The sequence below is a fragment of the Lampetra planeri genome, chromosome 5 (assembly GCF_965212315.1).
Source record: "Lampetra planeri chromosome 5, kcLamPlan1.2.h2, whole genome shotgun sequence".
NCBI lineage: Eukaryota > Metazoa > Chordata > Hyperoartia > Petromyzontiformes > Petromyzontidae > Lampetra > Lampetra planeri.
Window position 1 is genome coordinate 18,945,548 of NC_136111.1, and position 72,089 is coordinate 19,017,636.

Here is a 72,089-nt window from a genome sequence, read left to right on the forward strand (position 1 = left end):
CTGTATTGACAAACTCATTTCTCTAGAGCTGAGTTTTGTGTTCAGTTTGATGTCCTTCCCCCGCACCTCCGATTATCACGGTTCACTGCGTACGGCGTGAAAGAAGTTCAACATACACACATCAATATTGGTGCGTTAATATCGATGCCTCCTGCAACGCGGTTCTTCTGCTCTGATTTAGTTTGCTTCTTCCTCCTGCTGCTGCTGCGGCGGCTTTGGTCAATGCGGGCGACCCAGGGCAATCTTGTGGACTTCGATTCCCACCCACGGTCCTGGACCACCCTTAGGTCGACTCAGCCTCAAATGAGTACCTGGTGCGCAGTGTGTAAACGTCGCCACGAGGGACACAAAGGCGGCCGGGCGTGGTGCTGGTCACCCATCCGCTCGTGTGCCGTGCCGGCTTTCATAGGCGCTGCCACTCGCTAACAGCACTTGCCCCCAGACAGCCTGTTCAGGGCTGTACGGGGGATCTTTGTCTTTATAGATAATGGTGCAGTAATGCTGATGCCTCCCAGTCAATCGGTTGTTCTCCTCTGATTCTGTTCACTTCCCCTGGGCCCTGCTGCCTTCAGTTTGGCTTTGGTCAATGTACGATGTGAGGAGGCCCTCATCCAGCGGTGAATCTTGGACCGTGTGGCCCCGCGTTGTCAATTCCTTTCCTCCGTCGGGCCAATCTCTGGCCATAGCAACGAGCGCACTTTCAAACGCAATCCACTGTTGGATGGAGGCCTCACCACGCCGTGTCGGGCGTGGAGTGATGTTTGATCGGACTTCGCCGCGCGAGTCAGTGGCGGGTTTGCAATCCCGTAAGCTGGTAAATGCAACTCAAGGGGCGCCGGGCATTAACTTACCATTCAGTAATCTTGGTTCTTTCGGTAAAGTCACGTAGAAGGGAAATAATAAAATAACGTAAATATAAAAGCAATAAAAATTCTCACGACGTTTCGACTGCAACACAAGCAATCATCATCAGGTGTGAAATCCACAGCAAGAATTTTTTGTTTCTTTCAAATTTTCTTGCTGTGGATTTCACACCTGATGATGATTGCTTGTGTTGCAGTCGAAACGTCGTGAGAATGTTTATTGTTTTCATATTTATATTATTTTATTATTTCCCTTCTATGTGACTTTACCGAAAGAAGCAAGAATATGAATCCCTGCAGCCACGAAAGCTTTAAATCAAAATTGTACCATTCAGTATCAATTAACACGCACATTGTCCATGCGATGACAGTTCACGTAAGACAGCCTGACTGGAAAAAAAAAACTTTAAAAAGTGAGACTTTAATTTAGGAAAGTTTAACCAATTCTCTCTCGACGATAAACAATTCGTGACAGAGATGACCTTCATTGACCTTTCCGTGGCATCGCGATTTGCCTTTCCCTGCTCGGGGCGGATGAGCGGCGGTCGGGGGGGAGAAGAGTGCCCCAGGCAGGGAGTGACGTTTCTGCCTCTCACTCACATCTCCTTCCTCTTCAAAAAGTCAAAGAAGTGCTGTTTTTGCTTTTTAAAAAACGGGTCACACTGAGCCAGAGGTGGAAAACGCCACGATTCCTCCGGCGCGGGGGTGAACTTACCAACACGACAGCCACCTTGGACGATGGTGATGGCTGGTTGCGTGTGAGATTTAAAATCAACACTTTTCCATACTCTTTGGTTCTTTCGGTAAAGTCACGTAGTTAGAAATCAAATCAAATAAAACAAATTACGACGTTTTGATTGCCTGATGACCGACCTCTTGGGTTGCGATCGAAACGCCGTGATTTGTTTAATTTTATTTGATTTCTATCCACGTAACTTTACCGAAATAACCAACGAGTATGGGTTTCTGCAGTCACGAAAGGTTCAAATCAAGATTCAACACTTTCCAATTAAGACTTCAATTCAACACAGCTGCCCACCTACCTACCTACCCGCCTACCTGCCTGCCCAGCGACAAACCTATCTATGTACCTGCCTAACTTTTTCACTTGGGGGCCGTCCATAAATGACGTCACGCCCCTAGAGGGGGTAGGGTCAGAAATTTGTGACGATGTGTGACGAGCAACTTTAAATAAATATAGACAACACGTTTTACTTAATTAAATAGACTTTTTAATAAATGTTTTCTCCTACAACATCAGAGTGCAACGCCACATTAAATACGCACTACAATGACAATAGTTTAAAGCGATTTGAAGCGTGTTTTATATTTTTTTGGGGGGGGGGCAGAGTTTTGTGACGTCATATTTGAGGGGGGGGGTCTGACTTTTTGTGACGCCGTGTGACGTAGACGGGGGACGGGGGGGCTCAAAAATCGTCCAAAATCGCGTGACCTCATTTATGGACGGCCTCTTACTACCTCGTTGCCTACCTTTGTACCCACAAGCACCTACGCAGCTATTCACCAACCGAGCCACCAACTCACCTGCATACCTGCCCACCTACCAGCCGCGCGGTGCAAGCTACAACCAAGAGAGGTCACGGTACATTTTCTTGTCGACGACTTCACCCTCCCATGCTCACGTCGAACGCCCGCCACGTGGTGGAAACGTCAACGGCGACGGTCAACCAAACGACGAGAGTGGAATGCGTTACGTTTTCCGGCTTCCACTCACGTCCGCGCAGGCAAATGAGCTGAGCCCCGAGGCTCGGCTGTTTAAGGGCACGAGGGAGTGGTGGTGCAGTCGTCAGCGCAGTGCCCCAAGCCTGCGGCGACCTCGGCCGAGTTCAATTCCCAGCCACGGCTAAACATCAGTGGCGAGCGGTGTCTGGACCGGTCCTCAGAACTCCCTGGATCCACCACCCCCCCCCACCACCAACACCACTACCGCCTCACGCCTTCAACCCTCCACCAACCAGTACTGACCATCGTGGGGAAGTATGGCTAAATCATCCCCCCCTTCCACCCCATGACGAACAAGGCGTGGCAAGGCCTTCACCACCCAGTTGTCGTATGTTGGGACGCTTTCATCCAGAAGTCGATTGAGCTTTGCTGAAAGGGTGCCATGGTGGACGAGATGTTAACTACCTCTCCTGCTATACAGGAGGTCATGGGTTCGTTCCCGACCCTGACGCCTGTATATTTGGAGTTTGCGTGTCTCTCTCCGGATCCTCCGGTTTTTCCCCTCCAAATTTATAATCAACATGGCACGTTTCGAGTATTTGCCTGCTATACATTTCGACGTGATGAGAAGCCACTTCCTTGAGATTTCAATTGTGGCCACGTCGCTTAAAAAAACAAAGCCACATAGCTCAGTGGAGCTTACCTTGTAAAATATTTTTAGTTTAAATAGTTTAGTTTAAAGAAGATTATGGTGATGATCATGAGATATATTTTCTAATGCAACCCGATCACCCCACAATGCCGGTATGAGATTAAAAAAGTTAAGCTACCAGGGCTCTCCAAAACCACGGGACATTTTTTTGTAAACTACACAATGTTTGTATAATCCAAGATAATCGTCCCATTGTCTTCTAAATTGTTTTTTTCAGTTTCACCGACAGTCCAGTCACGTGGCTCAGAGGAAGAAACAATGGGAAGGTCGCTAGTTTAACTCATCCCATCATCGTCTTTCCTGGAGTCGATAAAATTGGTACCACTTTGTGGGCAAGTCAGGAGTTGTTGTCCTATGGAGAGACTCGCCCCCGTCATGGGAACGTGGAATTTCCGCCACTGGCTCAGAGCTGTAAAGAGGAAATGCAGGCCTGCAGTGTGGTGGTGGTTGAACACAGTGTGGTGGTGGTTGAACAGTGTGGTGGTGGTTGAACACAGTGTGGTGGTGGTGGAACAGTGTGGTGGTGGTGGTGGTTGAACACAGTGTGGTGGTGGTTGAGACCGAGTCATCAACACGAGTGTAGGAATCGACGAGTGAAGTCCACACTAAAAGTAATCTTGGCCAGTAGCGATCTCACACTTCGCTACTGCGAGGATGACCGGAGTTTGCGTGGTCTGTGCTTTTAAACGGTGGTGGCGCTGGAGTTGGTGGTGGTCGAGATTTTGGAGGTTGCGGTGGAGGTGCTGGAGGTAGCTGTGGTGGTGGCGATGATGATGGCACTGTTGGTGGTGGTGATGATGGTCGAGGTCGTGGAGGTTGTTGGAGGTGCTCGATGTGGATGGCGCTGGTGGTGGCATTGACCGTGGCGGGGTTTGCGATGTCCTTCTCGCAGGCTAAGACGGGCACCGCATCCTCGCCATGCAGATGAACGTCAACAACTACACCGCCCCTCCGCAAGCCGTGGCATACAATCCCGCCCAACCGCAACCCGTGGCTTTCTTTCCTGCCCCGCCGCAGCTGCCCGGCTATGGGTACGCGCCACAGCAACAGCCCACAGCGCCTCCTGCCAACGGTGAGAGACCGGAGCGCGCAACTCGTGGCCCGGGTGCCGGGTTGACCCGTTTCGGGCCACGTGCTTCGTTACGGGACCACCGTCTCGTGTTCACGTTGCGCTTCCTGTTATTTTGTTTACGGCAACTCCGAATGGCGATGTAAATGATGGACTAAGGATACCAGTGTTGCACACTCGAAATGAAGGACGTGGGCAGGTGCTCCAAATCGAGGGCAAGCACATTTATTTATTGTGGTTAATATTAATCTTGTGAAGAACAGCACCGTCACTCTGTAAAATGCAAAAGCACGTGTTACACGCAGCAATTCTTCCGAGTCTCCAAAATCCATGTGGCTGGTTTACACGTGCGGCTATTCATTAACCCTTTCTCTTAAACCCAATTCTACTACTGATAAACCATCTCTGTCTTTGACAATCACATTTGCACATCACTATTCGAATATTACTTTAATCCTAAGCTGTATGTCTATCTATACCATCCACTTATATCGGTATCTTACACCCATTATATGTACTGTATCTGTACAGTATACGTACTGTATATCACCATTGTACAGCTTACTACTTTACATGTGTTCTATTCTCAATAGCATTGCAAGTAGTCATACTCTGGGTACATGAGCATGGTTATAGACTGAACATTATTAGAATTAGAGAATTACAATGACAGTAACTAATATTCTTAGGTTTTTTTTTTCTTTTTTTTTCGGTAAAGTCACGTAGGTAAAACATCAAAATTAATGAAAATAAAATAAAATAAAAACAAAAATCACGACGTTTCGGAGGCAACACAAGTCTCCGTCATCAGGTGGGACCGTCACAGCCGAAAAAAGAAAAAAAACCTAAGAATATGATTCCTTGCAGTCACGAAAGCTTCAAATCTAGACAGTAACTAATTACAGTGCGTCATCCCTTTACAATGCACAGTGCTAAATCGCCTCTAATTGCATATATCACAAACGAACAATTCAAAGCCAAGCTTAAAGTCTAGAACAAGTCTAGAACATGTATATAACGATCAAAAACAACCTTTGGGTCCTTTATCTGTAAAATGCAACAGCACGTGTTACACGCAGCAATTCTTCCGAGTCGCCATTAACCATGTGGCTGGTTTACACGTGCGGTTATTCATTAAGCCTGCCAGCCACCTACAGGCCCAACTCAGTCATCACATGCTGCTGTACACACATGCATTGATGCACTGCACAGCACATCAGGACTTTCACAGAACCACACTTTACTCCCTTGCTGCACAAGGACATAATTAAAAGAGTGATCCATTCCTAATGTGCCACACCAGCATGCTGTGAACAAAGAGACGCCGGGGTGTTATTAAACGACTTGCATCCCACTGGTATTTTTGCACACAGCGTTGAAATGCGGTTTTTTTTCTGGAAGACTTTGCTGTCTTTTCCAAGATTTTTCTGTTGCGTGTAGTCACTTTAAGATGTTTCTTTTTGATTTAAAGCTTTCGTGACTGCAGGGATTCATATTCTTGGTTCTTTCGGTAAAGTCCCGTACGAAAGGACATAATAAAATAATATAAATATAAAACAATAAAAAATTCTTACGACGTTTCGACTGCAACACATGCAATCATCATCAGGTGTGAAATCCACAGCAAGAAAATTTGAAAAAACCGCCACTTTTTTCAAATTTTCCCTTCTACGTGACTTTACCGAAAGAACCAAGAATAAGATGTTTCTTGTTCATGTTTTTGTTTTGATGCGGTTGCACCCGATGCTCTTCGCATGGCTCACAGGGTTATACCTAATAAATGAAACTGAAATGCAAATGACGCGAAAGGAACGTTCGCTAAGTCAACCCGCAGCTGATGAATTATCGTCCTCGGAGGGGATGGGCACATGACTGCTAGCCACAGCCGTGTGTGTGTGTGTACCGTACGTGGAACTTCTTTCGCACCACCGATACGTAGCCAACTGCGGCAATCGGAGGGGCGAGGGGAAGTGGGAGGCGCACGAGAGGAGCTGCACCTGATGTTCGGGGTCAAAGCAATGCAGGAAACCCTTGAATATCGCGGGGGTGGGGGGGGGCTGACGTCCCGCAAAAGCCAAAACCGCGATAATCAAAGCTTAAACCGGACCTAAATAATGGGTTTTAGGTGCACGGCAACCACAAATCGACATCACAATTTAAACAAGTACCGTACCGTAGGCCAAATAAACTACAAAACAAAATAATTAAAATCAACATGTGCAGCGTGTGTAAGCACTGAGGCGCACACACTATACTTGTGTAGTAGGTTCCAAGAGACTTGGACGACGTAGTTGGAGGCACACTTAATTATTAAGCACAATGTACATAACAGGCCGAGATGTACAACACTTGAAGGGGTATCGGCCCCTTCACCCGTCTAACTGGGAGATCAACACTCTATGTCACAGCTAGGCTACTCCTAGGTCCTCCACTACCGGGCTAGGGGAGGCTAGCTAACCCAGCCCTGGTTAAGCTGGGATTACGGCACCCTGAGTCCCCAGACCGGCTCTTACAAGAGCATCGGCTCTGGGCTCTTGGGGCCACGCCACTGGCTTGCCCTGGTCGGTCCTGAAAAGGACAGCGATCCAGGGGAGTCCCAGGGCCTATCTAGCCGGTCTTCTTGCTTCTCTGGTTTAAGCTGAACACTGAACCCCGAGCCCTCCGGCTCACCGCCTTATATAGCAACTCCCCCACTGAGGGGTGGGGCCGTGGGGGATCCCAGCTCCGTGTCAGCCCCCCAGGCTCAACGGTGCGGACGTCGATGTAAGCACCTCTCGGCGTACGGACATAACCACGCCCAGTGTGTTTGTTAAGCCCTCCGTAACACCTCTACACTTGTGGAGGCTACGCGTTTAATAAACAACTCACTGATCACCGGGTTCTATTGTTAAGTGTGGCTATACTGTCCTCGACTGTTCGCTATGTGTGTGCGAGTTGGCTATCACCGGGTCGAAAGCACATTTGCTACGGGACCACGTTTCCCCGACTAAACCTACACGACGACGAAGAGCGGCAGTGGGTCCCCAAACAAGCCCCGAGTCCCCTCGGCGCTCCCCCTTTATCCCCTGTAAAAACCCGATACAAAAAAACCATTCCGAAACAATAAATAGGAGTATACTGAATAAATACTGGGCTTTCACGTGCAGAGTAGTGGTGCTACGGTTAGCGCGCTACAGGTCGTGGAAGAGGGCCAACTCTGTTAAGAGGGCACCACGGTGGAGAGATGTTAACTAACCTCGCCTGGTATACAGGAGGTTGTGGGTTCAATCCCGACCCTGACGCCTGCTGTTGTTGTATATTTGGAGTTTGCGTGTCTCTCTCCAAGTGATCGCGTGGATTTTTCTCCGGGTCCTCCGGTTTACCCCTCCACATTTAGAATCAACATCTCAAGCCACGCCAATGGCCCTGGTCAGGGCCAATCTGGATTTAGACTGGAGGAATCCGATGAGCTATGAAGCTCTTTTGCACAGATGTCCAGTGGAGGGGGGGGGGGGGTTCAGCCCATCGCCAGTTCCGGATTTAGGCACAAGCTATGCAGGCTACAGCTTAGGGCCTCATAGTATGAAGAGGCCTCTAAACACGAACAATTAAACAAAAATAATACGAAGTTTCACGCTTTACATACTTGGCAGCACCTTCTCCTACGTATGTATATGTAGTAAGATGCAGGAGGCCCGGACGACGTAGTTGGAGGCACACTTATTTATTAACACCAACTTATGTACAGAGACGGGGATACACAACACTTGAAGGGATATCGGCCCCTTCACTCGTCTAACAAGGAGACCCAATGTCTAACCCGGCTAGCCTACGCCCAGATCCTCCACTACGGAGCTAGGGGAGGCTATCTATCCCAGCCCTGGTCAAGCTGGGATCCCGGCACCCTGAGTCTCCAGGCCGGCTCTTATAAGAACATCAGTCTGGGCTCTCGGGGCCACGCCACCGGCTTTCCCTGGTCGGTCCTGACAAGGACAGCGAGCCAGGGGAGTTCCGGGGCCTACTCTAGCTGGTCTTCACTCTTCGCTGGTTAAAGCTGACACTTGACCCCGAGCCCTCCGGCTCACCACCTTTTATAGCAATCGGCCCCCGGGGGGGGGGCGTGGGGGATGCAGGTGCGGACGTCGGTGTGAGCACCTTCTCTGTGTACGGCCATAACCACGCCCCTTGTGTTTGTTACCCATCCGTGCCCATACACCTTTACAATTACACCTCTACATCTATGCTTTATTATCTCTATTTCCATTGACCTGTTAGAATAATAGTCCACTTTAGTTTTGGTAATGCTATGGAGCCTCTAAAGCTTGACATAGTTTCTGGAGCCCCATCATGTCATAACCAGCCCTCTTCATCGGTCTTGCAGTCACAGTTGTTGTTTGCTGTTGTTGTTGACCGCCGTCGATCATCATTGCCGCCCAACCCATCCCACCCCTTTCACCCGCGGGTGTTCGTAACCGGCAGACGGACATAACGTCATCGTCATCAACAACCAGCCGGCACCTGCGCCGGCACCAGCGCAGTCACCGGCCGTGGCGCAGCAGGCCATCGGGCCCGCGCCCAGAGGCGCGGCCATCGTGAACCCGTGCCTCAACACGGAGGAACCGGCCAACACCGTGTGCCCATCCTGCCAGCAGCGCGTGCAGACGCTGACGCGCGGGGTCAACGGGACCATCACCTGGGTTGTGGCCTGCTCGCTCTTCTTTCTCGGGTGAGAGGTGGCAGCGGCGCCCGGGGGTGGTTTGGTTCGGTTGGTGGGTGGGTGAATGGGTGATTGTGTGGGTGCATGGGTGGTTGTGCGGGTTGTTGTTGTGGGTGGGTAGGTGGGTGGTTTGGTTGGTGGGTGGTTGTGTGGGTGGGTCTGTGGATGGGTGGTATTGTGGGTGGGTAGGTGGGTGGTTTGGTGGTTGGTTTGGTTGGTGGGTGGTTGTGTGGTGGGTAGGTGGGTGATTTGGTGGGTGGGTAGGTGGATGGGTAGGTGGGTGGTTTGGTTGGTGGGTAGGTGGTTGGTTTGGTTGGTGGGTGGTTATGTGGGTGGGTAGCTGGGTGGTTGGTTGGTTTGGTTGGTGGGTGGGTCGTTGAGTGGATGGGTAAATGTGTGAGTGCGTGGGTGGTTGGGTGCATACTTGGTTTGGTGGTTGGGTGGTTGTTTGGCAGGCGGGCGGGCGGGCGGTAGCAGTGGTGGTGGCTACGCATGTGGCCTGCCAATTCAGCAGTGTGGAAAGCACTGAGGTGATTGGTGCGTCGCACAAAAGGCGTGGAACGGCCTTTCCCGTGTTGGCATCTCGAAGAGGTGCCGTAAGCCTGCCCTGGCTCGCCAGGAGGTTACAGAAAAATGTGGACTCATTTCCATCTGTTCCTCCTGTGTGAGATAGGGTGTTGTCCCTTTGCACGCGTGGGTTTTCTCCAGGAGTTCAGGTTTCCTCCATACGAGCAAACACTAGGCTAAAGACAACTCAATGTGTAGGGGTTTGCAGAGCTTGGGCAATTGTTGGCAACGGTGGCACACCATCTGGCTGCTGCCTTCTCGCTCTGCCTGTGGTTCCTTGTGCATCTTGAGTCGCGCTCTCTATCTTCGGTAGACAGCCGAAAGCCGTGCGGCAGGCGGCGCGTTACAAAATGTAATTTCTCATCATCATCGCCATCGTCGTTAAACCAAAGGGAATGGCTTTTCGTAAAGTGGACTTTTTTGAGAGCGTCCACCAGGCCAAGGCCACCGACTCCCGAGTTCCTAGCGGCGACCTTCTGCCATCAGTGCCGGGAATGTCGTGGCGAGGCTCTGGCGATGTCTGGGAAGAACAGGCCTGGCTCGGGCTCTTCTCAGATTGGGTGGGCGGGGGGGGGGGGGGTGAGGGGGGGCAGTAGAACTGTTGTCTTGGGGGGGGGGGTACCGTAACAGTGGGTGGAGGGGGGCCAAAGGGACATTTGGTGGTTCAGGGTCCAACCCAGTGCCTGCCATGAACCGAAATGATGCAGCCAAGGAAGGATGCAGGTCCTGTGCCCAGCCACACTCTCGCTGCTGATAGATCTGCAGGAATCATCTTTTGGGGGAGGCTTTCATCCGGCAGTGGCCGAGGACGATGAAAACGTCACGATGGCACCGCCAAATCGAGTTGGTAACTGTCTCGGCCTCGCTGTGCGCTGCGTTGCACCGCTAGCTGAGTAGATAACCTCGCGTCCAATAAACCCTCGGAGCCAGGGTGAACATCCGACTCCAAACGTCATTTATTGATTTTAACGAGGTAAAACTGGTAAGAAAACAGCACAGATACAGCACCTGTTAATACCCGGAAACACCAACACAATGAATGAACACCACAGCATCATACTTAGATAACATGTTTCTCAACAATAGATCCTGGGTGGACCAGGCCCCTACATTACCACTGAATAACTAATCAAGAGCATAAGCTGCTGTGTTACATAAAGGCACATCGTGTATTCATCACACTGCACCCCAAATGTACAGTATTACACATAACACTAAATTGTGGATGAGATATTTCGTCATCCTTGCTCTCAGGATCGCAATGTTACTTGGGTACATGTTTGACTCGACTTATTAAATTACGAGTAACATTCACAATAAGGAAAGTAGCAGGCTTCGTTGTTAACTAGGCCTCGTATTTATCATAAAAATTTAACAGCATTATAAAAGCATTTACATCATTATAACTGTCATTCTAACATTATAACAGCATTGCCAATATTATAAGAACATAAATGAACTTACAGACAATACTTCTTAAAGTCCCACAATGGACAATTGCGGCTGGCTTCACTGGGACGCGATGTGTGCCACCATCTTGAATTATGTGTGTAATGGCCGACGCCCGCGTGGTTGAGCGGGAATCTTAAATCGCAACTTCCTGGTCACGTGACCAAAATTAGCATCAAAAACAGGAAATTCCTGTGTACATACGCCCCCCCCCCCCCCATCTGCCATGAGGCAAAACCCCTGCCGTGAGGCAGAACAGTAACAACGTGAGATCGCTCAACCTGTCCTGCCGTCTTCTCTTCCACATAGCTGCTGGCCGTTCTGCATCATCCCCCTGTTCTGCAAAAAGTGCCAGGACATCGAGCACACCTGCCCATCCTGTCAAGGTCACATCTACACCTACAAGAAAATGTGAGCACGTGGCACCTTGCCACGTGTGCGCGCGTGTGTGGGTTCGTCCGTCCAATCGTCATCTAAAGCACACGGTGCATGTGGACCACGTCTGTGGTCTGTCTGGAAAGCGCCGACTTTGACAGGACCACAGCCACTCAATTAACTAGCCCCGCGCACGACCCAGATATCCCCACCCACTACTCAAGTAACCCCACCCATTACTCAGAGAGCTCCGCCCACTACTTAGCTATCCCCGCCTACTGCTGAAAGGCAACAGACTCGGACATGCGATGAAAATCATCGATCATCGATCAGCCCCGTATATATATTAGAAAGTAGGTGTGGCTTTGCCCTTAGGGGCGTGTCTCTGCCCATATATGTTCTTGTGAAACCCGATTCGAGGTGGCCATTTACTACTATACAATGAGCCAAGAATGTCTGTGTGTCTCGCGCGTGACGTCACTCCACGTCGACAAATCCCCCTCCATTAATAATAATTAGCGGGTGACGTCACTTCACATGGGGGCGGGGCGAGGCGCCTCCTCCCCCCTCCTCAGCGTCAACTTACAACCATCACTACAAAGGCAGAACCCTCACGTCACGCGATCTCCGTAACGCTATTGAGACATAGAAGTAAAAAGGATGTCATGATGAACAAGGGATTATAACCTTTAAGTGAAATAGGTCTGTGTCACCGCGCCCTGACAAATTGCAAACGCATGGATGCAATTAATATATCAAGTTTCAGATTTACTGCAATACACCCCCGTCCTTGGACGGATAAAAGGCTCGTTACTACTATAGTGAGCCAAGAATGTCTGTTTGTGTGTAACGCGCGTGATGTCACTCCACATGCCCACACCCCCTCATTAATATTCATGAGCAGGTGGATTTTTACACTCACACACAAGGTCGAGCAGAAATATTTTTTTGCAATTTCGCTTTAAGTTTGACGTTTCTTTATTGAAAGTGAATCTAATAAATAATTCTATGCAGCAACAAAGTGGATTTGGTGTCTTTATTTCTTCAGCACTTGAGACATAAGGTAAGTTTAATTTATGTTTCTACATTATGCTAAAATAGACATTTCTTGGTGATTTTCCAGATATTGTATCGAATTCCAATTTATTTACACCCCAGCGACCGAAAGCAGAAGATAATAAAATATCATAGCAGTGAATTTGAACAAATTGAAGGTCAGTTATATACAGCGCTACAGTGACATGAAGTGAGGTGCTTGATGACTTCGTTTGGTGCCATATTCACTGCCATTAAATTTACACAAGATACAATTATACTTAAATGTTACAGCTTCCGGCCTAAGACGGGCAAACAAGCTCGTTGTACAAAGCTGTCAACCCATATGGTTGACCCGTATTCTTGTGCCGGGAAATTGAGTTTTTAGGTCCATACGGCGACCAAAACATTTTTTTGTGTTAATTGATTTGTGTGTCTCCCTTGTGATGGGGACTTTATAGGATGAACGTTGAGATTTATAAGGGGCATTGGGTGACCAATAAGGTCTGAATTGGTCTCTAATAAGGTAGGGCACTGACAAGGGGTTGACGGATATTATTTTATCAATTCTAAAGCCATGCTATTGTCGATTTGTGGAGGGCTAATCACTGCGTCCATTCTTTGGCAAGCGATCTATGGATCGAGTTATCCTATTGGTTAGTATAGCGTCATATGAAACGCCCCCCTGTTATTGATTGGATAATATCTGCATGGGGGCAGCGGGTGCCTTGCCCCCCTCTGGTGGCCAAAGCTACGAGTTGGGCCCTCCTTGACAACCACCATAACAGAGTAAAAAAAATAACAAAAGCTTATTTAAAACGCGGTGTGATTTTTTTTATTTTACATGAAAATACGTTAATTTACGTTCCACGTTTTATCTTAATCGGAGCAGTAACTTTTGGCTTCCGCAAAGTGGGGGCAAATCACAACAATCGGGGCCCCACCTGACCCATTGCCGCACCCACTGAGCTGACAATGTCGTTACCTTGCCACTGATGATCGGTGGTGATTCGTCGGTACTCCGTGATTTCATACTGATGACAAGACTATACTCTATCATACAAAAATCCTAAACATATTTTTATCATTTTACACGCTTTTATTTAACTCACTCCGTCTGTTGTCGTATCCTCAAAAAATCTTGTAACTCAATTTTTACCCACTTCACAATGTGCTATCGACTGCAAACTTGGTATACTTATGTCATACTGATGACAATACTATATTCTATCATTAAAAATCCAAAACATATTTTTAAACATTTTACACGCTTTTATTTAACTCACTGTCTGTTGTCGTATCCTCAAAGCTTGTAACTCAATTTAAACCGTCTTCCCAATGTCGTATCGACTGCAAACTTGGTATAGGTATGTCATACTGATGAAAATACTGTACTATAGTCTATCATAAAAAAATAAAAAATAAAATTTTAAACAATCTTTTATACGGGTCTAATTGTCCACACTCAACTCACGTTGGCTGTAAATCACCACGGCCCCTTACGTAATGGCAAGCTTGGAGCCACTTCCTGGAGTCGTGGAGATCTGCCATTACTCGTACGGTACATTTAATTAAAGCGTGTTTAAAAATAAAGTATTTTTAAATATTTGTTATCCCCTTACATCGCCACGTGGGAAGTGTCGCTGTACGCGCGCCCCCTCGCGTTTCCTGCCCGGTATTACTTGGTCTAAACTTTCTTTTTTTAATATACGAGCATTGAATTGTTTTTACTGTTTGGGCCTAAAACAACGTGTTTTTCTTCCAGCATGACGGAGATTCGTCAGCTCTTTTTGTCAACCTAATCATTTACCTTTTATTTTTAATAAAACAATTTTATTTGCCAGTTGGGGCCCACTGAGCTATGTAGCTAGTTTTCAAGAAGCGGCCTGGCCACAAATGGTCGCTCAACCAAGTGGCTTGTCACGTGGACATTTATAGCAGGAGCCGAATCATAAAAAAATATTTATCCGGTCGTTTCAGCTGGCATTTTCAAAAAGCCAGACATCAGTGTCACTCGAAATGGAGTATATGCTACTATGGCACTTAGCCTGATCACAAGCATGCGCTATAACCCCTCAACCCTCACCCCAATTCTACACCGTCAGCCCCAATACTAGCCCGAATCCCATCCCCAGACACCCATAAACCTTCAGCGCAAACACTAACCCCTAACTCTAAACCATAACCTCCAACGGTATAACCCCTAAACTAAAACCCCTGATCCTCAATCATATATAACCACACATTTTAACCCCTAACTGTAAAACTAACCCCAAATCTAGAAACACTTAGCTCCCTAATCCTAAATGGTGTATCCCCCTAATAGTTCATCGCCTAAGGGGCTGTGATTGGGCAGAAATCGGTGTACGAAGAATGTTCCAGCAGACCGTGCCGCTAGAGTTGAGACGTATTCGCTGTAAGAACGACCTTAGGGACCGTCCATAAATGACGTCACGCACCTGGGGGGGGGGGTCAGACATTTCTGACGATGTGTGACGAGGGGGGGGGGGGTGAGAAATGTGACGTCACATCAAAATGCGCAACTTTAAATAAATATAGACAACACGTTCTACTTAATTAAATAGACTTTAAAAATAAATGTTTTCTCCTACAACATCAGAGTGCAGCGTCACATTAAATACGCACTACAGTGACAATATCTTAAAGCGATTTGAAGCATGTTTTATTTGGGGGCGGGGGGGGGGGGCAGAGCATTGTGACGTCAAATTTGAGGGGGTGTCTGACTTTTTGTGACGCCGTGTGACTAGGCGTACTGCTAATGTAGATGCAGAGCAGCAACTACAATGTCACATTCAGATGATCAGCACAGACAACTGCGGAGACGTATCCCAGTGCAGTCTCCTTCGTATTTGTGGATCGGGCATTGCGTCGTTACATGTTGTACGGTATGCTCTGGGTGACCACAGTCGCACACTGCTACTGGAGAGTTTAAAAAATGTTCCATTTGACCAATGGGCGTGCTGTAATCGAGTCGATGATTTTGCATGAGAAGCTACTAAGTGCGTGAGGCATATTGTTCCCGATTAAAGCGGTGAAAGCCATTAGCGGTAGACAATTGAATGCATCGACATATACAATATAATTATACATATATTGTAGATTCTTAGATGTATGAGTATATTTACAACAGGGTGATCAATAATAGCAATATGAGCCTGAGAAATACCTCCACCGGGGAGATGGAGTAATGAAATCAGTTAACGCGCTGTATGACATTATAGGATCGTGGGAGGTGGTGGAACCTTGGGAACGCCTTCGTCCAGCAGGGGATTTATCACGGCTGCTGCTAATGATCATTATTCACAACGGGATCTCAAAACATAATGAAAAACACACATAGGCTTTACCATTTCTGGCAAGGATGCAGGAGGTGTTAAGTTGTCCCAAGGGGCTGTCCATAAATGACGTCACACGAATTTGGACGATTTTTGACCCCCCCCCCCAGCCTCGTCACACGGCGTCACGAAAAGTCAGACCCCCCCCCCCTCAAATATGACGTCACAAAGCTCTGCTTCCCCCCCCCCCAAATAAAACATGCTTCAAATCGCTTTAAACTATTGTCATTGTAGTGCGTATTTAATGTGGCGCTGCACTCTGATGTTGTAGGAGAAAACATTTATAAATAAAAGTATATTTAATTAAGTAGAACGTGTTGTCTATATTTCTTTAAAGTTGTGCATTTTGATGTGACGTCACACTTCTCACCCCCCCCCCCCCCCTCGTCACACATCGTCACAAATGTCTGACCCCCCCCCCCCCCCCAGGTGCGTCACGTCATTTATTGACGGCCCCAAACATCAAATAGATACCTATTATCACAAGGCATCATCAAGTCTGCATTAACCACGCATGCGTGTGGTAAAATATGCAAACCAACATGCGTTGATAATCATAAGATATGCATTGTCCTTGAAACTGTTTAGCCTACGGCAGAGCCACAACCATTTCATAGCTTCTAGATTTGAAGCTTTCAATGCCTCGTCCTTCATAGCCTCGTCTCTACGCCGGTGTTAGACGGGAGATCAACGCCAAAAGGCGAACAGCCCAAAGGCAATACTAATATCGAAGCATATAACAGCTCAGGTCGAACAGTCATATCTCATAACACATACAGTATACGGATCCAGCACTAATCGCATTATCCTAATTACAATTGTATTGCAATAGTAATTGAACCCATGCAGGAATGCATCACTTTGTGATTTAAAAAAACACTATCAGTCATGATTTTCTTCCATTGTAATTATTTTACCAGGCCTCGTAGAATTAAAATGGCTGTAAACAACTCGTAAACACGCTACAAGTGATGTGAAGAAGGGTCATTGCCCGAAACGTCGTCTGATCATATATATTGGTTTTCTTTAAGGCCACAGTGTTATCGATGTGCTGAATAGAATTCATTCTTACACTCAGGGTACATGCCACGCGTAATAACCGAGTTATAGCATGATATATGTGTAATATGCCTCGACACCACTGCGGATATCATATGACTGGATATTAATATTAACAGAGAGTCGATCGGTGTGGTAAAGTGTGGGTACTCTCACATCTGGCGAGATGTTAACTACCTCGCCTGGTAAACAGGAGGTCGTGGGTTCGACCCTGACGCCTGCTGTATATTTGGAGTTTGAATGTTCTCCCCGTGGTCGCGTGGATTTTTGTCCCCTCCACATTTAGAAGCACGCGCGTTTAGATGACTGTATTTGGCTGTTATAAATGTTCACGCGATAAACCACGTCGTTGAGCTGTCATTCATGGCCAGCTCGCTTTTGAAAAAAGAGCTGTATATCCCAGTGGGCCTTACCTGGTCAAATAAAACACATTCCTGCGGAGGGAGCTGGTAGGAACGTTGGGTTGCTCGGTCAATGGCCAGGGTCAACGGCGGCGTGGTGTATTCCGCGTTGAGTTTTATAAGGGCACCACGGGGTGACCAGCCCCTCCCCACCCAGCCCCACCCCTCCCACCCCCCACCCAGCCCCTCCCCTCCCCACCCTCCCCCTCCCCACCCTGCCCACCCAGCCCCTCCCCACCCTCCCCTCTCCACCCAGCCCCACCCCTCCCATTTTTGAATGCACGACGGTCGGACGGACACACACAATAATCCCCTGTGGGCTGGTGTAACCAGGAGGTTCCTACCAGTAAAAAAATAGTTTGTAGTTGAAGTTTTCCAGATGAATCTTCCAAGACATCCTGTCCATCGTGAGAGAAGAGGCCAAACATCCTCTGGAGGCATCCTCAAGACTCGACCAGCAGGTGGCAGCAAGAGGCTGCACGCGGGCAAGCCGGCACCTCTCCAAACGTCATTGGCCAATCCACTGCTGGACGATGACCTCCATCCAAGCCGCCGCCGCTGCCGCCACGTCTCACGATCCCACGACGGAGCCCTCTGTCCAGTTTTCTGACATTTGTGAACGGTCATTACGCAGAGCGCTGTCAATCCACTGCTGGATGAAGGCCTTTCCTCCATTAATTGTGTTGGGCATGAGTAAGTGTGACCATGCTTCACTACGCTGGTCACCAGGTAAGTTGGTGTGGATGGTGCGGGCGGCTATGAACGCTTGATGGATTATGATAGAACGTGATTTATTTCTAAAGTAGATACCCGATGTGGATTTATAAAATAAAAAAAATCGCCGTGAGATGCTGCACGCGTGTAACGACCGTTCTCGTTCGAGTTTGAAGTTGCACAGCTGCGGCGATATCGGGGTTAAGGCGCAGCCCGGCAATTGCCTGCCCACGCCACTGGTGGTTCGAGAGAGGCCCTCCACTGGAGGGAGTTCTAGAGAGGCCCCTCCAGCAGAGGGTGGTTTTGGCCTGAGGGACCGTCCATAAATGACGTCACGCGAGTTTGGACAATTTTTGACCCCCCCCCCCCCAGTCACACGACGTCACAAGGGTCTGCCCCCCCCCCCCAAAAAATAAAACATGCTTCAAATCGCTTTAAACTATTGTCATTGTAGTGCGTATTTAATGTGGCGCTGCACTCTGATGTTGTAGGAGAAAACATTTATTAAACAGTCTATTTAATTAAGTAGAACGTGTTGTCTATATTTATTTAAAGTTGCGCATTTTGATGTGACGTCACATTTCTCACTCCCCCCCCCCCCCTCGTCACACATCGTCACAAATGTCTGACCCCCCCCCCCACCCCGCCTAGGTGCGTGACGTCATTTATGGACAGCCCCTAATCTTCCACGCTGGCCCAGATGTCTGGGAAGAGAAGTGGGGGGGGGGTGTTGTTGTTGTCGGGCACACTTTGATAGCGCGTCTGATTGTGTTCATCGTGCCCAGATCTCGCACACGATGTGTAGCAGGAGCAGTGAATGTGGCTGCTCCCACGTGTTGGAACCACCTCGCAAGCTTCGTCTCTATCTTCGTTAAAACCGACGCAATTAAAATGACTCGGGTTTAAGTGTGAATGTAATTTAGCAACATCATCGCGATCGCGTTTTTTTTTTATTGTTCGATTGCACTTCCGATTAGTACGGTGCGAAAGAAGTTCAACATGCAGCACATACATTGATGCCGTCTGCCGGCCGAGTCGCCCCCCCCCCCCTTCAACAAAAGATTCTTAGCTCGTTGGGCTTTACTCGATAGCAAATAAACTTGTGATTCTGTACGTTGTTATTATTAGTATTACTACCACAGCAAGGGAGCCACAGAGAGAGAGAATAAGGTGAGAGGCGCCTTGCAGAGTGAGGAGAAGGTGACCCGGGAGGAGGCGATACCATGGACAGCCGTGACTTGATGACTGTGAATGAACTCGGAGAGACACGCGGGGAGAGATAAGGCGAGTGCCGTGCACGAATGTTAAACTTCCTTCGCACCGTACGTCACCAACCGTGCTAATCGGAGGTGTGGAGGAAGGACAGCAAACTAAGCAACAACACACAAACAAACTGATCCGAAGAGAATGAGTTTTCAATATGAATTGGAGAAGATCTCGTTGCGACCTCCAGTCAACAGCATGCAATGCGCATCGACCACTGCAGTACCGCACACGGAGTAAGATGAACAGACATTGGCAAGCGGTGTCGATATTGATTCAACAGTTTCGGGCTTCCTCTAGGTCGACTTAGCCTTAAATTGATCACCTGGTTGGGGTGGGGAACGAGTCACAGACCCCCCCCCTCGCCGCATCCACGGAGGCGATTCGACGAGGAGTGGCGATTTGAATCGAAACACGATTCTGTAGTTGCGGTGAAATTGTAGCGCCTCCAGTGGATGCCTAATAACAACATGCAGAAACTCTTAAAATAACAACACCGATTCTTACGCGAATAGAATCGATACATCGACGTGTAACAGATCCACTCCGAATTCATACTTGGTGGGGTGTTTTACCATCAGCAGTGGGGATACAAAGGCGGTCGGGCGGGGTTGCTGGCTACATCACCCCCTCGTGCGCCGTGTTCGTGAGTAGGTACAGGTGCTCCTCGCTAACAGCACTGGCCCCAGCAGCCTGTAAAGGCTCCACGGGGGAGTCTTCGGTGGAGTGTTTACGTAGAGCATCTGTGCAGGTGAAATTATACCACTGTCTAGCGTCTTGAATCTCGACAATAAATCTAAATCGCGACCAGGGAGGGGTGAATCGTGTTGCCCGTGACGGCGCGAGCCATGGGTGTGCGTTTCAGCACCCGGCGATTGGACAGCTCCTCATGGTTGTTACTCTCTGACCAAAGGCTTAATCAAGTAAAACTCAACAATGGTTTTGATCTGGCCACGAATGATAGCCCAACGAATTTCCAGATGATAAGTCGTCTGGAAATGTATAGTAGCCAATTATAATCTAAACGGACGTTTATTCGGTTTATATTGGTAGGAACCTTCTGGTTACACCAGCCCACAGGGGATTATTGGGTCGGTCTGTCCGTCCGTCGTGCATCCAAAAATGGGAGGGGTGGGGCAGGGTGGAGAGGGGAGGGTGGGGAGGGGCTGGGTTGGGAGGGGAGGGTGGGGTGGGGCTGGGTGGGGAGGGGCTGGTCACCCCGTGGTGCTCTTATAAAATCAACGTTTAACCTACTCACGCCGGCTTGTGCCCGCCCTCACAGTCGGCCATATTTGCGGAATACACCACGCCGCCGTTGACCCTGGCCATTGACCGAGCAACCCAACGTTCCTACCAGCTCCCTCCGCAGGAATGTGTTAAATGTGGTGGGGAAAACCGAAGGACCCGCAGAAAAAATCCACGCGTCCACGGGGAGAAAGACACGCACCACTCCAAATATACCGCAGGCGTCAGGGTCGGAATTTAACCCACGACCTCCCTATACCGGGCGATGTAGTTAACATCTCGCCACCGTGGCGCCCTCACTCTTAGTTCACTCGTTGTTGAGTGTCCGCGTTACAGATCAATGCCGTATTCTCTAGATCATACCACGCAGAACGCCCCAGGCAATATTAATTCAATCAATATAGCCCAAAACTCGCTGGTTCTTTCGATGAAGTCACGTAGGTAGAAGAAGAAAAATAATAAAAGAAAACATGACGATTCAGTCGCAACACAAGCGTCCGTCTTCAGGAGCGACCGATATTTTTTCTACCTACGTGACTTTACCGATAGAACCATAGAGTATGGTTTCCTGCAGTCACGAAAACTTCAAATCAAGATGCAATATAACCTGTTTCGTACTCACAGTTACTTCGTGCAGGCGTAGCGACTTGTGACCGTCGTACATAGCCACCGATTGGCGTTGACGTGACCACGAGGCTGTGTGCAGGCTGGGTCCATACGCGGGTTTTGTGCACCGACACACAACGACACACAACGACACACAACGACACACAACGAGACACAACGACCGCTACACCACCGCTCCCACGCACGTACACACGCACACACACAACAACTACAACAGCCGCCAATCGCCACTTAGCGGCGGTCACGTCACCACGTGCGCTCGCGCCAGGCTAGGTGCACATTGAGGCCATCGCGTGATGTGTGGAAAGCTCGCTCCTGGTAGGAGGTCGCAGTACAGACCCAGGTGGTATGGGTTGACTGACCGAGATGACTGGCCGATGCAACACCTACACTGCCCACTCTGCAAAATGGCAAAGACAAAGATCTCCCTTATAGCTTCAACAGATTGTTGGGACAAGTATTGATAGCGAGCAGCTATGAAGGCCGGCACGCCACACGATGGAGTGGGTGGTCAGCACCACACCAAGCCGCTTTTGTCTCCCGAGTGGCAATGTTTACACATCGTACAAAGTACTCTTTTGAGGCTAAGTCGACCTAAGGGAGGCCCAAAACCAGTTGAGATAATCGTCACTGGTGTTGGTTGTGAGCGGAAATCTAACTCGTGTCTCCTGGTTCGTAACGCTGCCCACTAACCGCAAGACACACGCGCACACATTCATACACACGTACATCCTATTTCGTGGTTGAGGTGTCTGCACAACTGAGGTGAGATGTTAGGACTTAGTGACTGGGTAAGGAGTTGGTTTGCTGCTGCTGCTGCTGAAGACCATGAAATCTCCCAAGAGGAGCAGGAGGAGGAGGAAGAGAATGAGGAGGAGAATGAGGAGGAGTGGAACCCGTCTGGTGGATAATCCTCCACGCCATAAACAAACACAAGTAAAAGCGGCAACTCAAAGACCCCGAGCACCCAAGACGTCGCCTCGGGCCAGACTCTGGTTTGGCACCGGGCAAAGGCCAATTTCCACACCTTTGACCTCTCCCCCGCTCCCCCACCCCCCCCCCCCCCCCCGTGTTTGTGGAGAGAGAAAAAACCCAAAACAAACTCAACACAAAACAGCGCCACCGGAGTGCGTCGACATTCCCCAGAGGCAAAGAGGAAGAGCGACGCCGCCGCCGGTGGTGGTGGCGGTGGTGGTGGCGGTGGTGGTGGTGGCGGCCTCTGTGGAGGAGGCTCGTGAAGGACGCTACTGGGCAGTTGGAGGCAGTCGCCCTCCAACAACAACGGAGGGTGGAGGAGCGACGCTCACACCAACGAGCGGAGCGCCGGGTGGCTAAAGCACAGCAAGTTGGCACAGTAGGGGGCACAGGTGGTGCATCAGCCAGTCATCTTGGTAATCTCAGTCAGTCGACCCGTGGCACCTGGGTCTGCCCCGTGACCTCCTGCCAGCGGGCGTTCGACACTTCACGTGGCCTCAAGGTGCACATGGCCTGGCACAAGCGTCGTGGTGACGTCACCGCCACTTAGTGGCGAATTGTGGTTGACGTTGTTGTTGGTGGCGGTGGTGGTGGTGGCCGAGTGGCGCAGACGCTGAGCCCGGCACCACTGAGAGCCCCCGTGTTTGAATCCCGGGGGCTCTCAGCCGCTTCTAAACTCACTCGTTGTCCCGCGAGCTCAGCCCGCGACCAGCGACGGATTTCCCCCCGCGCCAAATGCTTTCGAGCTATCGAATTCCGGTTCAGTGATTCTGCACTCGCTCTATTACTATAGTACTTTACCGCCTTCGACTTTTATGAACGACTGGGTGTTTAAGGTTAGCGGTTTGTCGTATTATCTGGCTGTATAGCAAATGAAAAAATGCAATTACTTTACTGCGCAAGTTAAACATTTATGTGCTTTTATTTTTAATTAGGACCCCTTTAAAACATATGATACAGGCCCCGCACTAGCTTAATCTGGCCCTGCCCGGACTCCTTAACCCTCACGTCATAACCACCACCGTTCCTGTCCCCTCTTCATATTCTCGTTACAGAGCTACCACTCTTTCCACGTCCATTCGTCGTCATTCGCTGTCGCCAATGTCGCCTTCGGCCAATTCACGCGTCACAGATTCACACATTGCTTCCTCTCGCCGATTTCATTCACCTCGTCCCCACCATGACATTCACACGCGCGGCGGTGTTGTACCGTTCCCAAGTCTCTGCAAAGCCCCTTCGCTAAGGCGCGCTATATATAATGCGTCAAGATACGGATTCACCAACGACTGCACACGGAGATTCATCGAGCTACGCAATTTGATTCTGCACAACGCTGCCTTAGTTTGACCGCTGTGAGAATTGACAACTATCGGAGGGGCGGATATGACTCGCGGTGACAGCGTCCCTTGCTGCCCTCTGCTGCGTGGAATCGGACACCAACGTATGGCCGGGTCTACCACGTGGATTCGCAGGATTTCTTTCGACGATGGGATAACACGCGCCACTGGGAGGTCGTCATCAGTGGCTGCGAATTGAACGGAGGTCTCGACAGGACCGCAGCGTTGCGTTGCGAAGCACCCGCAAAACTTCCGTCAAAGACAAATATCCCCCGTGTAGCCTTTTTAACAGACTGTTGGGGCAAGTGCTGTTCGCCAGCAGCACCTGTCAAGGGGGTGGGTGGCCAACCCCACGCGCGGCCGCTTTTGTCTCCCTACCAGTGGCGATGTTTACTACACACCGCACCAGGTGCTCATTTGAGGCTTAGTCGGCCTAGCGGAGGCTCAGAACTGGTTCAGATAATCGGCTTCGTAGCACTGCGCGCTAACCACTGCACCACCGCTCCCACACGCGACAACACACAACAACCGCCGTTCACCACCAAGTGGCGGTGTCGTCACCACGGCGCTTGTGCCAGGCTAGGTGCACCTCGACGCCACGTGAAGTGTCGATGGCTCGCTGCTGGCAAGTCACGGGACACACCCAGTTGCCATGAGTTGACTGACTGAGATGACCGGCAGACGCATCAGCTGTGCCCTCTACTATGCCAACGTTCTGCCTTTTATCCACCCGGCGCTCCGCTCGTTGTTGTGAGCGTCGCTCCTCCGCCCTCCGTTGTTGTTGGAGGGCGACTGCCTCCAACTGCCCAGCAGCAGCGTCCTTCACGAGCCTCCTCCACTGAGGCCGACCTTGACACCGCCGGTGTCAAAATCCACACGGTGAGACAAAACGACACAAACTTACGTAAATCACACACAGACACACACAACGATGATACACACACATAACGATGACACACACACATAACGATGACACACACACACATAACGATGACACACACACACATAACGATGACACACACACTAATCACCCCAGGTTTTGCGTTGCGTAAATCCGCGTGACAATTCACATAACCAGGAGCAGTGAAACCAGTTCCTAACCTCAGACCACGTGCCCGACGCATCGAGCGAGGTGGGAATTCATAAGCAGCTGCAGTCTCGAAGATCGTCACCATATTCTCCGCATGATGAGACGCTCCCACAAGTGAGGAGACGCACTCCGAATGTGCGCTCCGTGCCATTAAAGTTACAACAAATCTGGTCACAAAGTCAAAGATTCCCCCCCCCGTGTAGCCTGTAACAGACTGTTGGTGCAACTGCTGTTAGCGAGCACCACCCATGAAGACCGGCCAAGGACACGCGATAGGGTGGGTGGCCAGCACCACGCCCGGCCGCCTTTGTCTCTCTCAGGTCGATGTTTACAAATTGCACCGGGTACTCAGTTAAGGCTGAGTCGACCTAGGGGAGGCCCAGGACCGGTTCAGATAATCGGCCCCTGGTGTTGGCCGTGAGCGGGAAATCGCCGGGTTCGTAGCGCAGCGCTGACTGCTGCACCACCGCTCCCCACGACGCACTCGCGCACCCACATGTACCGGATAATAGTGTTTCAGTTTTCAGTTTCATTCATTAGGTATAGCCCTGTGAGCCATGCGGCTCTTGACTCGGGTGCAACCGCAACAAAACAAATACACGAACGAGAAACGTCTTAAAGTGACTACACGCAACAGAAAAATCCTGGAAAAAACAGCAAAGTCTTCCAGAAAATTCTAGATTTGAAGTTTTCCAGAAAAAGTACCGTATATCAATGCTGTGTGCAAAAATCCCAGTGGGATGCAAGTCAATAATAACAACCATAAGACAATTTAGAATAAAGTTATCAGGCTAACTCTGTACTACACCAAACAAACATGGCTAAACCAGAATGTTTTCAAAATCACCAAAATAAAGCTATAAAAGCAATGTAACAATGATCTGTAATTCAAATTTAACAATACACGATATACATAACTCGTACGACCAAACTTTGCAGCCATAGCTGGCTGCATGAGTCACTCCATAACAGCAGGAGTATCAGTAGCAGAATCAAAAATGTTCAATAATGTTCAGATAATAACACGCGCCCCCAACTGTTGCTTTAATATACAGCCTGGGGGAGTGGAGAAAGCGCGTCGTATAATGCGGAGAATGCGGTATTCCTACAGCACTGTATCGTAACTAATTAATATTCAAACGAGCGCGGACTCAGCGCACAATTCCTCCGGGGCTAGACTTGAGTCGTTATTTGTGGAACGCCGAAGGGTGTTTGTTCTTCGGGCAAAACTACAGCTGGCCCCTGCCATAGGAATGTGGAATGTTAACCACTGAGGCCGGAGCAAGGAGACGGTCGTGGATGCAGGGCCCGAGTTCTAAATCCACTTCTGGATGGTGGCTTCCACCCGCCAGGCGAGTGGTTGGGGTGACTTGACCATACGTCGCCACGATGGTCGGTGCATGTTGTTGAAGCGGTGGGGGGGAGGGGGGCGCAGAGGCATGGGAGCACAGCAGATCAAAATCAGAATATTTATTGGCACTGAAGGAATCCCATGAGCTAAAAAGCGTTTTATCACAGTTGTCCAGTAGGTCCAGCCTGGTCCAGATGTCTTGTGACCACCAATTAATTGACCCCTAACATATTTTTCCCTTTGCATACTCATTTATATTCTAAATAAACCTTACTTTAAAAAAAAAGTAAGTTTATCAAATGGTGAGGGGGGGGGGGCACAAGACATCTGGACCATCCCGGCACAATAATGGATGTTGATGCATCGCCCTCTGCTGCCTCCGTTGCCCCGGGGGCAGCCTGTGGCAACCGCCTTGCGGGCACAGCACATCGTGGGCGTTGGAGAGTAAACCCACAATTGTTGTACATGTGGGTACTAGCAATGTGCTGTACTAGTAACGAATTGCCATGGTTTGTTCACGTGACAAACCTGACTAAATTGGCTGTGTCGGGTGGTGGCGAGTTTGACGACACACATTTATGTGATCTAACCCACACACACAAAAACCCCTCTATAATGGATGATATTGGTCGCGAAAGCGTGTTAAACTATAGCAACATGTGTATGCATGACGGTCGCTCTTACGACCATTACCCAGAGATGTCGCGCCTCAGTTGTATCCATCAACATCAACAACAACATCAACAACAACAACATCAACAACAACATCAACACCGGCGCGGGGCCATCACACGCCTCCTGCACCACTGCACCTTTGTCTCACTGCTGTCAAAACCTGACAGGAGCCTCGTTGACACAGGTCAATGAGACCTTAGCGAGGCTTGCCTGGGTATAAACAACCTTAACATCAATAATAATAACGACAACAATCTACAGGTACGTGATTTGGTGAAACTGCGTTGGCAGCGGTGCACAAGCACACATAATAATATTTTGTGTTAAAAAACGGAGAAAATGCGTTAATAACACTGTGGCTTGAAACGACACATTTATACCTACGCGATCTAACCCAACAACCTTGATTATTAATATAATATTTTGTCGCGAAAGCCTACGTGTTAAATCGTTGTTGTTATTTAGGTGGTCATGTTGTTACTGGTGGTGGTGTTGCTAATGATGCTGATGATCATGATGCTGATACAACTGATGTTGATGGCGATGCTGGTGTGATGGTGTTGTTGATTATACTGCCGCTGCTGCTGATGATGATGTTGTTGTTGTTGGTAAGAGCTTTGCCTCCACGTGGCATGCGGGAGCCCGGGGTTCCGGTGACCCCGTCTCTTCGCCCACGGTCGCTCCGAACCCCGAGTGACCCATCAGGACCCTGCCAACGCTGATAAAGAGTCTCGTGTTGGCACGCGTGTGCGTGCGTGGTGGAGGAATGAGTCGTGAAAATGTGTGACGGTTCGAGTCCCGGTCCTCCCCAAGGTCGACTCAGCCTCAAATGAGTACCTGGTGCACAGTGTGTAAACATCGCCACTGGGGAGACAAAGGCGGCTGAGCGTGTTGTTGGCCACCCGCCCCCTCGTTGTGGCCGTGCTGTGAATGTGTGCGCGGTATGAAGCGGTGACGCAGCGGTTAGAGCAAGCCCGGGCCCCTTCATCTCCCCAGTGCTGATGGTATCACACTGCACCAGGTACTCGTTTGAGGCTGAGTCGACGTAGGAGAGGTTCAAAGACTCGCCAATTGTTGAACGTGAACGGGTTCGTAGCGCTGTGCGCTAACCACTACGCTACCGCTCCCCACGAAAAACACACACACACACGTGTACACAAAACAGAAATATCCCCCGATCATCTTCATAGATGTTTAGGGTACGTACTGTTAGCGAGTACCTATAACTGCCTGCACGGCACACGAAGGGGTGGGTGTCCAGCACCACGCCCGGCCGCCTTTGTCTCCCTTTTGCTGATGTTATCACATCGCAACCATGTACTAATCTGAGGCTCAGTCGACCTCAGGGATGGCCAGTATCGGTTCAGATTATCGTCACTGGGGTAGGCCATGAGTGCAAAATCGAACTCGTGTCGCCGGGTTCGTAGCGCAGTGCGCTAACCACCAAACCACCGCTCCCCGCAACAAAGACAAATATCCCCGTAGAGCCTGAACAGGCTGTTGGGGTAAGTGCTGTTAGCGAGCGCCTATTAAGGCCTGCACGGCACACGAGGGGGGTGGGTGGCCAGCACCACGCCCGACCGCCTTTGTCTTCCCGGCACGTAATGTTTACACACCGCACTAGGTACTGTTGTTGGCCGTGAGCGGGAATCCAACTCGCGTCACGCGCTAACCGACGTGCCACCGCTCCGCTCAACAAACACACGCGCGCACACACACAGAGGGAGCCGGAGAGAAGGAAACTGCTTAATCACGGGGTGCCCTGTCAGGGTTAGGGTGAGGGGGGGTAGGGAGGTGAGGGAGGTGAGTTGGTGGGGGCTGTAATGAGAGTCTTTAATTAAGATCTCACGGGCCCCTGCCGCGAGGAGAAGGCGGCTATTGTTGCGTGAGCGTGCAGCAGCATCAGCAGCATCAGCAGCAGCAGCAGGTGAAACGCGGAGTCACGCACGCACACAGCCATCATCAGCACCACCACCACCATCATCAGCAAGCAACAGCAGCAGCAGCAAGTGCAGCAGAATCATCATCATCAGCAGCAAGTGCAGCAGACTCATCAGCAGCAGCAGGAACAGCAGCAGCAGCGGATGAGGTACCAGCAGCAGCATCTGCACAGCAATGGAAATATCATCAGCGGCAACAGCAGACATATCATCAGCGACATCACCACTGTCATCATAATCAGCAGCAGCCAAGGCAGCAGGAAGTATCGCCATCAGGAGTAGCAACAGTAACCATCGTCATCAGCAGCAGCAGCAACATTCGCGTAGTTACACAGCAGCACTCCAACCTCATCCACTGACATTATCTGCACGAGCCATCACTAATCCATCACCACCACCATCATCACCACCACCACCATCATTTGCTCGAGCGGGGAGAGGCAGCTAGACGTGAAGAGAGAGACGTGAAGACGCGCAGCGATACACGTGCGCATAGAGACACGGAGACGGACACACAGGGGCAGAGACACGATGGGGGCGAGGGAGGGAGAGACACAGGCAGTGAGACGCAGAGACGCGCAGAGCAAAATACACAAAGGCAAAGATCCCCCGTGTAGCCTTTTAACGGACGCTTGGGGCAAGTGCTGTTCGCGAGTAGCAGCACCTACGAAGGGCGGCACTGTGGCACACGACGGAGTGGCCACGCGGACGCACACTCATTGCTTGACCCTCTCGTTATTTTGCGACGAGTTCCTTGACTTTAAGATTCACCGCACGGAGCACGCCCCCACCCCCCTCCCAAGTGGCTCGAGAGTAGGCACTGAGTGAGCCGGCACCCTTGAAACAAAGAGTTCAAATCCGGGTTTGGGCCGTCCGCGATTAAACTGGGTTCTCAAATGCTGAGGTGTTGAGGGTCTTAATCCCGGGGTCATCAGGGGGGGATGCGTAGAAAACAAAATACATCACTCGTCGCGCGAGGGGTTGTCTCTGGGTTTGTGTGTTCACTGAGCTGACGATCAATGGGGTTTCGTCGTTACCGATGGTTTAGCGATTGATCGTTCAGCAATTGGTGGCCCCGAGGCGCGTGTGGACTTCCCACGTTACTTATGGCAGAAGAGAGTTTGCCGAGAGGGCAATCACAGTTATTTTATTAAATCATAGTGAATGTGCAACGTCAAAGGGTAAGTCCCAGCATACTGTGCATGTCATGATCACAGCACAACGCTTAAATTTTGATTTAAAGCTTTCGTGCCTGCAGGGATTCATATTCTTGGTTCTTTCGGTAAAGTCACGTAGAAGGGAAATAATACAATAATAAAAATATAAAACAATAGAATTGTCACGACGTTTCGACTGCAACACAAGCAATCATCATCAGGTGTGAAATTCACAGCAAGATTTTTATTTTTTCATATACAAAACACAGAACATTTTTTCAAATTTTCTTGCTGTGGATTTCACACCTGATGATGATTGCTTGTGTTGCAGTCGAAACGTCGTGATAATTTTATTGTTTTATCATTGTATTATTTCCCTTCTACGTGACTTTACCGAAAGAACCAATAATATAAATGCTTAAATTGTTCTTACTTATTGTCGTTGATGAGCGGAATCGTCATGCCCTGTACCGTCTCTCTCCTGCGTGGCTGCAGCCGCACAGCGCGGCAGAGTTTTTCCACTTTCCATTTGCGCGTCAGGGTTTTGCCGCATCTGCTGCCACGGCTTTGTGAGAGCGGATGCGGTTTGGGGTGGACCGTGCGCTTTGTGGAAGATCAAACACAGGCAGGGAACTTGTGCGTTGGATCTTTCACGACAAGGCGTTAGTTTGCGAGTTCTTTTGAAGTCCATTCGGCTCTCCAAGCCACCAGTGCTGATATCGTTACCCAGAAGACCGTGCGGCTGACGGGATGGGTACATGTTTATGATTAATTTTGTATTTATTTTCATTTTAACGAGACAATAACATGGGAATGAGGTGTAAGTATCCACGTATTTATTGTCACTCACATTCCTAATAACATCGCTCGAGTACCGTTCGTTATGTCGTGCATGTACCTGAAGGAGTGAGACGCAAATTTCGATTTAAAGCTTTCGTGACTGCAGGGATTCATCTTCTTGGTTCTTTTGGTAAAGTCACGTAGAAGGGAAAAAATAAAGTAATACAAATTAACATAATTAAATAAAATTCTTATGACGTTTCGGCCACAACGCAAGCAGCCGTCCTCAGGTGAAGAACAGGGCTGTCGGAAAGACAGCGTCCGAAGAAGAATGGTGGGGGGTGGGGTGGGGTGGGGGGAGATTCAACTTTGAAGCCACCGCGCTGCAAGTGCAGCTTACTTCTGGATGCAAAAATGAGGGCGGCGCGTGCGTCCAAGTGTTCGGGGCGAGCTGGCACGGGGTGACTGGCCGTGGGTAGGGGGCAGGTTGAGATGTGAGGGGCGGGGGTTGGGGGGGAGTAGGAGGGGGGGCTCGCTGATGACGTCTCTCCACATTGTTCGCTCCATTTGCCGAGCAACAATGGGAGGGCACGTGATCTCGCGAGAGCGCGCGCATCTTTGCCACGCGACTCCTGATAGAAATCATCACGATCATCACGATCATGCATGCAATCATCGCCATCAATGCAATCAATCGTCGCCATCAATGCGATGATCATCATCAATGCAATCAGCAAGTGGCGTTGACACTGAAGATGATGGTACTGATGGTGGTGATGATGACACTCATGGTGGTGGTGGTGATGGTAACGATGACGGTGGCGACCACGATGATGACGGTGGTGATAGTGGTGGTGATAATGGTGATAGTGGAGATGTTGACCATAGTGATGGAGACGATGATGATGATGGTTGCAACTGACACGCGCACTGCCTTTGCTACAATCGCAGAGTCCCTCATAGCGGCCGCTGGATACGTGGGTGGTGGTGGGGGGAGAATGGGAGAGAGAGGGTGGAAGAGAGAGAGAGGAGAGAGAGAGGGTGGGAGAGGCGGAGAGGGCACAGGGTGGGGGGAGACGTGGGGAGAAACGGGCAGCGCAGAGACGCACGCGATGGACACGCCGAGAAACCCACATAGATTGTAACATCATCATCCATCAGCAGCAGCAACATCATCATCCGCCGTCATTCATCGCCATCATCACGCGTGGACGCTCGCTCGTGCGTGATTCAAACCAACAGCAGCAGCAACAGCAGCAGCAACAGCAGCAGCAACAGCAGCAGCAACAGCAGCAGCAACAGCAGCAGCAACAGCAGCAGCAGAAACAGAAGCAGCAACAGCAGCAGCAGAAACAGAAGCAGCAGAAACAGCAGCAGCAACAACAACAGCAGCAACAGCAGCAGCAGTGGTGGCAGATGTTTGGAGTGAATGGATTGTCACGCCACGGACAGGTGGATGTTAAACGGTCGCCTCGCCGTTGTTATCCTCCATTGTCATCGCCGTTGTTGTTGATGTCATCGTTATTGTTGTTGTTGATGTCATCGTTGTTGTTGTTGTTGATGTCTGGAGCAAGGAGCGAGACTCCTCTGGCGGACGCGGCTGCGGCTGCGAGGAGGAGGAGGAGGCGGTGATACTACGACGAACCTGGTCCCACATCTTCATCCATCCTCATCTGCCTACAGTCTATCCATACAGTCTATATCCCGACTGTCTATCCCATATAGACTATCCATACAGTCTCTCTGTACTGCCGATCTCATAGAGGCTATTCATACAGGCTATATCTATACTGTCTATCCAATATAGACTATACATACAGTTTATATATACTGTCGATATCATAGAGGCTATCCCTACAGTCTATATATACTGTCAATCTCATAGAGGTTATGCATACAGTCTATATATATACTGTCGATCTCATAGAGGTTATCCATACAGGCTATCTATACTGTCGATCCCCTATTGCTCTCTCGCTCCTGACTCTCCCCACATATCCTTAGCCCCCCCGCTCCCCCCCCCCCCCCCTGGCCAAACGTCTTCCTCGCTCTCTCTTTTCTCTCCTCTCTCGGCTCTCCGTCCCCCCTCTACCCGCGTCTCCCACTCTCTCTATCTCTCGCTCCACTCTTCCTTATCTCTTCCCAAGCTCCCCTTTCCAATCTCACCCCCCTCCCATCTCCTCCCCCACCTCTCTCATTCTCCCCACTCACCCCACTCTCCTCCCCCCCTCTCTCTACCCATCGCTTTTCCATTGTCTCTCAATCCGTCTCTCTCCCCCCCACTCATCCTCTCCCCCAGTGTTTCTCTCGTTTCCCCACTCGGACGACTATCTCCCGACTCTCTCCTGCTCCTCCTATTCTCGCCATCTCCCTCATCTCGCACCTCCAATTAGCGCAGTTGGCTACGTACGGCGCGAAAGAAGTTCCACACACACACACCCTTTTCCCATCCACCTCCACTCTCATCTCTCCTATCCCCCCTCCCTCCTCTCGCGTCACGATGTCTCGCCGACTCCGCGTGCTGCTCGTGCTCCTCGTGCTGTTCGCCACGTGCGCGCTGCACCTCCTCCTGCACTTCACGGCTCCCGTCGAGAGCGTCTGGGACAAAGCGACGGGAGACTGTCCCTGCGCCCAGCAGCAGCATCAGCAGCAACATCGCCATCAGCAGCGTCATCAGCAGCAGCAGCAGGACGATGACCTCGAACAGAAGCAAAGGCTCGATCGCGAGGTCAAATTCGCAGACGCGAAGTCACATCGAGTTGCCTCCACCTCGTCGCCTCGTCCTCCTCATCCCCCGTCGTCGTCGTCGTCGTCACCAGCGCCATCATCGTCGTCCTCACCTCTGCTGGAGGAGCTGTTCAGACATCCCCTGTACGGGGGCCCTGCGCGGGAGGGGAGCAAGGGCGACGTTGATGATGGTGATGATGATGGGGATGATGATGGGGATGATGGTGAACTTCTCTTGAGTCCAGCGTCTGAGCCGCTTGACTCCGGCGAGCAGCGAGACGACGCGTGGTGAGGAGACAGTGCGCGTGTGGCCAACACCCGGTGGCGAGTGTCTGAATCGGTCCTGGGACTCCCCTGGGTTGACTCGGCCTCAAATGAGTACCCGGTTTGTAATCATCGGGCGTGGTGCCGGCCAACCACCCACCTCGTGCACCGTGCCGGCTTTCATAGGTGCTACTCGCTAACAGCTCTTGCCCCAACAGTCCGTCAAGGCTATACGGGGATCTTTATCTTTGTGTTGTCGCGGGGAGCGGTGGCGTAGCGGTAAGCGCATTGCGCTACGAACTCGGTGACCCGAGTTCAATTCCTCGCTCACGGCCACCAACATCAGTGACGAATATCTGAACCGGTCCTGGACTTCCCCTAGGTCGACTCAGCCTCAAAATGCGTACCTGGGGAGACGAAGGCGGTCGGGCGTGGTATTGGTCTATCGGCACCCTCGTGTGCCGTGCCGATCTCAATGTTTGCTCGCTAACAGCACTTGCCCCAACAGTCTGTTATAGGCTATACGGGGGATCTTTGTATGCATGCAAGTTTGTGTACATTGATGTGTGTGAAGGTTTGTACGTGGGATGTGTGCACACTGTATCTAGAGGTCGCCTGAAGCTGCGTGTAAGATGATAATGGCAATGATGATGCTGCTTCTAATAATGATGATGGTGTTAATGATGCAACTGATGATGATGCTTCGGCTACTGCTAATGATGCTGCTAATGATTCTGCTGATGCTGCTACTACTAATGATGCTGCTGATGCTGCTGCTATGAGTGATGTTGTTGATGCTGCTGATTATGATGCTAATGATGCTGCTGCTTCTGCTGATGACGCTTCTGCTGATGATGCTTCTGCTGATGATGCTTCTGCTGATGATGCTGATGAGAATGATGCTGCCGCTGATGCTGCTGCTTCTGCTGATGACGCTTCTGCTGATGATGCTTCTGCTGATGATGCTCATGAGAATACTGTTGTTGATAATGATGATGCTTCTGCTGATGACGCTTCTACTGATGCTGCTGCTTCTGCTGATGTTGCTGCTGATGATGCTTCTGCCCATGATGCTGATGAGAATGCTGTTGTTGATTATGATGATGTTGCTGATTATGATACTAATGATGCTGCTGCAGATGCTGCTGCTTCTGCTGATGACGCTTCTGCTGATGATGCTTCTGCTGATGATGCTTCTGCTGATGCTGCTGCTTCTGCTGATGCTGCTGCTTCTGCTGATGATGCTTCTGCTGCTGCTTCTGCTGATGATGATGCTGATGCTGATGCTGCTGCTTCTGCTGATGACGCTTCTGCTGATGATGCTTCTGCTGATGCTGCTGCTTCTGCTGATGATGATGCTGATGCTGATGCTGCTGCTTCTGCTGATGCTGCTGCTTTTGCTGATGACGCTTCTGCTGATGACGCTTCTGCTGATGACGCTTCTGCTGATGACGCTTCTGCTGATGATGCTGCTGCTGATGCTGCTTCTGCTGATGCTGCTGCTTCTGCTGATGATGCTGCAGGAGGGCTGATGGGGAGGAGGCCCCTGCGTGGCTGCGCTTCCATCGCGGCATCTCGCGAGGCGCCCTCTACCCACGCGCCTCTCCCGCACTGCCCGCGCTGCTGCGAGACCTCGCACGGCAGAGGATCGTGAGCGTCGGTGGGTGCCAGCTATGAGTGGTGTCTGCTATGAGTGGTGTCTGCTATGAGTGACGCCTGCTATGAGTGACAGCTGGCGGCAGGGTTCCAACTTCATCCGGAGCTGTCCAAGGCTCAGCTCCAGAAAGCACACATTATTTATTATTTATTTATTTGTTTCCTGGTGTGACGTCATTGGCGATGCCTGATGGCTCCGTGTGTGATGCCTGCAGGACACACATCCTGGTAGGAACCACCTGGTTACACCAGCCCACAGGGGATTATTGTGTCTGTCCGTCCGTCGTGCATCCAAAAATGGGAGGGGAGGGGCTGGGTGGGGAGGGAGGGGCTGGGTGGTGAGGGTGGGGCTGGGTGGGGCATGGGGGGGGTGGGGCTGGGTGGGGAGGGGCTGGTCACCCCGTGGTGCGCTTATAAAACTCAACGTTTAACCTACTCACGCCGGCTTGTGCCCGCCCTCACAGTCGGGAATATTTGCGGAATACACCACGCCGCCATTGACCCTGGCCATTGACCGAGCAACCCAACGTTCCTACCAGCTCCCTCCGAAGGAATGTGTTGTATATCCGACTGAATATTGTCCGTCTCGCTGGTAAGCTGGAGTAGGTGGGACGTGATTAGTAAACTGGACTAGGTGTGCCGGGCCAGGATAGACCGAATCAAGCCCTGGCGATGCCTTTGAGTGATGGCTGCTACGTGAATTCGGTCAACTCCGCGCTTTTCCGTTCAGCTAGCACTCGCCAGTGATGTTACACAGGGTCGGGAATCGAACTGAGGTCGTGGAGTTCGGAGCGCAGCGCGCTAATCACTGCACACAACCATTTCTCCAACACTTATACACTCACGCATGCATACGTACACACACAAACACGTAAACACACTCACACACGGACGCACGCACACAAACTCACATCCACACTCACACATACACGCCCACAATGAAATACATACCCCCACACACACACATCAACACATGTACACACACACATGCGAACACACATGCCCACACACGCACTCACACACACACACATGTACACACACACCCACACACACACATGTACACACACACACGCGAACACACACACATGTACACCCACCCACACGCACACACACCCCCTGCCCGCAGTGATGAAGCCGGGCGGCACGCAGCTGAAGCTGGTGATGTCGCTGGAGAACGGGGGGCTCGCCCTGCTCAAGCCCATGAAGTAAGACTTGAGTCGGCACACCGCATCGAGCACGCTGGGGAGATGTTAACCCCCTCTCCCGGTGTGCAGGAGGTCGCGTGGGCTGGATCACGACCCTGACGCCCTGCTGTATCATGATTGTTTTTTTACCCTTTTATCTGGCAACAAAGCTGACACCTTTTTTACAAGGAGTAATGTTTGCATTGACCACAATACCTGCAGTCGTAATGCAAACAAAAAACATAACTCTGACAACACTGGTCAACAAAAAAAACATTTTTTTCTGGCCTGGACTTTTGCAGCTGTTTTAGACTAATTTCAGGGTGCTGATTCCAAATCTGATCTCAGATTTGCTCTATCACATCTCATTTTTATGCTATCGGCATACCCCATTTTCATTGATTTTACCAGAAATTAACTCTGTCACTTATGATTGCAAGTTGTTGCGAGTCAGTGACTGCTTTAGTGTTAAAATATGGTGCTGTATTTTTAGGATAGTGTGTTTATAATATAATTTTGCAGTTTTTATTGAAAATGCAATCTTTGATATCTCAAAAACCTGATGTGATAGACAAAAACAGATTTGGAATCAGCACCCCAAAATTACCTTAAAACCGTTGGAATACCTTCTGCCAGAAAAAGTGTGTTGACCAGTGTAATATATGCACTGTCCTTGAAATTGATTGGTCCACACCCGAGACATCTTTCCTTAGAGCCTAGTCTCACATGGTGTTGGACCAGATGACGCCAAAAGGCGTATCGTTGGAGTTTGTGGTGTCTCTCTCTCTCTCCCCGTGGTGGTCGCGTGGATGTTTCTCCGGGTCCTCCGGTTTTTTTCCCCCCTCCACATTTAGAATCAACGTCAGGTGGCGTTAAGGGCCTTTGGCTGCTGTACGTTTCCACGTGGTGACGAGCCGCTTTCGTCGAGATGTCATAGCTCAGTGGGCATTGCCTGGTAAAATAAAATGTTAAGTTTAGTTTCTAGTTTACATATCGGTTGACTCTGCCCATGATCATCATCATCATACGCGTCATCATGATCATCATGTCATCATCATCATTAACGTCACCATGAACATAATGAGCATTATCGATTGTCATGGCCATCGTCATTAACGTCACCATAATTGTTATTATTATTAATTCAATCATCGATTTCGTGGACATCATCATCATCATCCATCAGTGTCATCATTGTCAGTAATACCATTAGAATCAATGTAATGGCCATTATCATCATCATCAATGCCATGAGCATCATGATGGTCTCAGATGATGATGAGACATAATAGATCATGAAAATAATGACGCCTATAACATCGATGGCGGTGATAGCGTTGATGATGATCATCATCATCATCATCACATTGTGTGTCGTCAGACAGAATCGGGACCAGGAGACATCCCCGGATTTTTTTTACTTCTCCGACTTAGAGCGACACAACGCAGAGATTGCAGCCTTCCACCTGGACAGGTGAGGGGATGGGGGTGGGGTTATATGCACACACAAACAAATACAAACATCCCCTGTGTAGCTTTTAACAGACTGTTGGGGCAAGTGCTGTTACCGAGCACCTACGAAGCCCGCAACGGCACACGAGAGGGTGGGTGGCCAACACCACGCCCGGCCGCCTTTGTCTCCCGAGTGGCGGTGATTACTACACACCGTACCAGGTACTCATTTGAGGCTGAGTCCACCTAGGGGAGGCCCGGGACCGGTTCAGATAATCGTCACTTGGTGGTGGCCGTGAGCGGGAATCGAATTCGAGTCGCCAGGTTCATGGCGCAGCGCTAACCACTACACCACCGCTCTCCCGTGACACACGCACACGTGTGTACACATATACAAAGACAAAGATCCCCCGTGTAGCCTTAACAGACTGTAGGGGCAAGTGCTGTTCGCGAGCACCTATGAAGGCCGGAGCAGTACACGAGGGGGCGGATGGCCAGCACCACGCCCGACCGCCTTTGTATCGCCAGTGGCGATGCTTACACACCGCACCAGGTACTCATTTGAGGCTGAGTCGACCTAGGGGAGGTCCAGGACCGGTTCAGATCATCGTCACTGATGTTGGCCGTGAGCGGGAAGCGAACCCGGAACGCCGGGTTCGTAGCGCAGCGCGCTAACCGCGACACCACCGATTCCCAGACACACACACACACGCACACAGTTCACACGGCGAGCAGCACACGTGATGGATGATGAGGATGCAAGGTTCACGGACTGGCACGGGCTCTGCCAATTTCCTCTAATCTCCTGCCAAGACAACGGTCACATTCCACCCACACACGGAGCCCAATCACGGCCATTATTATTCCACCATCGAGAGAGAAGGGAGAGAGGGCTTGGGGTGGTCTCAGACGAGGTGTGTGTGTGCGTGTTGTAACAATGTTAGATCTCTGTTGCCGCTGCGATCCGAGTTCGATTCTCGATCACGGCCACCAACACCGAGTGACGATTATCTGAACCAGGTCCTGGGCCTCCCCTAGGTCGACTCGGCCTCAAAATGCGTACCTGGGCCGGCGAACAGCACTTGCCCCAACAGTCTGTTAAGGCTACACGGGGGATCTTTGTCTTTGATGTCTGCTGCTGCTGCCTGAGCTGAGCTTAGACAATGAATACCAGCTTCGCTGAAGATGAGGCTGATTGGCCCTTTGAAGTTTACGGAGAGGACGGGAAGGACTGAATTATTTCGGCCGGCTGGAGTTAGTCACAAAGCAGTGGACACGTGACTTTAATTTGTATAATAAAAAAAGAGAGTTCATTTTTACCGCTGTACAATGGCAATCAGCATGCACGCAGACACATGCATTCAACAAAGATCCCCCGTATAGCCTTTAAACAGACTGTTGGGGCAAGTGCTGTTAGCGAGCAGCACCTATGAAGGGCGGCATGGCATACCACGAGGTGTCGAGATCAAAACCACGCCCGGCCGCCTTTGTCTCCCTAGTGGCGATGTTAATACACCGCACCAGGTACTCATTTGAGGCTGAGTCGAGCTAGGGGAGGCCCAGGACTGGTTCAGATAATCGTCACTGGTGTTGGCTGTGAGCGGGAATCGAACCCAGGGTGCCAGGTTCGTGGCGCAGCGTAGCGCTAACCGCGAGACCACCGCTCCCCACACACACGCGCAGACACACACAGACACACACACGCGCGCAGACACACACAGACACACACACAGACACACGCCCAGACACACACACACACACGCAGAGACACACAGACACACACAGACACACACACACGTGCGCGCAGACACACACACACGCGCGCAGAGACACACAGACACACACACACGCGCAGAGACACACAGACACACACACACGCGCAGAGACACACAGACACACACACACGCGCGCGCAGACACACACAGACACACACAGACACACACACACGCGCAGAGACACACAGACACACACAGACACGCACACAGACACACACACACACACTTTCACGCGCGCAGACACACAGACACACAAACACGCGCGCGCAGACACACACGCGCAGAGACACGCAGATACACACAGACACAAACACAGACACACACACAAACACACACGCGCGCAGACACACAAAGACACACGCGCGCGCAGATACACACAGACACACACACACCGGACACACGCCCAGAGTAAAGAGACGCGGCTCTGTTTGACCACGTTGACAATGAATAACAATTTTAATCTCTCGCCCGTCGTCCCCAATGTTTCGCCACGGCATTTTGTCGAAGCGGCAAAACCCCCCCGGGTGGTCCAGCGTGACCCCAGCTCCAACCTCTCCGTTCAAACATTGACGCCGCTGCTGCTGAGAAACTGCTGGGGGTGGGGGGGGGGGTAACAGCAACAGTAAATTACAATCACAGAGTGAAAGACAAAGATCACAGCCCACACCCCCCCCCACCTCTCTCTCTACCCCCCACCTCATTACACATCAGGTCTCAAACCCCCCCCACCCCCTCCCCTTTTTGACGCAATCCTCTTTTCGTCAGTGACGAGGAGTCGCCTCTCAGCTGCTTCGCACCGCACTGACGACAGCACAACAAAAACAACAACAAAAAACAACAACAACAAAAACAACAACAAAAAAACAACAAAAACAAAAACAACAACAAAAACAACAACAACAAAACAACAAAAACAAAAACAACAACAACAAAAACAACAACAACAAAAACAACAACAAAAAACAACAAAAACAACAACAACAAAAACAACAACAAAAACAAAAACAGCAACAACAAAAACAACACAACTGGCCGCGGGTGTCGTTGGAAACCAAAAAATCGCGGGCGACCGGAGGGGCTAAGAGGGCAACGTTCCGGTTTGCCGGCGTCACGGTCACCGAGCACAGAAGGGCGGTGGGGGGGGCACAATGGTTCACAGAATGCCGGGCAGTCAGCAACAAGCGGCACTTTTGAAGCGGCGAGTGACGCGCTCGCCCCGTGTGCCTCCCCCCCCCCCCCCCCAGGATCCTGGACTTTCGCCGCGTTCCGCCCGTCTCTGGGAGACTCCTGAACCTCACGAGGGAAATCCGCGACATCAGCAAGGACAAGAAGCTCCTCAAGACATTCTTCATCTCGCCAGGTGCTCGGAGGTGACCCCCCCCCCCCCGGCTTCCGATTCCCGCTCACGGCCAAAACCGGCGACCTTTGTCTGAACCGGTTCTGGGCTGACTCCCTGAGGCTCGAATGTAGTAAACATCGCCACTGGGGAGACAAAGGCGGCCCTGGCGGGGTGCTGGCCACCCACTTCCCTCGTGTGCCGCACCGGCCTTCATAGGTACTACTCGCGAACAGCACTTGTGCAAGGCTACACGGGGGATCTTTGTCTCTTGTCAGCGCCGGGTTGGTAGCGCAGTGCGCTGACTGCTGCAACACCGCTCCCCACGCGCGCACGCAAATACAAAGACCCCCCATATAGCCTTGACATACTTTCGGGGCAAGTGCTGTTGGTTGAGCACCTGTGAAGGCCAACACGGCACACGAGGGGGTAGGTGGCCAGCACCACGCCCGGCTGCCTTTGTCTCCCCACTGGCGATGTTTACACACAGCACCAGACATTCATTTGAGGCTGAGTCGACCTAGGGGATGCCCAGGACCGGTTTAATCGTTACTGGTGGTGGCCGTGAGCGGGAATCGAACTCGGATCACCGGGGTTCGTAGTGCAGCGCAGCGCTAACCGTTACACGACCACTACATACTCTCACACGCACACACGCACGTACGTCTAACCACGGTGTCGAACCCTCGGCCCGTGTCCTTCTCTCCACAGCCAACAACGTGTGCTTCTACGGCGAGTGCTCCTACTACTGCTCCACGGAGCACGCGCTGTGCGGGCGGCCCGACCAGCTGGAGGCCTCGCTGGCCGCCTTCCTGCCCGACACGGCCGAGGCGCCACGCAAGTCGTGGCGAAACCCGTGGCGCCGGTCGTACAACAAGCGGCGCAAGGCCGAGTGAGTGCGGTGAGAGAGAGAGAGGGGGGGAATGAGCGTGGTGAGAGAGAGAGGGGGGCAGAGTGAGTGTGGTGAGAGAGAGGGGGCAGAGTGAGTGTGGTGAGTGAGAGGGGGGTGAGTGAGTGTGGTGAGTGAGAGGGGCGAGTGAGTGTGGTGAGAGAGGGGGGGAGTGAGTGTGGTGAGTGAGAGGGGGGAGTGAGTGTGGTGAGTGAGAGGGGGGTGAGTGAGTGTGGTGAGTGAGAGGGGGGAGTGAGTGCAGTGAGAGAGAGGGGGCTGAGTGAGTGTGGTGAGAGAGAGGGGGGCTGAGTGAGTGTGGTGAGTGAGAGGGGGGAGTGAGTGTGGTGAGTGAGAGGGGGCTGAGTGAGTGTGGTGAGAGAGGGGGGGCAGAGTGAGTGTGGTGAGTGAGAGGGGGCAGAGTGAGTGTGGTGAGAGAGGGGGGCTGAGTGAGTGTGGTGAGTGAGAGGGGGGAGTGAGTGTGGTGAGAGAGGGGGGGCTGAGTGAGTGTGGTGAGTGAGAGGGGGCTGAGTGAGTGTGGTGAGAGAGGGGGGCTGAGTGAGTGTGGTGAGTGAGAGGGGGCAGAGTGAGTGTGGTGAGAGAAAGGGGGCAGAGTGAGTGTGGTGAGTGAGAGGGGGTGAGTGAGTGTGGTGAGTGAGAGGGGGGAGTGAGTGCGGTGAGAGAGGGGGGCTGAGTGAGTGTGGTGAGAGAGAGGGGGCAGAGTGAGTGTGGTGAGTGAGAGGGGGTGAGTGAGTGTGGTGAGTGAGAGGGGGGAGTGAGTGTGGTGAGAGAGGGGGGCTGAGTGAGTGTGGTGAGAGAGAGGGGGCAGAGTGAGTGTGGTGAGTGAGAGGGGGTGAGTGAGTGTGGTGAGTGAGAGGGGGGAGTGAGTGCGGTGAGAGAGAGGTGAGTGAGTGTGGTGAGAGAGAGGGGAGAGTGAGTGTGGTGAGAGAGAGGGGCGAGTGAGTGTGGTGAGAGAGAGGGGGCAGAGTGAGTGTGGTGAGAGAGGGGGGCTGAGTGAGTGTGGTGAGAGAGAGGGGGCAGAGTGAGTGTGGTGAGTGAGAGGGGGTGAGTGAGTGTGGTGAGTGAGAGGGGGGAGTGAGTGCGGTGAGAGAGAGGTGAGTGAGTGTGGTGAGAGAGAGGGGAGAGTGAGTGTGGTGAGAGAGAGGGGTGAGTGAGTGTGGTGAGAGAGAGGGGGCAGAGTGAGTGTGGTGAGAGAGAGGGGGCAGAGTGAGTGTGGTGAGAGAGGGGGGCTGAGTGAGTGTGGTGAGAGAGAGGAGGCAGAGTGAGTGTGGTGAGTGAGAGGGGGTGAGTGAGTGTGGTGAGTGAGAGGGGGGAGTGAGTGCGGTGAGAGAGAGGTGAGTGAGTGTGGTGAGAGAGAGGGGAGAGTGAGTGTGGTGAGAGAGAGGGGGCAGAGTGAGTGTGGTGAGAGAGAGGGGTGAGTGAGTGTGGTGAGTGAGAGGGGGCTGAGTGAGTGTGGTGAGAGAGGGGGGGCAGAGTGAGTGTGGTGAGTGAGAGGGGGCAGAGTGAGTGTGGTGAGAGAGGGGGGCTGAGTGAGTGTGGTGAGTGAGAGGGGGGAGTGAGTGTGGTGAGAGAAGGGGGGCTGAGTGAGTGTGGTGAGTGAGAGGGGGCAGAGTGAGTGTGGTGAGAGAAAGGGGACAGAGTGAGTGTGGTGAGAGAGGGGGGCTGAGTGAGTATGGTGAGTGAGAGGGGGCTGAGTGAGTGTGGTGAGTGAGAGGGGGGCTGAGTGAGTGTGGTGAGTGAGAGGGGGCAGAGTGAGTGTGGTGAGAGAAAGGGGGCAGAGTGAGTGTGGTGAGAGAGGGGGGCTGAGTGAGTGTGGTGAAAGAGAGGGGGCAGAGTGAGTGTGGTGAGTGAGAGGGGGTGAGTGAGTGTGGTGAGTGAGAGGGGGGAGTGAGTGCGGTGAGAGAGAGGTGAGTGAGTGTGGTGAGAGAGAGGGGAGAGTGAGTGTGGTGAGAGAGAGGGGCGAGTGAGTGTGGTGAGAGAGAGGGGGCAGAGTGAGTGTGGTGAGAGAGAGGGGGCAGAGTGAGTGTGGTGAGTGAGAGGGAGCAGAGTGAGTGTGGTGAGTGAGAGGGGGGTGAGTGAGTGTGGTGAGTGAGAGGGGCGAGTGAGTGTGGTGAGAGAGAGGGGGAAGAGTGAGTGTGGTGAGTGAGAGGGGGGTGAGTGAGTGTGGTGAGTGAGAGGGAGCGAGTGAGTGTGGTGAGAGAGGGGGGGAGTGAGTGTGGTGAGTGAGAGGGGGGTGAGTGAGTGCGGTGAGAGAGAGGGGCCGAGTGAGTTGTCACTTTTCTCAATGAATGGGCCCGAAGATTTTAAAGCTTTAAAATTTGTTTTGTTATATAAATATATATATACATTTACATATATCTGTTTTAAATATATACAAGGCCCTACAATTATACCCAGTTTCGGCTAGCTGGCTGGATTCCTGGCTGCGGATTACTTGAACCAGTCCTGCCCGCCGGTCGACTCAGCCTCAAACGAGTACCTGGTGCAATGTGTAAACATCGCCACTGGGGAGACAAAGGGGGCCGGGGCGTGCTGCTGGCCACCCACCCCCTCGTGCGCCGTGCCGGCCTTCATAGGCGCTACTCGCGAACAGCACTTGCCCCAACACTCTGTACAAGGCTACGTGGGTGATCTTTGCCTTTGCGTGGTGTGGTTGTGTCGGGCGGTGGCGGATCAGCTGGGAGGTTGACCCCGGCTACTGCGACGAGGTGAAGCGGACGCCGCCGTACAACTCCGGCAAGCGGCTCCTGGACGTCGTCGACATGAGCATCTTCGACTTCCTCACAGGCACGGCCTGCCTCGGCCTCCCCCAGTGACCGATTATCCCAGTAGCAAAAGTAGCTACATAATGATACGGGGCCCCGCAACTTTCAAGGGCCCCCCGCGCTAAATGCTTTCAAGCTGTGAATTCCGGTTCAGTGATTCTGCACTCGCTCTATTACTATAGTACTACACCGCCTTCAACTTTTATGAACGACCGGATGTTTAAGGTTAGCGATTTGTCGTATTATCTGGCTGCGAAGCGAATGAGAAAATACAATAACTTTATTATGCAAGTTTAAAATTTGCGTTTTAATATTTATTAGTTTTTCTTAAAATTATGCCCCCCTTTATAACATTTGCTACAGGCCCCGCACTAGCTTAATCCGGCCCTGGGCCTCCCCTCTAAGCCCAGTGTGGTGGCCCCTGGTGGCCTTTAGTGCGGCCTTGATGCATCCCATCGTGCTGCTGTAGTTTATACTTTAGTTGTTTATGTAGTTTATACTTTAGTTTTCTACGTGGTTGTTTAGTAACTGCAGCTACATACTATTAACATTCCTTTCCTTTGTTAATGCTACCCCCTTCCCCCTCCCTTTGATGCTGCTAATCCTGCATAATGCACGGGCATAATATTAATTTGAAACCCCCCCGCCCATCTCCTACGCATTTTCCATATGCTAAATTCCTCTTGATATGCAAATTATTTTGTCAAGGCGCTCTTCTTCCCACCTCCCCCCCTCCAACCCAGCTTAAATATATGCTCCAAGCTTGGTGGTGTTTCATTCTTCACCTGAGGACGGCTGCTTGCGTTGTGGCCGAAACGTCGTGAGAATTATTTTTTATTTTTATTATTTTATTACTTCCCTTCTACGTGACTTTACCGAAAGAACCAAGAAGAGGAGCTCTGATAATTGTTTTTTTACCCTTCTATCTGGCAACAAAACTGACACCTTTTTACAAGGAGTCATGTTTGCATAGACCGCAATACCTGCAGTCATAATACAAACAAAAGACATAACTCTGATAATGTGCACTGTCCTTGATGTTGAGTGCACATTATCAGAGTTATGTCTTTTGTTTGTATTATGACTGCAGGTATTGCGGTCTATGCAAACATGACTCCTTGTAAAAAGGTGTCAGTTTTGTTGCCAGATAGAAGGGTAAAAAACCAATTATAATATTTTTACTGGCAAATGAGGTTCCCATAGTGTAGATGCTTGCCCCGAGCTCTCATACTCTGATGGTGCATTGTCTTTGAGTTGTGCCCCTTTTGGCGTCATCTGGTCCAACCCATGTGAGACTAGGCTCTAAGGAAAGCTGTCTCGGGTGTGGACCAATCAACTTCAAGGACAGTGCACATTATCAGAGTTATGTCTTTTGTTTGTATTATGACTGCAGGTATTGCGGTCTATGCAAACATGACTCCTTGTAAAAAAGTGTCAGTTTTGTTGCCAGATAGAAGGGTAAAAAACCAATTATCATATTTTTACTGGCAAATGAGGTTCCCATAGTGAAGAGGAACTCTGATAATATATGCACTGTCCGTGAAATTGATTGGTCCACACCCGAGACCGCTTTCTTTAGAGCCTAATCTCACATGATGTTGGACCAGATGCCAGATAAAAGGGTAAAAAACCAATTATCATATTTTGTTACTGGCAAATGAGGTTTCAATGGTCTAGACCGGTTGTTCTCAATCTTTTTGGATGGGGGGGAAACCCCCCCCCCCCCCCCATTAAGACCACTTCTGCCCCCCCCCCTCCTCCACCTCCTCCACCTCTTCCACCTCCCCTGTGCCATAAACACAACGATGGCTGCTCCGGCCACAGCACCAGGAATTGACCTGTCGATGTCTGCACGAAATGGGGTGTTTGGCCAGGCATTCGTTGCGTGTTGTCTATTCGTGTTTGTCACCGCAACGCGGCTGGCACCGATGGATCCGTGCACATACACAATCGCAGTTTCTCCTGCACGGTGTCCATGCCCACAGCCTGCCCTCCCCCCCCATTAAAGAGGCTTCGTCTCGCCCAAATGGGGATGCTTCCGCGGGTAAGAGACCTGTGGCTCTCGACCGAGCGCTGGAGCACGAGGTCTCGTTCTTGAACTCTAGCCCTACCACGAGCCTTGAACCCCCACCATCACCCTGTGCGTGACCCTAACTGATGCAACCACGGGCCTACGCCTTCAGCTCGCCCGAATCGTAATCACAATGACACCCATAGCTCAAGCTCGAGCCGTACATAAACCCTAAATTCAATAAATCTAGGAGCGAACCTGGAAAAGCAGCTGCGAGTAGCAGCAACATCATCAATACCAGCTACCATCACACGCCTCGCCAAAGAGAAGCAGTTCCAGCCATCGCATTAGGGGTGAGTTAATTACATGTTTGACCAAATATAGCGGGCTCATTTTTAAGTTGATCATTTTGTATGGCCCGCGAATGATGTTACAAATATCCAAATGGCCCTTAGCAGAAAAAAGGTTCCCCACCCCTACAACCGCCCGGCCTCTCCCGTGCACGGAGCTCATTCAGGCGAGGCGGTGTGGCTGGCTCGTTCGGTGCTCGGGGGCGTAAACTGCCGCCGGGCAACACTCGGCTCTGTCCGCGGCGTGCAGGGAACATGGACAGACACCACTACGAGACGTTCGAGAAGTTCGGCAACAACACCTTCCTCCTGCACCTGGACAACGGACGCGGGTAGGCGGGGGGTTAGAGGGACAGAGGATGAGCAGGTCGATAGACGGATGGACGGTAGGACAGAGAGACGGATGGACAGATGGATGGACGGACAGGTGAATGGATAGAGAGACGTGTCGACGGAAGATTGGATGGACGGACATACGGATGGAGAGAGGGGCAAACAGATGGATAGAGAAATGGATAGGCTGTGTGGGTGGGTGAGTAGATGAGTTGGTGGGTGGGTGAGTTTATGGGTGGGTGAGTTTGCGCGACACTGCCTGCATGATACCCCGCCCGTGTGTGTCTGTGCCCCAGGTTCGGGAAGCACTCGCATGATGAAATATCCATCCTGGCACCACTCATCCAGTGCTGCGTGTAAGTGAACGTCATCTTCATCACCACCACCATTGTTATCATCATCATATGTGACGTCATCATCCTCGCCAGTGTTGTAATCATCATCAGTGTCATCGTTATGACCGCCTCTGCCACATTCAACATCACCACTCGTGACGATCATTGTCATTTCACCTTCGCTTGATGTGAGCACCTCCATCTCCATCACGTGGAATACATCGATACATCGAGCGAGCGGTGGGGCAGTGGTTAACGCTACGCGCTGTGAACCCGGACGCGCGAGTTCGATTCCGGACTGTGTTTAACATCGATGGCGATTATTATCTGGGCCTTCCCCCACATTCACCAACCCACACTGACCATCGTGGTGAAGTATGTCAAGAATCCCACATGACAGACACGACTTGGGGGTGGGGAGAGGGAGTCCTTTATCTAGAAGTAGACAGATCGTGGGTCACCGTCAGTATCTTATCACATCAATTAATTTCTCAGTGAACGTATTATTCGCATGGGTTTGGCTCGCTCGTATAGAAGTGAAAAAGGTGCCACGTGACACGCATCACGCAAAGCCAGGGGCGTCCCTAGGGTATGGCGAATTGGGGGGGGGAGGGGGTGGCGCCCGCCCCAGGCCCCGCACTTTGGGGGGCGTGGGGCACGCTTCGACGTCACGGTGTCAGATGTAATACTCCCGGTTTATTCTGAAGGCGTCTAGGGGAGGGGGACAGACGGTGTGGGGTTCGCCCCGGGCCCCGCACCTCCCCCCCCCCATGGACAGCCCTGACCACACGCACAACTCTAGAGCTTCCGCCGGCAGTGGCGTTAAGCGAGCAGTTTCAAGGCTGCGCCTTTACTTTTTATGTTATCACCATCTCACCGTCATAATCTTCTATGGTTCTTTCGTTTAAAAAAAATGCTTTGCCGAAAGAACCATAGAATATGAATTCCTGCAGTCACCAAAGTTTTCAGTCAAAATATAACCATCATCATCATCGTCACCCCCTTCTCTTGGTGACTGGGTAGAGCGCCCCAGGGGCTGCCAGTCACCACTTCTGCAGAGGCACGGACGCTGCAACAGTAGTTTTAGTAGAAACACGGATCACCGCAAACTTAATAACACATTAGGGGCCGTCCATAAATTATGTCACGCACCTAGGGGTGGGGGGGGGGGTCAGACATTTGTGACGATGTTTGACGAGGGGGGGGGGGGGTTGAGAAATGTGACGTCACATCAAAATGCGCAACTTTGAATAAATATAGACAACACGTTCTACTTAATTAAATATACTTTTTAATAAATGTTTTCTCCTACAACATCAGAGTGCAGCGCCACATTAAATACGCACTACAATGACAATAGTTTACAGCGATTTGAAGCATGTTTTATTTTCAAAATGGAAATATGGTTTTGGGGGGGGGCAGAGGTTTGTGACGTCATATTTGAGGGGGGGTGGGTCTGACTTTTTGTGACGTCGTGTAAAGAGGGAGGTGGTGGGGGGGTAAAAAAAATCGTCCAAAATCGCGTGACGTCATTTATGGACGGCGCCCCCTGAGTCAAAAACGCGAATACTAATAAAGTATTTTTTTCGGAGGGTGGCAGTGATAACTTGATGGCGGATAATGAAGGTGGTGTGGTTTTGAAATCAATCTCGAACTGGTAGCCAGTCAGTGGCGTCGCTATCGAGTGCCAAGGCGGTGCAACTTCACCAGAGGCCCCGGGTCGGAGGAGCTGCGAAGGCCACGACTTAAAGTTTTTTTTACCTCGTCCAGATTTAGGAGGGTCCTGCCACGTTGGCTAGGAGATGTTTACTACCTCGTTTGGTTCTATCGTTATTTAATTCATTTTTTTTCTACGTGGCTTTACCGAAAGAACCAAAGAGTAATTCCTGCAGTCACGAAAGCTTCGAATGTAATGAATCAGTATTGCTAAATAATGTTAAAACAAGGTTAAGTATTACTAAATAATGTTAAAACAAAGTTAAAACAAAGTTGTACCATTATTTAGGTATTAGATGTTAACTACCTCGCTTGGTATACAGGAGGTCGTGGGTTCGCTCCCGACCCTGACGCCTGCTGTGTATTTGTCGTTTGCGCGTATCTCTCCCCGTGGTCGCGTGGATTTATCTCCAATTCTTCCAGTTTTTCCCTCCACATTTAGAAACGTGGCGTTGTAAGTATTTGGCTGCTATAAATTCCCACGCGATAAGCCAATTCGCTGAGCTATCATTTGTGGACAGGTTGTTTCTGAAAAAGAGCGACATCGCTCAGTGGCCCTTACCTGGTGCCTGTTTACTCGGAGTTTGCGTGTTTCTCTCCTCGCGGTCGAGTGGATTTTTCTCCAGCTCCTCCGATTTTTCCCTCCACATTTATGAACGTCCATTTAGAGAGTATACGTTTTCATGTTTATATGTTTATCAGCCTATTGGTGATCAGCGATTATACAAAGTGGGAGGGGAAAAAAGCGGAGCACAACCCACACGTGAGAGGGAGCAACGCTCGATCTCCGTGCTGATGGAAGCAGATGGTGATTAGTCAGTCCGTCTTGCTGGACCGCCTTTTCCTGGCAAGCCAGGGTATGGCACCACCTCTACGCCCGTGAGAAGGGAGTTTTCACAACATCCGCGTGTGGTCCACCAACCCCTGCTGCTGCCTCCACAGTGCTGGATAACAGGCGTTGAGTTGCTTCGTCCATTGTCCAGTACTTGTGCACTTCTGCCAAAAGGAGCAGTATCATCAACAGATAATGTTTAGTCGTAATAATAGTAGCAGTCATTAATATGATCATCATCACTGCCACCCTCCCCCGCTCCCCCACCCTCTCTCCCCCGCTCCCCCACCCTCTCTCACCCGCTCCCCCACCCTCTCTTCCACTCTCTCCCCCCACTCCACCCCGCACCTCCACCCTCCGCTCCACCCTCTCACTTCACCCGCTCCACGCTCCCGGTCCCCCCTCCACCTTCCCGCGCCCGCTCCACCCTCTCATTCCTCCACCCTCCTGGCTCCATCCTCCCGTCCCATCGCCAACTCCACCCCCCCGCTCCACCCCTCTCCCCCACCCTCCCATTCCTCCTCCACCCCCCCACCCCCACGAACAGCGTGCGTCGCTCCACGCTGTCGCGCCTGTCGCTGTTGTCGCGTGCCCCGCTGCTGCTCAGCTCGCTGATGCGCGAGAGCGGCGCCGGCGACCCCGTGGCCCCGCTGCTGCCCGAGGGGCACCTCGCGGCCCTCGACCGCCGTGTCGCGCGCGTCCTCTCCGCCGCGAGCGACTGCCTCGAGAGGCACGGCCGAGCGAGCGTCTTCCGCTACGGCGCCGCCGCCGCTACCTCCGCCGCGGCCGTCACGGAGGAGATGAAGAGGGGACGGCGGCACAAGCATCAGCAGAAGCAGAAGCAGCAGCAGCAGCGAATTCACGAGTGGGACAAGGCGCCCAGGAACGTCGCGCGAAGGTAGCGTTGGTGGCGGTGGAGCAGCGTCGACCAGGGCGGGCGGCAGTGACAGGGGCAGCAGCAGCAGGAACAAACTGTTGCACCGGCAGCAGAAGTGGCAACGGCAGCAGCAACAATGGAGAGTAACTGCTGCATCCTGAAAAGCAGCACAACCAGCAGCAGCAGCGAGGGTAATAACAGCTGCGACTGCAGCAGAAGCAACAGCAGCAGCAACTGCTGCTGCTTCTGCAACAGCAGCAGCAGGAACAGCAGCTATGGCCCGACAACTCTTTGACTAAATCGAATCTCGTCAGCTGCTCCGGCGACACGGTAGCAACAGTTACGTGCGCGTGCAGCATCATCCACAGCATTGTCAACATAAGCAGCAGCAGCAGTAACGGCAGCAGCGACAGCCACATTGCTCAACAGTGACAACAGCCACAACATTCTCAAGCAGCAGGAGCAACAAAATCAGCAGCAGCAGCATCAGCCACATTCCTCACAGCAACAGCAGCGCCAGCAAATCTAAGGGTGTCAAAAACTAATGCACGATTGTGTCACTCGATTCTCGGTTTTGTTTTGATGGTTTTTTGTCCTCTCCTGCGACGTTGTTCCGATCGTGCCACCACCGGTGTCGCGTCACGAGCCTTAGAATCCCATCGCAGGGCGGCCCGTGGAAGCGGCTATCACGGAGTTACTTCCGAGACTGTCGCGGGAGTAACGCTCGCCACACGACGGCCAAACCGACAGTCTCACTCCAGTGACGTGCAACATCAAAAGGCATTGTGGGTGCGTGCGTGTGTTATGAGACATAGATTTGAAGCTTTCGTGACTGCAAGGATTCATATTCTTAGGTTTTTTCGGTAAAGTCACGTAGGTAAAAAATGAAAATTAATAAAAGTAAAATAAAAAATAAAAATCACGACGTTTCGGAGGCGACGGAAGCTTGTATTGCCTCCGAAACGTCGTGATTTTTATTTTATTTTTATTTTACTTTTATTAATTTTCATTTTTTACCTACGTGACTTTACCGAAAAAACCTAAGCATATGTTATGAGACCACCAATTCAGTACACTTGAGAACTCGCATTATTCACAGAAAGCGAACTCAGGTCTTTTAGCGTTGACGGTTTAGCGTTTCCGACCTCAGCATCTCCCGGCCACGTGAATTTCGTGTTTCAAATTACGTGGCCGTCTTTTTTTACTCTTTTTAAACTTAGGGCAGGTCTCGGGGGGTCGAGTGTCAACTCTGTCGAAGATTCATAATCTGGCAGAGGGTTGGAGGCGTTGGTGAGGTGCGTTGGTGATGACTTCTCGATCTTTAAAATAAAATCTCTGTAGAGCTGTCTCGGTATATACTGTGTCTGCATTAGGGGGGGGTGTGTAACGATGCACTTTGCGTATCGTTTAATAGCTTGGGCTTGATTCATAATTTTAGTTTTTGGGGATTCGGATCGCCGAGTGTATTAATGACAAATGTTGTGTCGTACACCCTCCTCCACCCGGCATAGCCAAATCAATAAAGTGGTCACGTGAACAAACGTGGCCACTTTTACAATTGCTTTCCGCTTGAGCACCTCGGTGCGGTGGAGAGCAACATCCACACGCGTGTGAACGATTTGATTCGACGTATCGCTGGTAGAGTTCAATCTTGTTTGCTGGGTTTGCTCATGCCTCGTGACATCCACTGCACATGACTCATGCAACCACGAGTGGCCGCTACATTCGCGACGGTCTTTTGCTTCAAAAATTTTTTAATAAATCGATTCTGGATTCGAATTTCGACAGTTCGCTGGGAGTGAATCGTTACACCCTGGTTCGTGAGGTTTCAACTCTTTCTGTCATTAAAAACGAAAGTGGCAATCCCATCTTATCATCATCATCATCACCAAGCCATTGCTGCTGCTGCTGATTCACTCTGAGCACGTCAATGTGGCTTGTACTGCTGTACCTGGGACCAGTGCTGAATCGCAGACGGAACGTAAACTAAAACACACATTCCTGCGGAGGGAGCTGGTATGAACGTTGGGTTGCTCGGTCAACGGCCAGGGTCAACGGTGGCGTGGTGTATTCCGCAAATATGCCCGACTGTGACGGCGGGCACAAGCCGGCGTGAGTAGGATAAACGTTTAAGGGCACCACGGGGTGACCAGCCCCTCCCCACCCAGCCCCTCCCCACCCAGCCCCTCCCCACCCAGCCCCTCCCCACCCAGCCCCTCCCCACCCATTTTTGGATGCACGACGGACGGACGGACAGAATAATCCCCTGTGGGCTGGTGTAACCAGGAGGTTCCTACCAGTATAAAGTAATTTCATACACGACCCAGCCGGACGGACATCTTTCTCGGGAGTGCACGATTTCAGCAGCATTGTTTCAAGACAAGCAAACTCTGAACCGGTTTTGACATGCAGCGTCTCATCAGCAGACTTGCTTAAATCAATGCTGGTGACCTGCCGATGTTAGACAGGGCGAGCATACGGAATTAGTTTGGCTTCATTGGTAACGTCTTGTTTATCCGCTCTTTAAGTTACATTATTGTGCGTGGCGCGAGCCACGTTTGCTAAATCATACAAATGACAGGTGAGTTCCGTTGGGCAGGTAGGGATGGAGGGAGGGGTGCGTGCAGAGGGGGGGGAGCTTAATGCCGCCTTTGTCTCCCCAGTGATGTTTACACACAGCACCAGGTACTCATTTGAGGCTGAGTCGACCTAGGGGAGGCCCTACACCCACACACACGCACACACGCACACACACGTCCATTACAAATGTATCCGATTACTCACTCCCCTGTGTTACAGGTGGGTGGAGGGGGAGGATTCCTTCTTGGAGAACACTTCGAGCCCGCCCCCCGCTCGCGGGAAGGAGCGAGTCACGGTTGATGAGGCATCGTGAATTAATGAGTCAATCAACCCCATTGCGACAAATTGTCCCCTGGGACCTGTGCGCGTGATCCACCGATTTGTGCTGTTAGCGAGCACCTATGAAAGCTGGAACGGCACACGAGGGGGTGGGTGGCCAGCACCACGGCCGGCTGCCTTTGTCTCTCTAGTGGCAATGTTTTTACACATCGCACCAGATACTCATTTGAGTCTGAGTCGACCTAGGGGAGGCCCAGGACCGGTTCAGATAATCGTCACTGGTGTTGACTATGAACGGGAATCGAACTCGGGTCACCGGGTTTGTAGCGCAGCGTACTAACCGCTACACTACCGCTACACTACCGCTCCCCATTACACAATAACAACCGCCATTCGCCACTATGTGGCGGTGACGTTAGCACGACACTTGTGCCAGGCTATGTGCACCTTGATGCCACGTGAAGTGTCGAACGACCACTGACAGGAGGTCACGGGGCAGACCCAGATGCCACGGGTCGACTGACTGAGATGACTGGCTGATGCACCACCTGTGCCCCCTACAGTGCCAACTTGCTGTGCTTTAGCCACCCGGCGCTCTGCTCGGTGTTGTGAGCGTCGCTCCTCCCCCTCCGTTGTTGTTGGAGGGCAACTGCCTCCAACTGCCCCGTAGCGTCCTTCACAAGCCTCCTCCACAGAGGCCGATCTTGACACCGCTGGTACCAGTCATCGGCAAGTCCACTGCCACTCGACTGATTCGGAGTGAGACCTCTGCCGTCAAACCGGAGCCGGCCATGAGCACACTGCTCAGGTATGGGGAACTCTCCACTCCCTCCACAACTACCCTATCACCAATTGGGAGTTGTGGGGGTGGAGTGTCCGATGTAACAAAATACCCAGGCAGGTGCTTAGTTTTGGTGGAACTGATGGTAAGTCTTGCTGGAATTCCCTACACCTCTGCTGTAGCAGACGGACAGAAAATATGGCATCTGTGCAAAACCGCCCTTTCCTGAAACCGCATTGGTGCTCCGCAAGCGTGCCTGGCATGGCAATGTTGAATAATCCTTGCCAGGACCTTTCCCGGCACACTGAGGAGTGAGATGCCCCGGTAGTTGTTACAGTCTGTGCGGACCCCCTTCTTAAAGAGGTGGACCACCAGGGCATCCTTCCAATCCTGCGGAACCCGTCCGTGGTCCAAACTGTTATTATGATGTCATGTAGGGCAGTCTGTGCACAAACGCCACCCTCCCTCAGCATTTCGCTTGGGAGATCATCTCTGTCCGGTGCCTTTCCTGGTCTCAGACTCTGGATCGCCTTTAGTACTTCCTCAAGCGATGGGACCTCAGCCAGCCACTCACAAGGGGTGACTTCTTCGTCCAATATATGAGGCACCGCAGCCTCAGCAGGGTCATCCCCACTTTGTCCTACGATGTTTTCCAGGCTGAGGGATTTTCCCTCCCCCAGGACCTCACAGAAATGCTCAGCAAATCTGCAAACCTTTTCCTGGAGGTCGGAGAATGGATCACCGTTCTTTCCCCTAATGATAGTAATAGGTGTGGCGCTGCAGGTTACTTTTTATGGAATTATAAAGCGATTTGTGATCGCGGGCCATTGAGGCAGACTCCATCTCCTCAGCAACCCGCGACCACCACTCATCCTTGCAGCACCTCACGGCTCTCTGAACCTCCGAGCGAAGGCTGCAGTAAGCCTCCTCTTTCTCTGACGTAGGATGCTGTAGACGATGAGAGTGGGCCTGTCGCTTTTTCTCAGCCAGCCTGAACACCTCCTGTCAGCCAGGGTCTCTAAGGAGGTCTGGACCGTGCACCAAAAGCAGCCATTGCAGCTACATGAGCCACAGTCCTAAACCTCGCCCATTTCCCCTCGACATCAGGAGGAGTGGGGGACGATGCCAACTCCAGCCGCAAGCGATGATAAAACTCTCGCTTGCAACTTTCATCAGCTAGCTGAGACCATGCCACTAAGGGTTTGAATGGGTCCTGAGTGTACACCCACCACCGGAGTGGAAGAATGGCAGGCGCATCTTACAGATGACAAGTCGATGGACAATGGGCAGATCAGCTCCACGGTAGGCCCTGGTGTCAAGGACATGGGCCCGCATCCGCTGTTCCGTCACTCTGTAGTCCAGCAGATGTTCTTGCTTGGACCTGGCATACATCCATCATGTTGTGTGGATGTGCCGATGCCGGAACAGAGTGTTGGTAATTACAAGCCCATGGGCTGCACAAAATTATAGCAGCCTTCTACCGTTGTTATTGAGCTGATCTAGCCCATGTCTTCCAATCACTCCAGACCAGGTGCTAGTATCATGACCAACTCGGGCATTAAAGTCACCCAACAAGATTACTCTATCCCGAGGAGGCACTTTAGCCATCACCATTGACAGGAGGTCGTAGAAGGCATCTGACTCATTGGCCTTGCCTGCATCCCTCCACGGATGTTCATCTTCGGTGGGGGCATAAGTAACCACGACCACCACTCCTCGCCTCTGGTTGATGGGAAGGCGAGCCCAAAGTAGATTGGGGCGTACAGCTTCACACACCTCACTGCCACTCTCCCACGCCCCCTTCATTTTTTTGTTCAAAAGAAGAGCCACTCCCTGTTGTTTGGCAGTCTCCTGCCTCGAGTAGAGGACTGTCCACCTCTCATGGTGGCAGGAGCCAGAGCCGGACCACCTGACCTCCTGAATACTACAGAGATCCAGGCGGTATCGGTCCAGCTCCCGACAGAGGAGTGGCAGCCTATCCTCTGCAGTGAGCGTTCGAACATTCCACGTGGCCACACGTAGTGGCTTTTTGTTGTTTTTGGAAGAGCCCCGAGGGTAAAAATGTTGTCTCCTGGCTCCACTAAATGGGGTTTGGCCAGGAGACGTCATAGACGCCTGTCCCCCCCGGGGCCTCCGGCACAAGCTTAATATGTTTTTTCATCGTAGTTTAGTGGTAGTGAATTGAAGGTGGAGGGGTTACCAGCCCCTTGCACTCGTCCAGAGCCCCCATTTGGCCGCTATGGTGGTTACAAACGCCATGAAGGGAAAGGCTAATCTAAATTGGCCCTCCCACCCACGGCGCTGCCCACCACAACGTTGCCGTCCGGCACCACGAGGAGGTACGGGGTTGTTTTTGCCATTACACACACACACGCGCGCACACACGCAGGCACCCACGTGCATTCTTGTGTAAATGCGCCCGCATGCACACGCCCGCATCCCATTACGGACCTGGTCTCTGCACGAACCCGCAAGCGGCCGTCAGTGAAACAGACTCTAAGTCCGTGAAATGCCACGGTTTGGTTCCCATCCAAATGTACGCGTCTTCCTATGACCTTAATGAAGATTAAGCGGATAGTTTCTTGTTTGGTTATTTTTTTATATTATTATTATTAAATCCACGGCAATTCGATACCTCCACCGGCTCCAAATCCAAACACGGGTCACGCAACATCCATGGTTGTACCGTACTTCTACGCTTTCACATCTATGATGCCAGGCTTCTGCCTTCTACACTGACAGGCGTGATTAAATCGGTCAACCGCCAAGGACCTCATGGGTCGCGAGGCGGGTGTCTCATCCAGCAGTGGAATGACGAAAGGGCCGTACGGGTATCCCTCGATACACGGAACAAATACGTTCGTGAATCGTTGTTTTCCGTATAGCGAACCCTATTTCCCCATTGACTTCTGTTATATAATTGGAGATGCGTTCTGACAGAAAATATGTCGGCATGGCATGCACTCTAGGACAAAGGGCAGACCGTGCATTGATTGATTTCCCCTCGCCCCATCCCCTCCCCTTAAAAATAGAATTCAGAGAATTAAAATTCGTAAATGTGAACTTAATGCAACATATGTGGAATTCGTCCTATCATTCATAAGTCACGCTAAACGTATCGCGAGGGATGACTGTACACATAGGCACGCTTCGTGTTCTCTCTACCTCATCAGCAGCAGATCGTGGCCAACGTTCCATCCGCCCCAAAATAAGTCACGCACGTGCCCGAATCCCACGTGGCGTGAGTAACTACATCGCAGAAGACACGTGTGCCCGTATCACAAATCTATAAACGTGCCCATTAAACCTGAAGCACGCGTGTTCCCCTGTGCAGGAATTGCATGGGCGAGGCGCGCACGGCTCGTGATAGATGAATTCTACAAATGTGCGTCGTGTGAGTCACTGGTGCGCGTTGCGGCCAATCAGCCACGGGCAATCCACTGCTGGATGAGGGCCCTGCCCCAAAGACGCAGCCTGCCACCTCTCGCGATCCCGAGGTGTCAGAATCCACCGTCGCAAAGCGGCACACGAGGCGATTTCGTCACCCCCCCACCCCCCATGTCTCCTGGGGTCGACGCTCCGTCTCTCTCGGACAGCCACCACGTGCCCTTATCCACGCGCGCGTGTCTACGTGCGAATGTGTGTGCGCTGAACTCCTCTTTCGCACCGTGCGTAGCCAAGCGTGCTCATCGGAGGTGTGGCGGAAGGACAACAAACTAAACACACGGACGCAAAACGCGCAATAAATCAGTAAAAGCTTAGAGGCAAAAAGTGTGAAATGTAGGACGCGGATGGACTGACGCCATCGAAGGAATGTGGAATTTCCCGCACGCACTCCAAGTTTGAAGAGAGAAGCGCCTTAACCGCCTTTGTATCTCTTGCTCGCGATTACATCCTCGAACATCTTGCGGCCATGCTCAAGATGCAGTACCATTTTCCTGGACACATAACATTCATATAATAATTATTAAATAATTATTCATTCTAGATTTGAAGCTTTCGTGACTGCAAGGATTCATACTCTTAGGGTTTTTCGGTAAAGTCACGTAGGTAAAAAATAAAATTAAAATTAATAAAAGTAACAATAGAAATAAAATATTTTATTTTATTTCTATCATTATTTTTATTAATTTTATTTTTTACCTACGTGACTTTACCGAAAAAACCTAAGAATATAATTATTCATCCTTATTTACTTTTTTGGGTCTTGTCTTACGCATAAAATGAACGCTGTCGCTGAGCACAGATCCAGAGGCCCAAAACGTCCAACTGCCAGCGACAAACAGCACGATCACGAGCTATAAGAGACGAGAGTGTAACGCGTTTGTTGCATTAAGCCATGGCGAAACGAGACGCCTCGTTTTGGGAAAACATAACTCCTTAGCTAAAATGGGCTTTACTCGGGAAAAACAACAGCCTTCACCACCACTACCACCTATTTACTATTGCTACCCTGTACATCGCTCCGATTGACGGTTTCGATATTCGCTGTCGCACCTTACAAGGAACGCATCCCCGACGTAAACCGGGGTATTGCTTGTATATTTCGCGAAATAGACGTTCAAAGGCGCGTGGCTTCATCTTCCTGCGTTTTTCTTCGTTTTTGTTTGTCACCAAAAGTGGCAAAACCAGCTGGCGGTAGGGAACACGTGGCGCGCGTTCGATGCACTTTGTGTGTCACCCCGCGCCACCCCCACCCAACGCCCCCGCATCACTCCGGATCGTGCGACCCCCTACGGGGGAGGGGGGGGGGATGAACATTCAGTTGAGACGTCCAAGATCAACTCTGAGCACGCACAGCCATCAATCCGAACCGAAGCCATCGCCGCGTCACTCTAAGACTTCGACTCCAACAGCCCGCGGGGATCAATGGCGCGACCTGCAGAGCAGTCGGAGCTGCTGCTGCTGCTGCTGCAACTGCTGCTGCTGCTGCTGCATCTGTTGTAACTGCTGCTACTACTGCAGCTGCTACTGCTGTTGTAACTGCAGTTGCTGCATCTGTTGTGACTGCTGTTGCTGCTGCTGTTGCTGCTGCTACTGCTACTGCTGTTGTAACTGCTGCTGCAGCTGCTGTTGCTGCTGCTACTGCTGCTGCAACTGCTGCTGCTGCATCTGTTGTAACTGCTGTTGCTCCTGCTGCAGCTGTTACTGCTGTTGCTGCTGCTGCAGCTACTGCATCTGTTGTGACTGCTGTTGCTGCTACTGCTGCTGCTATTGTTGCAGCTGCAGCTGCTGTTGCTACTGCTGTTGCTGCTGCTACTGCAACTGCAGCTGCTGCATCTGTTGCTGTTGCTACTGCTGCTGCTACTGCATCTGTTGTAACTGCTGTTGCTGCTGCTGCTACTGCAGCTGCTGCATCTGTTGAAACTGCTGTTGCTGCTGCTACTGCTGCTGCTACTGCATCTGCTGCATCTGTTGTAACTGCTGTTGTTGCTGCTACTGCAGCTGCTACTGCTGTTGTAACTGCGACTGCAGCTGATGTTGCATCTGTTGTAACTGCTGCTGCAGCTGTTGTTGCTGCTGCAGCTGCTGCTGCTGCTGTTGCTGCTGCTACTGCAGCTGCTGCATTTGTTGTGACTGCTATTGCTGCTGCTACAGCTGCTGTTACTGCTACAGCTGCTACTGCTGCAGCTGCTACTTCTGTTGTAACTACTACTGCTGTTGCTCCTGCTGAAACTGCTCCTGCAACAGCTGCTGCAGATATTGTAACTGCTACTGCTGTTGCAACAACTACAGCTGCTGCTACTGCTGCAGCTTCTAGCGCTGTTATAGCTGCAACTGCTGCGGCTACAGCTGCATCTGCTACAGCGCCTGCAACTACTGCTACTGCTGTTGTAACTACTACTGCTGTTGCAACTGCTGCAGCTTCTACTGCTACAGCTGCTGCTGCTACTGCTGCAGCTTCTACTGCTACAGCTGCTACTGTTACTACTGCAGCTGCTACTGCGACAGCTGATGTAGATGCTACTGCCGCAACTGCTGCTGCTGCTGTTACTGCTGGTGTTGCTACTGCTGCTACAACCGCTGTTGCAACTGCTGCTGCATCTGCAACTGATGAAACTGCTGCAGGTGCTGCTGCTGCTACTGCTACAGCTGCATCTGCTACAGCGCCTGCAACTACTGCTGCTGCTACTGCTGTTGTGACTGCTGCTGCTGTTGCAACAACTGCAGCTGCTGCTACTGCTGCAGTTACTAGCGCTGTTATAGCTGCAACTGCTGCTGCTACAGCTGCATCTGCTACAGCGCCTGCAACTACTGCTACTGCTGTTGCTACTGCTGCAGCTTCTACTGCTGCAGCTTCTGCTGCTACAGCTGCGTGGAGAATCGAGGCCAAGCTATCAGGTGCGGCAGATGGCTTTGTTCCCGTGCCGCGATGAACATAAATCGAATCAATTTTTGTTGGCGTCTCAAACAACCCGAGGTCCGAAGTGATTTACTGTCTACGCGTATGCACACACACAAGGCAAAGGCCCCCCCGTGTAGCCTTCGCACAGACTGTTGGGGCAATGCTGTTAGCGAGCAGCACCTACGAAGGCCGGCGCTGTGGCACACGAGGGGGTAGGGGGGGGGCGGTCTGTTGGCCAGACACCACGCCCGGCCGCCTTTGTCTCCCAGAGACTCAGTTGGGGCCGAGTCGACCTTGGGGGCCGTCCATAAATGACGTCACGCGATTTTGGACGATTTTTTACCCACCCCCTCGTCACACGGCGTCACAAAAAGTCAGACTCCCCCCCCCCTCAAATATGACGTCACAAAGCTCTGCCCCCCCCCCCCTCCCAAATAAAACATGCTTCAAATCGCTTTAAACTATTGTCATTGCAGTGAGTATTTAATGTGCCGCTGCACTCTGATGTTGTAGGAAAAAACGTTTATTACAAAGTCTATTTAATTAAGTAGAAGGAGTTGTCTATATTTATTTAAAGTTGCGCATTTTTACGTGACGTCACATTTCTCAACCTCCCCCCCCACCTCGTCACACATCGTCACAAATGTCTGACTCCCCCCCCCCCCTAGGTGCGTGACGTCATTTATGGACGGCCCCTTGAGACAACCACAATCGCCATTCGCCACTTAGTTGGCGGTGACTTCAACACGGCGCTTGTGCCAGGCAAGGTGCAGTGCCGGATTAAGCTAGTGGGGGCCTGTAGCATATGTTATAAAGGGACCTTAAATAAGAAAATATAAAAATATAAATATTAAAACACATACATTTTTTACTTGCATAGTAAAGTAATCGTATTTTTGCATTTGCTATACAGCCAGATAATACGACAAATCGCTAGCCTTAAACACCCAGTCGTTCATAAAAGTTGAAGGCGGTATAGTACTATAGTAATCGAGCGAGTGCAGAATCACTGAACCGGAATTGATTGCTTGTAGCTTCTGCTACTTTTGCTACGAGGATAATCCGGCACTGGTGAATTGCCGGAACCCTCGCTGGACAGGAGGTATCGGGACAGACCCAGGTGCCATGTGTTGACCGAACGAGATGACTGGCAGATGCGTCACCTGTGTCACCTACTGCTGCAGTTTACTGCTGCTGTTATAGCTGCGATTGCTGCTGCGACAGATGCATCTGCTACTGCGACTGCAGCTAATGCTGCTGCTACAGCTGTTGTAACTGCTATTGCTGTTCCTACTGCAGCAGCTTCTACTGCTATAACCTAAACAGACTGTTGGGGCAAGTGCTGTTGGCGAGCGCCTATGAAGGCCCGCACGGCACACGAGGGGGTGGGTGGCCAGCACCACACCCGGGCCCGCCTTTGTCTCCCCAGTGGCGACGTTTACACACCGCACCAGGTAGTCATTTGAGGCCGAGTAGACCTAGGGGAGACCCAGCACCGATTCAGGTACTCGTCACCGGTGTTGGCCGTGAGTGGGAATTGAATTCTGGTCGCAGCGCGCTAATTGCTTCACCACACACACACGCACGTGTACGTACACACACACACACGTGTACACACACGTGTACGTACAGACACACACACACGTGTACGTACAGATACACACACGCACGTGTACACCCACACGTGTACGTGTGTACACGTACACGTGTGTGTGTACGTACGTATACAGACACAGGTGTACACACACGTGTAACTTACACACACACGTGTACACACACACACGTGTACACACACACACGTGTACACACACACACGTGTAACTTACACACACACGTGTACATACACACACGTGTACACACACACACGTGTACACACACGTGTACACACACGTGTACACACACAGGTGTACATACACACACACGTGTACATACACACACACGTGTACATACACACACACACACGTGTACGCAACACACACACGAGAGAGACACGCGACCCAACGACAAGTCGCTGCGAATCTTACGAAACAAACCCTTGAGGCATCAACACAACAATGACGAAGGTCATTGTGTCACGGTCGAACTTGAAGCGACAACATTTACACTCCTCAACGTCTGTCTCTGCTTTGTTACAGCCCCAGAATCAAATTCGTGCTTGCGTTCATTTTTTTGGGATCGCGTGGGATGTGGTGGTGGTGGCTTGGAGAGGCGTTCATTCAACAGTGGACAGACCACGGCTGCTGCTTCTGATGATTATGATGACGGTTGTTAGCGAGCACCTATCAGACGGCACCAGCTACGACTTTTGTTTTACGTCCGAGTCTACCTAAAGGTGGCCCAAAACTTGTTCAGATACCAATGAAGGATGGCACGGTACACGAGGGTGGTGGCCAGCACCACGCTCGGCCGCCTTTGTCTCCTTGTTTGCGATGTTTACACAATGCAACAGCTACTCTCATTTGAGGCCGAGTCTACCTAGGGGGAGAAGGCCCAGGACCGGTTCAGATTATCGTCACTGGTGTTGGTGGCCGTGAGCGAGGAATCGAACTTGGGTCACCGGGTTCGTAGCGCAACGCGCTAACCGCTACGCCACTGCTCCCCACACAGTACAAAGACAAATATCAGCCGTATAGCCTTAACATACTTTCGGGGCAAGTGCTGTTTGCGAGTGCCTATGGCCAGCACCACGCCCGGCCGCCTTTGTCTCCGTCGTGGCGATGTTTATACACCGCACCAGGTACTCATTTGAAGACGAGTCCACGCAATGCAAAGACAAAGATCCCCCGTGTAGCCTTAACAGATTGTTGGGACAAGTGCTGTTAGCGAGTACCTATTAAGGCCGCGGTTGCATACGAGGGGGTGGGTGGCCAGCGCCTCGCCCGGCCGCCTTTGTCTCCCTAGTGGCGATGTTTACGCACCATGCACCAGGTGCTCATTTGAGTCCTACACTCGCACACACACGTTCAATGCGAATATCCCCGATAATTACACGATTTGTGTTCCTGGGTCGTAAGTGTTATTTCCTAATTGCTTATGCCTCACAAGTATAGACAATGTCTATTATTCCGCACAAACTTTGCTTTTGTGACCAGGACTTTACGTGAAGAAATTACACAAATGCACACCGCGTTTTGTCATAAAAAAAATAGGTACATTTCAAAATATCACTGTCCTGGTCACAAAAGCAAAGTTTGTGGGGAATAATAGCCATTTTCTGTACTCTTGAGGCATAGCAATTAGGAAATAACACTTACTACCCAAGAACAAAAAATAATGTTTGTCACACAGCGTTATAATGACTCACTCGCCTGTGTCACAGGTGGGTGCAGGATGGAGGGGGCGGTGGAGGATTCCTCCTCGGAGAACACTCAGAGCCCCCCTCCGCCCGCCCGCGGGAAGGAGCGAGTCACGGTCGATGATGCATCGTGAATTAATTAGTCAATCAACCCCATTGTGACTAATTGTCCCCTGGGACCTGCGCGCGTGATCCACCGATTTTTTTCTCGTGAAGCAGCTTCGTCATTAAGCAGCTTCGCCCCCCCCCCAGAGCCCCGCCCCCCAGAGCCCCCCCCCCCCCGCCCCCAGCACCCCACCCCAGAGATTTATTGATGGCAATTTCGCACTCACACCACGTGTCTGGAGGTGGAACGATGTCAATCGGTGGCGCAGCCTTGAGCGTTCGCATAATTCCGCGCTGCCGGGGACGACGAACGCTTTCCGCCCCGACGCTGCACGGGGAATTCAGGAAGCGGTGTTTGTCCTCTTGTTTCGTGCAAGATGTTAACTACCTCGCCGGGTATACAACGGGGAGGTCGTGGATTCGACCACCCACACGGGGATTTCCCTTCCAATTGTCTATACTTTTAAGAAGAAGAAAACTAAGATTTGTATCCAGAGCAGTGAAATAAAATTCTAGATTTGAAGCTTTCGTGACTGCAAGGAATCATATTATTAGGTTTTTTTCGGTAAAGTCACGTAGGTAAAACATCAAAATTAATGAAAAAAAATCACGACGTTTCGGAGGCAACACAAGTCTCCGTCATCAGGTGGGACCGTCACAGCCAGATTAGCTAAGATTAGCTGCAGCTAATCTGGCTGTGACGGTCCCACCAGATGACGGAGACTTGTGTTGCCTCCGAAACGCCGTGATTTTTTTTATTTTTATTTTATTTTCATTAATTTTTATGTTTTACCTACGTGACTTTACCGAAAAAACCTAAGAATATAGTGAAATAAAACCTTACACAAGTGCAACAAACGATGTTGTTCGCTCTTCGTGCAAGATGTTAGCCACCTGGTATATTCAGGAAGGCCGTGGGTTCGATTCCGACCCCGGATGCTGTTGTATATTTGGAGTGTGCACGTGTGCACGTTATACCACCTCGAGGTAGACCTTTGATCCCTCCACATGTATGTAATCGATACCACGTGTTTAGAGCATTCGGCTCCTGCTACAAATTTCCACACGACGACGATAAGCCACTTCTCGTTGGTGTTATCATTTGTGGGCAGTTTCGCTTCTGGCAAAGAGCTATTCAGCTCAGTGGCTCTTACCTGGTTTACAAAAAAAAACGATTAAAATCGTTATTTTTAAATCGTGCTGCTTGTCGCTCGTTATTTTCAGCCCCCCACCCCCCTCCCTCCCCATGCCCTGCAAACTTTTGATGGTAGAGCTTTTTCTATCGGTCTTTGCCGAGACGCCCGGTTCAGAAACTCGGCCAGAGACGAGGCAATTTGGGGGACGGAATAAACGCTCAAAAGGTGCACGTGCTGTGATTTGTTTTTCACACAGAGACACGGGGTTTAAAGGCGGGGGGGGGGGGTGTGGACACGTAGATTCGATGACAGACGCAGGTGGAAAAACAACGCGTTCCGTGTTGGCCGTTCGTTCAGGCAAAGTGAATGTGGATGAGTGCAGGACACAACAACAGTGAATGGGATGTGTGCAGGACGCAACAACAGTAAATGGGATGTGTGCAGGACACAACAACAGTGAATGGGATGTGTGCAGGATGCAACAACAGTGAATGGGGATGTGTGCAGGATGCAACAACAGTGAATGGTATGTGTGCAGGATGCAACAACAGTGAATGTGATGTGTGCAGGACGCAACAACAGCACCACCACAGCATGGGGCGTAAGGCCGACGGATGTCACTGGATGAATTTGCAGTCTCGCAAAGGGGACATTCTCCAAAGAGACGGAGCGATGGAATACGTTCATGCGTAGGTGCTATTTGACATCGAAACAAAAGACGGTCACTGGCATCGGGCGCTTTCAGACGCACTGCATCTGCGGCCGTCTGGAACGTGCTCCTCCTTCCGATATTAGGAAGCCACTTTTAAACCATCGCGATTAAAAACTCATTTCTTTAGAACTGCTTTGTGTATTTCGCTTTGTTGTCCTTCACCCGCACCTCCGTCTTCCACGGTTGGATACGTACGGTGCGAATTTTTTTTTTACATTTCATACGTATCTACAATCACGTGAAAAAAAGACAGGAACAAAATGCGAGATGTAAAATACACTACCTTTTATAAACGGTCTTTGATATTAAAAAAATTGTACATTTGGCAAACTTTTTGCAGGCAGGCAACGAACGAACAACCACGTTTACAACACTTGAAACAACACAAATACGATGTTTACACGCATTTAAATAGAGCACTTGTGAGTAATACATTTCAGATAATTTGCAACTTAGAACAGTCTGTCCTCCGATCTCAAGGATAAGAGTTCAAATCTCAGCCAGGGTCAACTCAGAAGCAGCACCATCATCATCATCGCCGCCATCGTCATCAATTGGCACCGTTCATCTGGGGTGGTTAAAATAACTACCAACCTGTGAGGCTGCATCACTGATAGTTGAACGCTGCGATCACGATGCTATATACGCCACGGATACACGCGGTGCGGCGACGTGGAGATTTCCCGCAATCCCGACAGATACGTGCATCATCCCAATGGCCGTTCGAGTGATGCGAGAGAGACGTTTAAACAAGGAAGAAAATTACGTATTACGGGGTTCTTAATGTTATTTGTTAATGCTATTAACGTATGACTCGCGATGACGTACGGACATCGGAAAGGTGGACATCCAGAAGGAACATTCAAAGTGTGCTACATGGGACGAGCCGTGCACGGCAAAGCCTTGTACGAGACAGAAAAAGGAACACGTGGATCAGAGAAAATCCGCGGGGGGGGGGGAGAGAAATGGCGTTCCAAGCTCTCATGCAGCAGTGGATAGAGCACGATTAAGAGGATTAAGAAGCAGGGGAATCCCCGCTTGGACAGCAGCAGAAAGGGTAAACGCATGGAGCAGGCAACACAACACGAACCAGAGACATCGGTAGGGAATTCGTCTCCAAGCCAGCAGCGGAGCGATCATGGCTCATTATTCCTCCGCTCACCACGACCGGGAAGGACATGGCGTGTGACGTCATCACACAGTGGAGCCCCCCCACCAGCCCCCGCCCCCCCCACCCACCGGTAATTAACGAGAAGCAATTTTTGCCGAATTATGGATAATGCCTCGATTAAATTGTCCGGTACAACCCAGGGTTCATGCTGAATAGCAACACGATAAATGTGTACCCCCAACGATTCTTCACTACGAGAGTTCGCGTGACCCCCCCCGCATGACCCCCCCCGCCTCCCCACAGGCAGACAGAGCTAACACATCAATGCTTTCAACTTAAATTGTTTAGCGATCCAACGTTTGCCCATAGTTTGTCACAAGTGTAGTTAATCGAGTGGATATTGGCGGTGGGTGTCAAATGGGCTCATCACAACAAAGCCAAAGACCCCCCCCCCCCGTATAGCCTGAACCGACTGTAGGGACAAGTGCTATTAGCGAGTAGCACCTACGAAGGCCGGCACGGAACACGAGGGGGTGGGTGGCCAACACCACGCCCGGCCGCCTTTGTCTCCCTCAGTGGTGAATGTTTACACACCGCACCAGGAAATTCCTTTGAGGCTGGGTCGCCCGAGGTGAGGCCCATCACCGGTTCAAATAATCGTCACCTGGTGTTCGTGGCTGTAAGCGAGAATCGAACTCGGGACGCTGAGGTTCGGCGTGCAGCGCGCGAACCGCTCTACCACCACACACACGCACACTCACTCGGTCGCCTTTGTCTCACGTATCAAGCTCTTGACCCACGCCACCACGACACTCGCTCAACGCACACGCCAAGCTGCGGTGTTAATCGGCCACCAGTTTTGGTCTCGTGAGCAGAGTCCAGGGCTAAAACCTGGGTGGGTGGAGGTCGCCGGTAGACAACCATCACGAGACGAACCACCACCATTATCATCATCGTTTTGTTTTTGCCAATTATATTGTCCGAGTGGGCAATGCAGAGGCTCTGCTGTGCGTTTAGAACAAGGCAGCAATTGTTGAGATTTTCATTTAATCTCAATTTTTTTTCTTTTTAAAAAAAAGCAAGGTCATTTTTGTAAAAAAAAAAATTGTTTAATACAAAATTGCCTCTCCAGTTATGACATTAGAACACAATGGCCTCACTGTTGCGTGCGATTACGCTCCCGGGCTGGCTCTCCGGCTTAAATAAAGGACACTTTGGGGGATGGCTCTCAATACGGCTTAGCGGCATCTCACCTGAGTCAACAAAGGGCAATTCACCGGATTATACAAACTCGCAACGGCGCTCTCACGCGGGTAAATAAAGGATAATCGACCGGCTTAATCCACCAATTAGTGGGCCCTCACCTGGTTCAATAAGTGACAACAATAGACAGCACTTTTACGAAATCGCACGTTGGCTCTCACCACCTCGTCATAACGGACATCGCATCGAGCTGCAGCGTTAAATAGATGATATTTATGCGTAGTAAAAAAACTAACTTTTTGTTCCACAAAGGTCCTCCCCTCCCCTTCGGACGTTCTGCTGTAGGGGCATCGACCGTCTCTTGAACGCGAAGTCGGGGCGACGACGAGGTATGGCGTTTGCGTTGCGCACGACAACAACAACAACTTCGCGACGCCATAAATAAGAAAACGCGAAGCCCGTCGCTTGTACATCGCGAGTACCGGACAGCGGAGGAGAGACACGCACGGCGTCCACACCACGGCAGGCGACACGGACCCGCACCGCGCATGGGAGGTTTATAATACAAAACGCACGTGGCCTACGCACGTGACCTACGCGCGTGACGTGCCGTGACGTCACTAACGGGCTACGTGACGTTGACAGGGCCGAGCGAACGAGCCGAGAGAACGGGGTGCGAGGTGACGCTGGACTTGTGGGGGTTAAATGTTAGGGCGAAGGGATAATGTTCGATTGGCTCGCGTGGTTAGGGTGAGATTCTGATTGGCTCGTGTGATTAGGATCGATTTGGCTAGTGTGGCCAAACCGATCCGGGTTGTATGCATGTTGAACTTTTTTCGCACCATAAGTATCCAACCCGTGCGAATAGAAATGTGGGGAAGAACAACAAACTAGCGCACAAAAAGCAGTTCAAAGTGTTGTCCTTTCTCGCACCTCGTGTCTGCTTGGCGAGTGTGGTTCGGGTTAGGGTCCGATTGGTTCGTGTGGTTATGGTCTGGTGGGAGAGTGCGGTTAGGGGTACGGCTACTGCAAGCCTCCGTTGAGCTCCTGTACCCCAGACCCTCTCACGCATGCGTCGATGATGCCTACCAACATCGCGCAAAAGGTGTCAGTCAGTTTTGCAATGTCCATTGGGCCTTTCACTTGTGGCGTTCGCAGGGTACGGACGAGCAAAAATTCGCGCGCACACACTCGAGACGCGGCGGAACTTAACTTAACACGCGGTACACAAACAGCCCAACATGTGATACACATAAAGCGGACTGGACCATTTCACACACTTGCATGGCGGGGGGGGGGGGCTGGAGGTTCAATCCAGTGGTTTCAATCTCTCCCGACACTGGGAGGAGGAGGTGGTAGGCAAAGCCGCCCGTACGGAACGGCAAATCAAGGCGACTGCCCCGGGCCCCGCGCTTTGAGGGGCACCCTTCGACGTCACGGTGTGAGATGTAATACTCCCGGTTTCGTCTGAAGCCGTCAGGTGGACCCACGCGGTGTGATTTGCCCCCCCCCCCCCCCCATATGGACGGCCATACCACCACCGATGAATTGTAGCTGCTACTCAACTCCTGCCCCATACGAAAGACGTCACTCGAGACTAAATCACAGTTCATTTAAATGTGTACCGCCACCACCGCCACCCCCTCCGCTCTGCACAGCGATTCCATAAATCGTCACGATTCGGGGTTATTATTTGATTCAAGTAATTCTTATTTCTGTCACTCCCCCCACCCACCCACACCCCCATCTCGTTTCATTGTCTGCATCGAGCTGTAGAGTCGATCCAGTTGCTCCCTGAACCCAAGTGTAATTTCAGTACGGTAGACGATTTGCATTTATACAATAAATCGCAAGACACGTCAACGAATCGGTTGCCGCGCGTGCGCGCTCGCAACCCCGGGATGCGCGGATCGTGACAAAGCAATCGTGATTACACCGCTGCCAATTGGTAAGCGTGGTGAGAAATGTCTGACGGGAGACAGCACAGCCCAGCAGATAAAACAGGCGCGCAGTGTCAACGTCTCGGTTCAATCGTAGGTCAAGGTCAACATTCGCATAATCATCATCACCACGACCACTATACTACTACCACCACAACCACCATCGGTCGGTTATAAAGGTACCACCTGCTCAGCTACGTTGTTTTTCACAGGAAGTCAAACCTGTGTGTGTGTTTTTGTAAGGTCATCTAGGGCCCCGTCATAATAATGTGGAATTTCCACTGGCTCAACCCGCCACCGTTGGCACGAGCAACTGACCAATTCTCCGGCACAGTAAACAATAATAAAATAAAACATAATAAAATAATACATTGTTTTATTTTTATTATTTTATTATCTCCCTTCTACGTGACTTTACCGAAAGAACCAAGAAGATGAATCCCTGCAGTCACGAAAGCTTTAAATCGAAATCTAAGGATCACTTGATTTGCGATGTATAACATTTGGGGTTCAATAGGGGGGCTGGGGGTTGTGGGGAACCCGTGATAACCCGCAGAATGTCATTGTCAATAGCGCTGGCTTTTGTTGGATTCAGCAGATTTAAAGTGGATGCCGGAGCGAGTGAACGACCCGAGTTCATTTGCGTGGCCATGTGGGGAAATGATAACAGAAGTGGATTGATTGGTGAAGAGTGCCAATGAAGGATGCACGCGCCGGTTAGCATAAAAGAGGTCTACACGTGGCGTGTGCGCGCGCGTGCGTGTGTGTTATCAAGTTGTGGTTAGCGCGTAGTAGTGCAGCGGTTAGCGCTACGAAGAACCCAGCGGCCCCGAGTTCGATTCCCGCTCACGGTCACAAACACCGGTGACGATTATCTGATCCGGTCCTGGGCCTCCCACCGGTTCGACTCGGCCTCAAATGTGTACCTGGGTGCGGTGTGTCGTAAACATCGTGTGCCGTGCCGGCCTTCATAAGTTGCTGCCCGCAACCAACAGTCTGCAGATTGAGAGGTGAGCTCTGAGTAACTGGCACCGATACAATTTAACAGAGCGACAAGCTCGAATATTAGCAACGCTCGTAAAAAAACGAAATACGAGCGACGGCTTAACTGGTATTTCTGTAAATACACTTTTTTGTTTTTTAAAGGAAAATAACGCGGTACAACAACAAGAACAAGCACGCGCCACGCTCTATGGCACAAAAACAAGTTTAAACGCCTCGCCCGGGGATAGAGTGATGTGGGGCCATCATTGTGGCCACGAAGGGCTGGGACATATCGGTGTGGAGCGTTAATTCATTCGTCATCATTACCAGCAGCAGCAACATCACCAGCCGTGGTCAATCCCCTATTCACTACCAACATCCTCACCCTAGCACTCACCCTAACCACAAACCCTCACCATAACCTCAACCCTCACCACAACCCTCACCCTAACCACAAATCCTCACCACAACCCTCACCCGAACCACAACCCCTCACCATAACCACAACCCTCACCACAAACCCTCACCCTAACCTCAACCCTCACCACCACCACTCACCACACCCATCACCATTCATCACCTCCACCAGCAGTAGCAGCGATTCAGTCACGACTCGATACGATAATCGAACCAACAACAACAACAACAATCGGTTCCTCTCTCTCTCTCCCTGCCACA

General features: G+C 51.1%; 2 protein-coding genes across 3 annotated transcripts in view; both read left to right on the forward strand.

The window, feature by feature from the left end:
• LOC144719094 (lipopolysaccharide-induced tumor necrosis factor-alpha factor homolog) overlaps positions 1 to 11,646 on the forward strand; it is a 15,728-nt gene extending 4,082 nt beyond the window's left edge. Inside the window, exons 1-4 of one of the 2 annotated variants that reach the window (XM_078594911.1) lie at positions 2,266 to 2,466; positions 4,151 to 4,330; positions 8,786 to 9,032; positions 11,349 to 11,646. In XM_078594911.1, coding sequence (XP_078451037.1) covers positions 4,177 to 4,330; positions 8,786 to 9,032; positions 11,349 to 11,454 — 507 coding nt within the window. In that variant the 5' untranslated portion in view covers positions 2,266 to 2,466; positions 4,151 to 4,176 and the 3' untranslated portion in view covers positions 11,455 to 11,646. Of the gene's footprint in view, positions 1 to 2,265; positions 2,467 to 4,150; positions 4,331 to 8,785; positions 9,033 to 11,348 lie in introns of those variants that run through there. The other variant, XM_078594910.1, reaches the window with a different exon arrangement.
• Positions 11,647 to 32,919: 21,273 nt separating this feature from the next.
• Positions 32,920 to 51,826, forward strand: LOC144719095 (extracellular serine/threonine protein kinase FAM20C-like). The gene is made up of 10 exons (XM_078594912.1): positions 32,920 to 33,434; positions 34,934 to 35,070; positions 36,193 to 36,271; positions 37,632 to 37,724; positions 40,722 to 40,837; positions 41,525 to 41,705; positions 44,398 to 44,507; positions 47,097 to 47,178; positions 47,476 to 47,535; positions 50,610 to 51,826. The coding sequence occupies exons 1-10, from the start codon at positions 32,920 to 32,922 to the stop codon at positions 50,962 to 50,964; spliced, it is 1,728 nt and encodes a 575-aa protein (XP_078451038.1). The 3' UTR covers positions 50,965 to 51,826.
• The last annotated feature ends 20,263 nt before the right edge of the window (positions 51,827 to 72,089 follow it).

Excerpts from the sequence above, each read along its gene's own strand:
- LOC144719095 (XM_078594912.1), top strand. The coding sequence starts at position 32,920 with ATGTCTCGCCGACTCCGCGTGCTGCTCGTGCTCCTCGTGCTGTTCGCC. Across the intron at positions 36,272-37,631 it reads GCCCTGCTCAAGCCCATGAA|ACAGAATCGGGACCAGGAGA; the intron begins GTAAGACTTGAG and ends GTGTGTCGTCAG. Across the intron at positions 37,725-40,721 it reads GCAGCCTTCCACCTGGACAG|GATCCTGGACTTTCGCCGCG; the intron begins GTGAGGGGATGG and ends CCCCCCCCCCAG.